Source organism: Salmo trutta, chromosome 12 (assembly GCF_901001165.1).
Source record: "Salmo trutta chromosome 12, fSalTru1.1, whole genome shotgun sequence".
NCBI classification, from domain to species: domain Eukaryota; kingdom Metazoa; phylum Chordata; class Actinopteri; order Salmoniformes; family Salmonidae; genus Salmo; species Salmo trutta.
The window spans coordinates 46778198-46845566 of NC_042968.1; the positions used below are offsets into that span (position 1 = coordinate 46778198).

General features: G+C 44.0%; 6 protein-coding genes across 10 annotated transcripts in view; 3 read left to right on the forward strand and 3 right to left on the reverse strand.

Moving 5' to 3' along the window:
- LOC115203658 (E3 ubiquitin-protein ligase RNF182-like) overlaps nt 1–1649 on the reverse strand; it is a 26714-nt gene extending 25065 nt beyond the window's left edge. The window contains exon 1 of the mRNA XM_029768563.1: nt 926–1649. The gene's annotated coding sequence lies outside the window, so the exon portion shown is untranslated. The remainder of the gene's footprint in view (nt 1–925) is intronic.
- Nucleotides 1–9318, forward strand: part of cep89 (centrosomal protein 89) — a 121279-nt gene extending 111961 nt beyond the window's left edge. For 4 of the 5 annotated variants that reach the window (XM_029768560.1, XM_029768559.1, XM_029768557.1 and 1 more), the window contains 2 exons: nt 2206–2375; nt 8784–9318. In XM_029768560.1, coding sequence (XP_029624420.1) covers nt 2206–2375; nt 8784–9141 — 528 coding nt within the window. In that variant the 3' untranslated portion in view covers nt 9142–9318. The remainder of the gene's footprint in view (nt 1–2205; nt 2376–8783) is intronic. The other variant, XM_029768561.1, reaches the window with a different exon arrangement.
- Nucleotides 9319–16446: 7128 nt separating this feature from the next.
- Nucleotides 16447–17497, reverse strand: LOC115202720 (nucleoside diphosphate-linked moiety X motif 19-like). Its single transcript, XM_029766780.1, has one exon. It carries the CDS (start codon nt 17416–17418, stop codon nt 16612–16614), a length of 807 nt encoding a protein of 268 aa, XP_029622640.1. The 5' UTR covers nt 17419–17497; the 3' UTR covers nt 16447–16611.
- Nucleotides 17498–19000: 1503 nt separating this feature from the next.
- Nucleotides 19001–45989, reverse strand: LOC115202555 (b(0,+)-type amino acid transporter 1-like). Its single transcript, XM_029766677.1, has 9 exons — nt 45969–45989; nt 40078–40235; nt 36284–36328; nt 29618–29741; nt 29346–29449; nt 29000–29096; nt 20450–20599; nt 19757–19931; nt 19001–19126 (listed from the first exon to the last, which is right to left on the reverse strand). The coding sequence occupies exons 1-9, from the start codon at nt 45987–45989 to the stop codon at nt 19068–19070; spliced, it is 933 nt and encodes a 310-aa protein (XP_029622537.1). The 3' UTR covers nt 19001–19067.
- Nucleotides 45990–49250: 3261 nt separating this feature from the next.
- Nucleotides 49251–50825, forward strand: LOC115203687 (b(0,+)-type amino acid transporter 1-like). Its single transcript, XM_029768613.1, has 3 exons — nt 49251–49317; nt 49876–50050; nt 50746–50825. The coding sequence occupies exons 1-3, from the start codon at nt 49279–49281 to the stop codon at nt 50802–50804; spliced, it is 273 nt and encodes a 90-aa protein (XP_029624473.1). The 5' UTR covers nt 49251–49278; the 3' UTR covers nt 50805–50825.
- Nucleotides 50826–54223: 3398 nt separating this feature from the next.
- On the forward strand, nt 54224–59725 carry LOC115203672 (nucleoside diphosphate-linked moiety X motif 19). Its single transcript, XM_029768596.1, has 3 exons — nt 54224–55141; nt 55690–55897; nt 59045–59725. Exons 1-3 carry the CDS (start codon nt 54347–54349, stop codon nt 59257–59259), a joined length of 1218 nt encoding a protein of 405 aa, XP_029624456.1. The 5' UTR covers nt 54224–54346; the 3' UTR covers nt 59260–59725.
- The last annotated feature ends 7644 nt before the right edge of the window (nt 59726–67369 follow it).

The following is a 67369-nucleotide window of genomic DNA, read 5'->3' on the forward strand; positions in this document are numbered from 1 at the left end:
TGTCTCTCCACCAGCTCTCCTTCTCTTCTCTCCTTCTCTTCTCTCCTTTTCTCTCTCCACCAGCTCTCCTTCTCCTCTCTCCTTCTCTCTCTCCTTCTCATTCTCCTCTCTACCAGCTCTCCTTTCTCTGTCTACCAGCAACATATTGCACAAGCAAAGATAGGCACACATCGAGGCTTATATTAACCCCCGCTGTACCAAACCAAACGCTATGCATGAAGGATGAGGAAATAATGTCTAGACACTTTTTTCTGGGATAGATTACATTTATGAATACCTGGCTGGGCTATGAATACCTGGCTGGGCTGTGAGACAGTAGATTACATTTATGAATACCTGGCTGGGCTGTGGGACAGTAGATTACATTTATGAATACCTGGCTGGGCTGTGAATACCTGGCTGGGCTGTGAGACAGTAGATTACATTTATGAATACCTGGCTCGGCTGTGGGACAGTAGATTACATTTATGAATACCTGGCTGGGCTGTGAATACCTGGCTGGGCTGTGAGACAGTAGATTACATTTATGAATACCTGGCTCGGCTGTGAGACAGTAGATTACATGTATGAATACCTGGCTGGGCTGTGGGACAGTAGATTACATTTATGAATACCTGGCTGGGCTGGGGGACAGTAGATTACATTTATGAATACCTGGCTGGGCTGTGAGACAGTAGATTACATTTATGAATACCTGGCTGGGCTGTGAATACCTGGCTGGGCTGTGAATACCTGGCTGGGCTGGGGGACAGTAGATTACATTTATGAATACCTGGCTGGGCTGTGGGACAGTGGATAACTGTACCTCTGAGTGGACAGACACACACACACAAACACACATACTGAGACAAACACACTAACACACACATTAGAAGTTAAAACAAGTACCCCTCCTCTCTCTCCCTTCCCCAAATCTATACCTTACTCTGCAGTAGGTCCGTTGTCTGGGTACTACAGTGGCCCAGTGGCTAAGTACTCCAGTGGTCCAGTGGCTGAGTACTCCAGTGGTCCAGTGGCTGAGTACTCCAGTGGTCCAGCATCTGAGTACTCCAGTGGTCCAGTGGCTGAGTACTCCAGTGGTCCAGTGTCCGGGTACTCCAGTGGTCCAGGGTCTGAGTACTCCAGTGGTCCAGTGGCTGAGTACTCCAGTGGCCCAGTGTCTAGGTACTACAGTGGTCCAGTGTCTGGGTACTCCAGTAGTCCAGTGGCTGAGTACTCCAATAGTCCAGTGTCTGAGTACTACAGTTGTCCAGTGTCTGAGTACTACAGTGGTCCAGTGGCTGAGTACTCCAGTGGTCCAGTGTCTGGGTACTCCAGTGGTCCAGTGTCTGGGTACTCCAGTGGTCCAGTGGCTGAGTACTACAGTAGTCCAGTGTGAGTGCTACAGTGGTTCCAGTGGCTGAGTACTCCAGTAGTCCAGTGTGAGTACTACAGTGGTTCCAGTGGCTGAGTACTCCAGTGGTTCCAGTGTCTGAGTACTCTAGTGGTCCAGTGTCTGAGTACTTAATAGCCTTAGTTATCCTATGTTCCTCAAGGTGCTGGTAGTAGTGGTGGTGCTAAATGTCCATTCTCTGGTGGAGCCTCTCCTCCTCTCCTCCTCTCTCTCTCTCTCCCTCCAGGAGCAGGCAGCGGTCTGACTGTCTCCTCCTCTCTCTCTCTCTCTCTCCCTCCCTCCAGGAGCAGGCAGCGGTCTGATTGTCTCCTCCTCTCTCTCTCTCCCTCCAGGAGCAGGCAGCGGTCTGACTGTCTCCTCCTCTCTCTCTCTCCCTCCAGGAGCAGGCAGTGGTCTGACTGTCTCCTCCTCCTCTCTCTCTCTCCCTCCAGGAGCAGGCAGCGGTCTGACTGTCTCCTCTCTCTCTCTCTCTCCCTCCAGGAGCAGGCAGCGGTCTGACTGTCTCCTCCTCTCTCTCTCTCTCTCCCTCCAGGAGCAGGCAGCGGTCTGACTCTCCTCTCTCTCTCTCCCCCTCCAGGAGCAGGCAGCGGTCTGACTGTTTCCTCCTCTCTCTCTCTCCCTCCAGGAGCAGGCAGCGGTCTGACTGTCTCCTCTCCTCCTCTCTCCCTCCAGGAGCAGGCAGCGGTCTGACTCTCTCCTCCTCCTCTCTCTCTCTCTCCCTCCAGGAGCAGGCAGCGGTCTGACTGTCTCCTCTCTCTCTCTCCCTCCAGGAGCAGGCAGCGGTCTCACTCTCTCTCTCTCTCTCCCTCCAGATGTACAAGAAGCAGGCAGCCTGCAGCCTGGGGGTTCTGGGCCAGAGGCTGGTGGAGCAGGAGGAGGACTTTGCAGGGAGGGCTGCCTCCTACCAGACAGAAATACAGCACCTCCAGAGGCTTCTACGAGACAAACAGCAGGACCTGGACGGAGTGCTGCAGCAGAAAAGGTACCAAAGCAGCCAGCCAGGCAGCTACTCAGCCAGGGAAACAGGCAGACAGTCAGAGAACCAGACGGGCAGCCAGTCAGAGAGAAAGTGGCCGAGTCGCACACAGGCAGGAGTAGTGAGCAGGCAGGCAGCCGAGTCACTAGCAACGCAAACCAATGACAGGCCCCCGGAGGGAGCGCAAGGAGGGGGAGTCAGCAAGCGCTTCTGCCTGGGCAAGACTGAACAGCTGCAGACAGTATCTCTGTCTCTCTCTCACAGTCACTCTTCCTCTCTGTCGCTCTCTCTCTCTCGCTGTTGCTCCCTCTCTTTCTCAGTCACTCTCCCTCTCTGTGTCGCTCTCTCTCTCTCTCTCTCTGTTGTTCTCTCTCTCGGTGTTGCTCTCTCTCTTCTCTTAATGCTGTTGTTCTCTCTCTCACTGTTGCTCCCTCTCTTTCTGATGTCCTCAATTGTCTTTCTTTAGTGCTCTCTCTCTCACTCTTTAATGCTCTCTCTCTTCTTTCCCTGCCCTTTCTCTCACTCTCTCTGCCCTTTCTCTCCCTCTCTATCTCTCTGCCCTTTCTCTCCCTCTATCTCTCTGCCCTTTCTCTCCCTCTCTCTGTATCTCTCTCTTCTTAGTTCATGCTATTTTAATATTGGACCATCTAAATTCAGTTATTTTAACAGTAGCATGACAGAATTGATCCAATATTCCCCAAGCCTCCGACAGTACTGAACAGAACAGGAGGACGATGACTTGGCAACAAACAAAGTTTGAGTGATTTGATTTGAGCGATTCTGAGAGCATCAAATCATAATATGAATGTCGATTTGGCTTGATCAATTTCTCCCTGAGATGTAGTTGCCCTGTCTGTCTGTCCATTGGTCTATCTGACTGTCTGGCTGTGACTGTCTGTCCATCTGTCCGTCTGTCCGTCTGTCCGTCTGTCCGTCTGTCCGTCTGTCCGTCTGTCCGTCTGTCCGTCTGTCCGTCTGTCTGTCTGTCTGTCTGTCTGTCTGTCTGTCTGTCTGTCTGTCTGTCTGTCTGTCTGTGGGGAGAGACCTTTACTCTAGAATGTTCTCTGCTGACATCATAACGCAGCTATAGTAGTTTATATTTGAATAATTGTGTTTATTTCTGATGTTCTTTATTACATTTGTGATCGATAACTTTTCTAGTAGTGGATGTAGTCTGTGTCATGACGTGACTACAGTCTGTGTCGTGACGTGACAACCATTAATGTGGATGTAGTCTGTGTTGTGACGTGACTACCATTAATGTGGATGTAGTCTGTGTCGTGTCGTGACGTGACTACCGTTAATGTGGATGTAGTCTGTGTCGTGACGTGACTACCATTAATGTGGATGTGGTCTCTGTCGTGACGTGTCTACCATTAATGTGGATGTAGTCTGTGTCGTGACGTGACTACCATTAATGTGGATGTAGTCTGTGTCGTGACGTGACAACCATTAATGTGGATGTAGTCTGTGTTGTGACGTGACTACCATTAATGTGGATGTAGTCTGTGTCGTGTCGTGACGTGACTACCGTTAATGTGGATGTAGTCTGTGTCGTGACGTGACTACCATTAATGTGGATGTGGTCTCTGTCGTGACGTGTCTACCATTAATGTGGATGTAGTCTGTGTCGTGACGTGACTACCATTAATGTGGATGTAGTCTGTGTCGTGACGTGACTACCATTAATGTGGGTGTAGTCTGTGTCGTGACGTGACTACCATTAATGTGGATGTAGTCTGTGTCGTGACGTGACTACCATTAATGTGGGTGTAGTCTGTGTCGTGACCTGACTACCATTAATGTGGATGTAGTCTGTGTCGTGACGTGTCCTAACTACCGTTAATGTGGATGTAGTCGTGTCGTGACGTGACTACCATTAATGTGGATGTAGTCTGTGTCGTGACGTGTCGTGACTACCGTTAATGTGGATGTAGTAGTGACGTGACTACCATTAATGTGGATGTAGTCTGTGTCGTGACGTGTCGTGACTACCGTTAATATGGATGTAGTCGTGGCGTGACTACCGTTAATGTGGATGTAGTCGTGTCGTGACGTGACTACCATTAATGTGGATGTGGTCTGTGTCGTGACGTGTCTACCATTAATGTGGATGTAGTCTGTGTCGTGACGTGACTACCATTAATGTGGATGTAGTCTGTGTCGTGAAGTGACTACCATTAATGTGGATGTAGTCGTGTCGTGACGTGACTACCATTAATGTGGATGTAGTCTCTGTCGTGATGTGTCGTGACTACCGTTAATGTGGATGTAGTCGTGTCGTGACGTGACTACCATTAATGTGGATGTAGTCTGTGTCGTTACGTGTCGTGACTACCGTTAATGTGGATGTAGTCGTGGCGTGACTACCATTAATATGGATGTAGTCGTGTCGTGACGTGACTACCATTAATGTGGATGTAGTCTGTGTCGTGACGTGACTACCATTAATGTGGATGTAGTCTGTGTCGTAACGTGACTACCATTAATGTGGATGTAGTCTGTGTCGTGACGTGACTACCGTTAATGTGGATGTAGTCTGTGTCGTGACGTGACTACCATTAATGTGGGTGTAGTCTGTGTCGTGACGTGACTACCATTAATGTGGGTGTAGTCTGTGTCGTGACGTGACTACCATTAATGTGGGTGTAGTCTGTGTCGTGACGTGACTACCATTAATGTGGATGTAGTCTGTGTTGTGACGTGACTACCATTAATGTGGATGTAGTCTGTGTCGTGACGTGACTACCATTGATATGGATGTAGTCTGTGTCGTGACGCGACTACCGTTAATGTGGGTGTAGTCTGTGTCGTGACGCGACTACCGTTAATGTGGGTGTAGTCTGTGTCGTGACGTGACTACCATTAATGTGGGTGTAGTCTGTGTCGTGACGTGACTACCATTAATGTGGATGTAGTCTGTGTCGTGACATGACTACCATTAATGTGGATGTAGTCTGTGTCGTGACGTGTCGTGACGTGACTACCATTAATGCGATGATGGCTATTCATCCAATAATTACGCCATTAAATGAATCATATAACAATTAATTAAGTTGTAATTTGGGGCACCACGGAAAAAGTTCATTTGAACAAGTTACAGTTTCCCAAATTAACCCCCCAAAAATCTGAATATGTTGATATACCATAATTTGCTCCTATTTCAGTCTCATTCTGAACATCGTAATATTCTATAAATCTGCACGAACCCTAGTCTCCATGATGAATCAGCGATACACAAATTGGCAGAATTATTTATTTACTAAATAACTAAATAATCACACAGAATAACAAACACACACACACACACACACACACAGGATAGATTATACACTGATTACTAACATGGTGAAATGAAAAGTCCCTAGTGGACTAACCTGATACGACATCTTGGTACACAATGAAAAGTCCCTAGTGGACTAACCCGATATGACACAATGAAAGGTCCCTAGTTGACTCACCTGATATGACACAATGAAAGGTCCCAAGTGGACTAACCCGATATGATGGCTTGTTACACAATGAAAAGTCCCTAGTGGACTAACCCGATATGACGGCTTGTTACACAATGAAAGGTCCCTAGTGGACTAACCCGATATGACACAATGAAAGGTCCCTAGTGGACTAACCCGATATGACACAATGAAAGGTCCCTAGTGGACTAACCCGATATGACGGCTTGTTACACAATGAAAGGTCCCTAGTGGACTAACCCGATATCACGGCTTGTTACACAATGAAAGGTCCCTAGTGGACTAACCCGATATGATGGCTTGTTACACAATGAAAGGTCCCTAGTGGACTAACCCGATACAACATCTTGGTACTCAATGAAAAGGGGTGGGGAAAGAAAGAGCGACAAAGGAATTCAACTATTGTATATACAGTTGAATAATACCCCCAACAACCGCTCATTCGGATTTAGAAATGCAAAGTACATATTTACACTTGCATGTCTTTGCCATCTCTTTGTTGAAATCGCCCGATCCGTCTGTGACGAATAGTTCGACAGAAAGTCTCTGGTTGTGTAAGTCTCTGGTTGTCCACCAGAGGTCACCATGTCCTTATTAGTTGTAGTGGGTTTCCCTTTGTTCTGGAAGTGTCTGTTAGAATGGATACATCACACCACACGGTGGTGGAAGGTGAATGTTCTTCCCCTCTCATCTCCGTTAGACTGCATCCTTCAAAGGTACACACGTGGTGGTCCTCGGTCGAGTTTACTAGACTAGAGTACTTAAACAGCTGCAGACTGAATGTTCCTGTGTAGCCTTTATCTTCTTCACTCGAGAGTTTGAGAGTGAATGGACCAATCACTGGGTACTAGTGGGGCTGAATGGACCAATCACTGGGTACTACTGGGGATGAATGGACCAATCACTGTATTTAATATTGATAATCTGCATGTTAGATGGAACCCTTTCCAGTTGCCATGGGAATCAGTTAGCTGTTGTGGGCTTCCTGGTGAACGGTACAGAACTAGGCAGAGTTCTCTCTCTGTGTGTGTGTGTGTGTGTGTGTAGAGAGAGAGAGAGAGAGAGAGAGAGAGAGAGAGAGGAGAGAGAGAGAGAGAGAGAGAGAGAGAGAGAGAGAGAGAGAGAGAGAGAGAGAGGAGAGAGAGAGAGAGAGAGAGAGAGAGAGAGAGAGAGAGAGAGAGAGAGAGAGAGAGAGAGGAGAGAGAGAGAAGAGAGAGAGAGAGAGAGAGAGAGAGAGAGAGAGAGAGAGAGAGAGAGAGAGAGAGAGAGAGATAGAGAGAGAGAGAGAGAGAGAGGAGAGAGAGAGAGAGAAGAGAGAGAGAAGAGAGAGAGAGAGAGAGAGAGAGAGAGAGAGAGAGAGAGAAGAGAGAGGAGAGAGAGAGAGAGAGAAGAGAGAGAGATAGAGACCAAGTCATGTCACCAGAACACGGGTAATTAGCTAATGTGATGGACGTCATGCTGCTGGATCTTAACAATAGGTCTACCTATTCCTCCCTCACAGCCAGACTGGATCAATAGGTCTACCTAGTTCTCCCTCACAGCCAGACTGGATCAATAGGTCTACCTATTCCTCCCTCACAGCCAGACTGGATCAATAGGTCTACCTGTTCCTCCCTCACAGCCAGACTGGATCAATAGGTCTACTTGTTCCTCCCTCACAGCTAGACTGGATCAATAGGCCTACCTATTCCTCCCTGACCAGCTCACAGCCAGACTGGATCAATAGGTCTACCTATTCCTCCCTGACCAGCTCACATCCAGACTGGATCAATAGGTCTACCTATTCCTCCCTCACAGCCAGACTGGATCAATAGGCCTACCTATTCCTCCCTGACCAGCTCACAGCCAGACTGGATCAATAGGTCTACCTATTCCTCCCTGACCAGCTCACAGCCAGACTGGATCAATAGGTCTACCCATAAGGTCTGGTTACTGGGTTCACTGTGGTGCTGAGACATAAGGTCTGGTTACTGGGTCCACTGTGGTGCTGAGACGTAAGGTCTGGTTACTGGGTCCACTGTGGTGCTGAGACATAAGGTCTGGTTACTGGGTCCAATGTGGTGCTGAGACATAAGGTCTGGTTCCTGGGTCCACTAATATAATATACTCACTCTTTCACTCACTCATACAGTACAGCTACTGAGATTCTGTGATATTTTGCCTTTAGTGTCTAAGACGATTCAGACGACTAAGGCGATTCAGACGACTAACGCGATTCAGGCACAAAGGCGATTCAGACACAAAGGCGATTCAGACACAAAGGCGATTCAGACACAAAGGCGATTCAGACACAAAGGCGATTCAGACACAAAGGCGATTCAGACACAGTCGCCTTAGTCATCTGAATCGCCTTAGTGCCCGAATCGCCTTAGTGCCTGAATCGCCTTTGTGTCTGAATCGCCTTACTGTCTGAATCGCCTTACTGTCTGAATCGCCTTAGTCGTCTGAATCGCCTTAGTGTCTGAATCGCCTTAGTGTCTGAATCGAAGGTTTGAATATGCATGTTTTGTCTGTTTTCTGTGATAATGATTTTTGACCAATGTGAGCATTATTTTGGGTGGTCACATTGGTGTGGACTGTTCGTATCTGTCTCTCAAATTTCAATAACACAATAGAAGATTTAAATGCACTATTGTAAAGTGGTTGTTCCACTGGATATCATAAGGTGAATGCACCAATTTGTAAGTCGCTCTGGATAAGAGCGTCTGCTCAATTACTTAAATGTAAATGTAGATAAAACGTTAATTCTCACACTATTTTCTTCTCTCTCTCTTGCTCTTCTTCTCTCTTCTCTCTCGCTCTCAATTCAATTAATTCTCTCTCTCTTGCTCTTCTTCTCTCTTCTTCTCTCTCGCTCTCAATTCAATTAAATCTCTCTCTCTTGCTCTTCTTCTCTCTTCTTCTCTCTCGCTCTCAATTCAATTCATTCTCTCTCCCCCAGAGAGGTGGAAGGTGAGTTGGAGGTGGTGTGGGAGGCAGCGACCAGAGAGAACCAAAGAATTAGGGAGACTCTCCAGGACTCAAGCCCATCTCTCCCCTCCCTCAGCCCAGCCAGAGTGCACCATGGCAAGGGTCTGAGCGATGGACCCTCCCCCAGCTGGCTCTCCCACCCCCAGGATGAGGTGTTCTACCCCCATCCGCACCCTGACAGCTCTGGCCCTCCTCCCTGCGTCTCGTCTCCCCAGAGCGGCGGCCGGCCCGGCCTCCACCACAGCCCTATGTTCGAGTCCGACTCGGACCAGCACCAGAACCCCTCCTCGGATGAGAGCGAGAAGAACGGCATGGACTTCTATTCTTAGTGTCCCTTTTGTATTGGTCTTACAGAAGACAAGTAGCCTGGTCCCAGATCTGTTTTAGTGGCCTGGTTCCAGAACTGTTTTAGTGGCCTGGTCCAAGAACTGTTTTAGTAGCCTGGTCCCATATCTGTTTTCATAGCCTGGTCCCATATCTGTTTTAGTGGCCTGGTCCCAGATCTGTTTTAGTAGCCTGGTCCCAGATCTGTTTTAGTGGCCTGGTTCCAGATCTGTTTTAGTGGCCTGGTTCCAGATCTGTTTTAGTGGCCTGGTCCCAGATCTGTTTTAGTGGCCTGGTCCCAGATCTGTTTTAGTGGCCTGGTCCCAGATCTGTTTTAGTGGCCTGGTCCCAGATCTGTTTTAGTGGCCTGGTCCCAGATCTGTTTTAGTGGCCTGGTCCCAGATCTGTTTTAGTGGCCTGGTCCCAGATCTGTTTTAGTGGCCTGGTCCCAGATCTGTTTTAGTGGCCTGGTCCCAGATCTGTTTTAGTAGCCCGGTCCCAGATCTGTTTTAGTAGCATGGTCCCAGATCTGTTTTAGTAGCCCGGTCCCAGATCTGTTTCTGCTCTTGCTAACTCCATTGTTCATTGTCAAGCCAAACATGACATGACAATTCCATAAGGAGTTGGCAGGAGAGTAGAACCACCCTGTCGTCAGACTAGAAGACCAGGTCTGTATTGGTCAGGCTAGAAGACCAGGTCTGTATTGGTCAGACTGTTCAAACCGTTCCCAAGGCATTAACTTGATTTACAATGTTAAAAACCAAAGTAGTTTATTTACAAAAGCTCTATTTTGAATGTGTATGATCTCTGTGTTATTGAGTAGATTTGATACGTATGACTGACTCAGTCTCAATCAAACTGTATTACTGTGCGTCTATTAGCCAATCTAGCTTTACAACCATTCTATTGAAAATAACAATCAACTTCATTTGAGTTACAGTAACGATTGTATGTCACAATCTAGCTCTTTACAAATAAATTGATTTTCTTCTGTTCACCACTGTCCTCTTGTTCATCCATTTAACCGCAATTACCAGGGTTGTGTCCCAAATGACCCCCTAGTCCCTAGGTAGTTAACTATGACCTGGACCCATAGTGAATAGGGTACCCTAGGTAGTTAACTACGACCAGGACCCATAGTGAATAGGGTGCCCTAGGTAGTTAGCTATGACCAGGACCCATATTGAGTAGAGTGCCCTGAATAGGGTGCCCTAGGTAGTTAGCTACGACCAGGACCCATAGCTAATAGGGTGCCCTAGGAAGTTAACTACGACCAGGACCCATAGTGAATAGGGTGCCCTAGGAAGTTAACTACGACCAGGACCCATAGTGAATAGGGTGCCCTAGGTAGTTAACTACGACCAGGACCCATATTGAGTAGAGTGCCCTAGGTAGTTAACTACGACCAGGACCCATAGTGAATAGGGTGCCCTAGGTAGTTAGCTATGACCAGGACCCATAGCTAATAGGGTGCCCTAGGAAGTTAACTACGACCAGTACCCATATTGAATAGAGTGCCCTAGGTAGTTAACTACGACCAGGACCCATATTGAATGGGGTGCCCTAGGTAGTTAGCTACGACCAAGACCCATAGTGAATAGGGTGCCATTTGGGACCGTCCAGATTAGAGGTCGGCCGATTAATTGGGGCCAATTTCAAGTTTTCATAACAATCGGTAATCGGCATTTTTGGACGTCGATTATGGCCGATTACATTGCAAACCACGAGGAGACTGCGTGGCAGGCTGACTACCTGTTACGCGAGTGCAGCAAGGAGCCAAGGTAAGTTGCTAGCTAGCATTAAACTTATCTTATAAAAAACAAATCAATCTTAACATAATCACTAGTTAACTACACATGGTTGATGATATTACTAGGTTAACTAGCTTGTCCTGCGGTGCATATAATCAATGCGGTGCCTGTTAATTTATCATCGAATCACAGCCTACTTCGCCAAACAGGTGATGATTTAACAAAGCGCATTCGTGAAAAAAGCACAATCGTTGCACCAATGAACCTAACCATAAACATCAACGCCTTTCTTAAAATCAATACACAAGTATATATTTTTAAAACTGCATATTTAGTTAAAAGAAATTCATGTTAGCAGGCAATATTAACTAGGAAAATAGTGTTGCTTCTCTTGCGTTCAGTGCAAGCAGAGTCAGGGTATATGCAGCAGTTTGGGCCGCCTGGCTCGTTGAGAACTGTGTGAAGATAATTTCTTCCTAACAAAGACCGTAATTAATTTGCCAGATTTTATCACATAATTATGACATAACATTGAAGGTTGTGCAACGTAACAGCAATATTTAGACTTAGGGATGCCACCCGTTAGATAAAATACGGAACGGTTCCGTATTTCACTGAAAGAATAAACATTTTGTTTTCGAATTGGTGGTTTCCGGATTTGACCATATTAATGACCTAAGGCTCGAATTTCTGTGTGTTTATTATATTATAATTAAGTCTATGATTTGATATTTGATAGAGCAGTCTGACTGAGCGGTGGTAGGCAGCAGCAGGCTCGTAAGCATTCATTCAAACAGCACTTTCCTGCGTTTGCCAGCAGCTCTTCGCAATGCTTGGAGCACAGCGCTGTTTATGACTTCAACCCTATCAACTCCCGAGATTAGGCTGGCAATACTATAGTGCCTATAAGAACATCCAATAATCAAAGGTATAGGAAATACAAACGGTATAGAGAGAAATAGTCCTATAATTCCTATAATATCTACAACCTAAAACATCTTACCTGGGAATATTGAAGACTCATGTTAAAAGGAACCAGCAGCTTTCATATGTTCTCATGTTCTGAGCAAGGAACTTAAACCTTAGCTTTTTTACATGGCACATATTGCACTTTTACTTTCTTCTCCAACACTGTGTTTTTGCATTATTTAAACCAAATTGAACATGTTTCATTATTTATTTGAGACTAAATACATAAATAAAATCTATTATATTAAGTGCAAATAAAGGTGTTTGTTCAGTATTGTTGTAATTGTCATTATTACAAATATATATAAAAATCAGACGATTCGTTATCGGCTTTTTTTGGTCCTCCAATAATCGGTATCGGCGTTGAAAAATCATAATCGGTTGAACTCTAGTCCAGATTCATGTTTTGAAGATACAGGCCGTTGACTTTCCTGAAAGACACAGTCTATTGATACCTGAAAGACAAAGTCTATTGATACCTGAAAGACAAAGTCTATTGATACCTGAAAGACAAAGTCTATTGATACCTGAAAGACAAAGTCTATTGATACCTGGAAGACAAAGTCTATTGATACCTGGAAGACAAAGTCTATTGATACCTGAAAGACAAAGTTCTGTTTGTTGCTACTTGGTTGTCTGCAAAATGTTTCATGTTTTACTTTTAATGACTGTTTAAAACTCTGCATTTATCACATTTACCAACTTTTTCACTCCGGATGCTTTATTCTGATATGGTTCTCCAGGACCTTCACCAGCCGAAGCTAAGTAGTAACATTAACACTATGCCATTTCATTATAGTCGCTGTTCTCATAATATACAGGAGAACGATCGCCTTATGGTGAGGATAGACGTGTTGCAAGCCCAGCTTCAGATGCAATCGTTATGCAAGGGTGATTTAATAGTAGGAAAGGATGAAACAGCGTCTGTGCCACCAGTACAGATAGTAGTATAAACCCCCTCGCACAGTCTCCGCACCGGACAATTTTGTCAAGGTTTCTGGAAAGAAATGCTGTAGGGACGCTCAACCGTTGTCGCTCATTCAGCCGAAAGAAACTTTCAACCGATTCTCCCCATTAAGCAGCGAGTCAGAGTCCGAGCTTTCTCAGGTCTCTCCTTCACCTGTTATGGGATCTGAGCCGCCAAAGCCTCCCACCATTAGCTCTGACAAATTGAAAACTCTAGTCATTGGCGACTCCATTACCCGCAATATTAGACTTAAAAACGAATCATCCAGCGTTTATACACTGTTACCCAGGGGGTAGGGCTACTGACATAAAGGCTAATCTGAAGATGGTGCTGGCTTACCGTCAGATTCTGAGCTGTTGCCATACCAGGTGGTGATGCAACCGGTCAGGATGCTCTCGATGGTGCAGCTGTAGAACCTTTTGAGGATCTGGGGACCCATGCCAAGTCTTTTCAGTCTCCTGAGGGGTTAAAGGTTTTGTCGTGCCCTCTTCACGACTGTCTTGGTATGTTTGGACCTTGTTTGAATTTCAAACTCTTGACCCACTCCACTACAGCCGGGCGATGTAAATGGGGGCTTGTTCAGCCCGCCTTTTCCTGTAGTCCACAATCAGCTCCTTAATCTTGTTCACGTTGAAGGAGAGGTTGTTGTCCTGGAACCACACTGACAGTTCTCTGACCTCCTCCCTATAGGCCGTCTCATCGTTGTCGGTGATCAGGCCTACCACTGTTGTGTCGTCAGCAAACTTAATGATGGTGTTGGAGTTGTGTTTGGCCACTCAGTCGTGGGTGAACAGGAAATACAGGAGGGGACTAAGTACACACCCCTGAGGGGCCCCAGTGTTAAGGATCAGCGTGGCAGACCTGTTTAAAGGTGTTGTTCACATTGGCTACCGAAAGCGTTATCACAGTCATCCAGAACAGCTGGTGCTCTCTTGCATGCTTCAGTGTTGCCTGCCACGAAGCAAGCATGAAAGGCATTAACCTCTCTGGGCCAGTGGGACGCTTGCGTCCTACTCAACAGCCAGTGTAATCCCGTGGCGCGATATTCAAATACCTTAGAAATGCTATTACTTCAATTTCTCAAACATATGACTATTTTACACCATTTTAAAGACAAGACTCTCGTTAATCTAACCACACTGTCCGATTTCAAAAAGGCTTTACAACGAAAGCAAAACATTAGATTATGTCAGCAGAGTACCCAGCCAGAAATAATCAGACACCCATTTTTCAAGCTAGCATATAATGTCACATAAACCCAAACCACAGCTAAATGCAGCACTAACCTTTGATGATCTTCATCAGATGACAATCCTAGGACATTATGTTACACAATACATGCATGTTTTGTTCAATCAAGTTCATATTTATATCAAAAAAACAGCTTTTTACATTAGCATGTGACTAGCATTCCCACCGAACACTTCCGGTGAATTTACTAAATTACTCACGATAAACGTTCACAAAAAACATAACAATTATTTTAAGAATTATAGATACAGAACTCCTTTATGCACTCGCTATGTCCGATTTTAAAATAGCTTTTCGGTGAAAGCACATTTTGCAATATTCTGAGTAGATAGCCCGGCCATCACAGGCTAGCTATTTTGACACCCACCAAGTGTGGTACTCACCAAACTCCGATTTACTATTAGAAAAGTTTGATTACCTTTGCTGTTCTTCGTCAGAATGCACTCCCAGGACTTCTACTTCAATAACAAATGTTGGTTTGGTTCCAAATAAGCCATAGTTATATCCAAATAGCGGCGTTTTGTTCGTGCGTTCAAGACACTATCCGAAGGGTAAAGAAGGGTGACGTGCCCGACGCGTTTCGTGACAAAGAATTTCAAAATATTCCATTACCGTACTTCGAAGCATGTCAACCGCTGTTTAAAATCAATTTTTATGCTATTTTTCTCGTAAAAAAAACGATAATATTCCGACCGGGAGTCGTTGTTTTCGTTCAAAGAGAGAGAAAGTAAACATGGTGTCGGCTCGTGCACGCGCCTCCAGTCTCATTGTCCTCAGATCGACCACTTACCAAATGCGCTAATGTTTTTCAGCCATGGCCTGCAAAGCCACCATTCATCGTTCTGGCGCCTTCTGAGAGCCTATGGGAGCGTTAGAAAATGTCACGTTATGACACTAACCTGTTTTGGTTAGAGATGATCAAGAAGGCCAAGAAATAGTCAGAGAGAGCGCTTCCTGTTTGGAATCTTCTCAGGTTTTGGCCTGCCAAATGAGTTCTGTTATACTCACAGACACCATTCAAACAGTTTTAGAAACGTTAGGGTGTTTTCTATCCAAATCAAACAATTATATGCATATTCTAGTTACTGGGCAGGAGTAGTAACCAGATTAAATTGGGTACGTTTTTTATCCGGCCGTGCAAATACTGCCCCCTATCCCCAACAGGTTAAGCTCATCTGGTAGGCTCGCATCACTGGGCAGCTCGCGTCTGGGTTTCCCTTTGTAGTCCGTAATAGTTTTCAAACCCTGCCACATCCGACAAGCGTCAGAGCCGGTGTAGTAGGGTTCAATCTTAATCCTGTATTGACGCTTTGCTTGTTTGATGGTTCGTCTAAAGGGCATAGCGGGATTTCTTATAAGCGTCCGGATTAGTCTCCCGCTCCTTGAAAGCGGCAGCTCTAGCCTTTAGCTCGATGCTGATGTTGCCTTTAATCCATGGCTTCTGGTTGGGATATGTACGTACAGTCACTGTGTGGACGACATCATTGATGCACAGTCTGATTCCAGTCTGTGCAGCAAAACAGTCCTGTAGCTTAGCATCCGCGTCATCTGACCACTTCCGTATTGAGCAAGTCACTGGTACTTCCTGCTTTAGTTTTAGCTTGTAAGCAGGAATCAGGAGGATAGAATTATGGTCAGATTTTCTAAATGGAGGGAGAGCTTTGTATAAATCTCTGTGTGTGGAGTAAAGGTGGCGTAGGAATTCTTTTCCCCCTGATTGCACATGACATGCTGGTAAAAATTAGGTAAAACTGATTTAAGTTTGCCTGCATTAAAGTCCCTGGCCACTAGGAGCACCACCTCTGGGTGAATATTTTCTTCTTTGCTTATGGCCTTATAGAGTTGGTTGAGAGCGGTCTTAGTGCCAGCATTGGTCTGTGGTGGTAAATAGATGGCTACGAATAATACAGATGAGAACTCTCTTGGTAGATAATGTGGTCTACAGCTTATCATGAGGTACTCTACCTCAGGCGAGCAATACCTCGAGACTTCTTTAATATTAGACATCGCTCACTAGCTGTTATTGACAAAAAGACACATATACCCCTCGTCTTACCAGAGGTAGCGTCTCTGTTCTGCCAGTACATGGAAAATCCTGCGAGCTCTATGTTGTCTGCATCTTCGTTCAGACACGTCTTGGTGAAACATAAAATGTTACAGTTTTTAATGTCAAGCATGATATCCTTCTCATTGGACTCGTTAAAGGAAAAAGTTTATTCCAGTCCGTGGTGAGTAATCGCTTTTCTGATGTCCAGAAGTTATTTTCGGTCATAAGAGACGGTAGCAGCAACATGTACACAATAACTTCAAAAATAAGTTACGCAAAAAAATAGCACAATTGGTTGGGAGAATGTAAAACGTCAGCCATGTTCTTCGGTGCCATCTTTTAATCAGACCCTTCATGTAAATTTAGGTTCGACTAAGATTAAATGAACAGTTTACAACAATATTATGAACTGATGAATACATCATGAATGAATACAGAGTCGCTTAACACTTTGAAACACCACAATAAAATACACTTTCACCTTGCTAAGCTATGGTATCACCTTAAAGTGCACAATTTCCTTCTCGTCTTGCATGGTGTGAGGTGGTGTTTCCTGCAAGCAGCAGATGTAGAAGGCCATGTCGTACCTCCTCTGTTTCCCGTACACACCAGTAGGGGTCAGCCATTTACCCCATTCATGCAGAGCCCAGATGTTAGGTAGACACTCCAGCTCCCTGCACATCCTGATGAAGTTAGAGGGGTTCTCGTTTACCAACACTCTCCATTTAGCCAATTCACTCTTGTCACAGAGATCGGTTATTCTGGTTAATTCAGACGGACTGTATCTGTTGTTCTCGATGCTGTTATTAAGTAAAATACTCTCTTCCTCTTTTGGCACGACTAGAAGTACACCTGACTCCTCAAACGTTTCCCTCACTGCACAGATTCTCAATGCGACGTCTCCTGGAACGGGAGAACCCAGTTTCTTTCTGTCCGTGGAGAAGATAGGAGGTCTCGTCTCTGGAGGCTGTTTCACAAATCCCAGTCCAAAATTCAGTAAGCTCTGAAAAGATTTAAAAAGATCAAGCCATTGACTTGAGAAATCTGACGGATCCACCATACCACCGGGAAAGACATAAGCATTCGGCATGAAACCAGTCGTACCGCTTCGTTTCAACAACAACACTTCATAGTCGAAGGCGAACCTGTCAGGCAAGTTGGGATGTCCACTGATCACAGGTGTAGAGGTGCCTTTATCGACACACCTTGTCAAACTATCTACAGTGAGTTTATGTCTCGTACCAGCAGCTAGTATGACCGTCGCGGCTTCCTTCCAGTGTCTCAGAGCCGTATTCATCCTTTTATTCTCTCATTTCCAATAATGTTATTCTGAAGCAAAAAGTCCACATCAGCAAAATGTCAAACGTTATTGTGTTGATGTGTCGTCATACGAGCAGGAAGGTCAAGGGCGTAGAAGAAGAGCCGTGTTTCCGGTGTGTTGTGTTACTACGCCACCTACTGTTGTGGATGACTGATCTCACCATAGCCTCTATCAACGCAGTTCATGATGGTCATTAAACTGGGGGTGAAGGTTAAAGTTCAGGAAAGTGATTGATGTTTCTGGTTAGTAAACAGATACTGTCAACTTTTTATAACATGACAAAAATGAATTGATTTGTGGGATTGAATTACAATTGAAGGGAAAGCCATTTTATTCACAAACACAACAACTCACTATCTACTTTTCAAGTCCAAGAAGAGAAGAGGTTTTGAAACGTTGAATTCAGTACTATAAAATCTACATTCAGTTTAGAGTGACATCACACAGTAGGCAGTATAAGATTAACCGTGTCCCCAGGTTCAACTGGCCGCTGGTGGACGAGATAGAAGACAACAAGGGACAAATATGTCTTTTAACTTGTCAAATAACTATTAAAACCATAGATAATATAGAAGTGCTTGAACAGCGCAAACGAGGGATTTTAAACAATGTCGAGGACAAGTAAAAAATAATGACATCATTTTGGTCTATTATGTTCTCTCTAGTCATGTACAAGAACAGCATATTGTCAGCGTCTCAAATGGCGCCCCGTTTCCTAGGGCATAGGGTGCGATTTGAGACGCAGCCGTTGACCTCCTGTATCCAGTCAATTTGTTTGGGATCCAGACCGTGTAGACGGCTGCTGCCAACCTGCCAAGCTGAGCCTCTCTGTCTTCAATATATATATTGGCAGTGTCCTAAAAGCAAATATGTCCTCCTAAGCAGAGTTTAAACACAGAGGGGCATTATATAGACCATCTATATTGGCAATAGTCTCATAGGAGAGAAACAGACAGGATTCCAGCATTTCCAGCATTATGACACAGTACATTACCTTCATTATGTGACAGTACATTACCTTCATTATGAGACAGTACATTACCTTCATTATGAGACAGTACATTACCTTCATTATGAGACAGTACAGAACATTATGTGACATTACCTTCATTATGAGACAGAACCTTCATTATGAGACAGTACCTTCATTATGAGACAGTACCTTCATTATGAGACAGTACCTTCATTATGAGACAGTACCTTCATTATGAGACAGTACCTTCATTATGAGACAGAACCTTCATTATGAGACAGACCCTTCATTATGAGACAGACCCTTCATTATGAGACAGAACCTTCATTATGAGACAGAACCTTCATTATGAGACAGTACCTTCATTATGAGACAGTACCTTCATTATGAGACAGAACCTTCATTATGAGACAGAACCTTCATTATGAGACAGTACCTTCATTATGAGACAGTACCTTCATTATGAGACAGTCTGTGTTTTCTAAGCTTGCGTCTCAAATGGCACCCTATTCAAATGGCACCCTATGTGGTGCACTACTTTTGAATAGGGCCTATGGGTGGTGCACCACATATGGAATAGGGTACCATTTGGGATGCACTAAAATACATTTGTCCACATCAGTCAGTTTAGGCTGTTTATTATCTTCCTCTATTAGTTTTTCTCAGGAGGAACGACCTCCATCAGCAGCTGGAGGTGCATGGTGATTGGCCCTGCAGGGGAGGTGAGAGGTTAAAGGTCAGATTGGACCAATCAGGCTAATTAAAGGTTAATAATAAATAACCTTAATAAAAACGGTTAATAAAGGTGACATCAGCCCAATCACAGCATGATCTATAGGCTCTGTGACCTTTTGAGTTGAACTCCACAATGACTGGAATTATCTAAAGGGGAAGAACTCCAGTACCCCTCACTGAGGAATAAAACATTTTGAAACATAAAAAAGACCCAAGTTGCAGAAGATAGTGTTTGCTTCCCAAATGGCACCCTATCCCCTATATTATAGTGCACTACCTTTCACCAGGGCCCATAGGGTAGTGCACGACACAGGGAACTATTTGGGACACAGACAGTGTTGTCTTCTAGTGCACTACAGAGGGAACAGGGGGCTATTTGGGACACAAAGAGTATTGTCTTCTAGTGCACTACAGAGGGAACAGGGGGCTATTTGGGACACAGGCAGTGTTGTCTTCTAGTGCCCTACAAAGGGAATAGGGGGTCATTTGGGACACAGTCAGTGTTGTCTTCTAGTGCACTACACAGGGAACAGGGGGCTATTTTGGGATAAAGGATCTCTCCAACCCTCAAGTGTCAACAACTCTGAGCAGTAGGTCGTTACTCACTCATGACCCTGCGTGTCCAGCTGAACTTGCGGTGTACGAAGGGGAAGTAGAGCAGCAGACCGCTGAGGATGAAGATGGTACAGTACAGATACTCCAGCTCTGGCTTGTCTATGATAGGTGCTAGGACCAGGTAGCAGGACACTATCACCACCAGCGCTGCTATGGCCATGGGACACTGTTGGGGGACAACCAGGACATAACCACCTGTCAGTCTCACAGGAGGGATCTCGGACAGTATTGCTCTAAAAACAGGTTAAGGGAATCTAGGATTCAGAAAAACATCAAAGCGGTTACCACCCCATTTGTTGTGGTAACCAGCTGAGGGATGTGGCTGGGGAAATGTAACCACTCTAAAATGTATAGACAGAGCTATGGATGTTAGGACTGACCATCCATGAGTTCAACCTGATAGTTATAACTATGTTCTTCCAATAGCCAAGAGATGAGGGGCTGCAGGTAGCCTACTGGTTAGAGCTTTGGGCCAGTAACTGAAAGGTTGCTAGATAGAATCCCCGAGCTGACAAGGTAAAAAATCTGTCATTCTGCCCCTGAACAAGGCAGTTAACCCACTGTTCCTAGGCCGTCATTGAAAATAAGAATTTGTTCTTAACTGACTTGCCCAGTTAAATAAAGGTTAAATACAAAAATTAATATACAGGACTTGGACGTATGACAATGTGAGTCTAGTCTTACCTTGACGTGCCTCTTGAGTTCCTTCCTGGTGAAGCGCATGACGATGAGAGCGAGAGCTGTGAGACCGTAGAAAGCCCACTGGGCGAAACTAAAGTAGTTGATCAGGGTGTTGATGTCTGCTGGGATAATGTAGAATACGGCCAGAATACCCTACAACCACCACAACAACAGGGTAAACTGAAGCAGCACATTTAAGGAACTTGACAAGTAAAAAACGTTATTTCTTGGCATTTCATTACTTTAAACAGAACTTTCCCTAAAAGTACAAACATAGTTACATTTCATTTCTGGTAATGTTCTAGCAATGTTCTCCGACTGGTCTGACATTGGAAATGTTCTCAAATAGTTCAGAGAACATTAAAAAACAACGTTTTTCTATGGGAATTTCAGTTTCCTACAGGTTTCAGTGAACAGTTGGGGCCAATTTCATCTTAAAATGTTTCCTGTGAATGAACTTAAAAAATGTATAACTTGATAGTTTGGATTACAGGATGTCAAGGTCATATTTTTCCATATTCTGTTCCCGCTAAAAGGCTGTTCAGATTCATTTAGATCTGTGGACCATACTTTTTTAATGCTCACAATATGAGCTTTCCAAGAGTTGTTCATATATAAAGATCAGTCCTTTCAGGAGCCCAGGAAATGTATTTATAAATCCCATCATAGGATGGTTCGGTAGTTGTATTTCCCAAGGGACTCCAGAGGCCAGCATGGCTGACCTAAGATGTAAATACAGAAAAAAGGATTTGCCTGGTAATGTATGTCTTTGAGCCTGGTAATGGGTCTTTCAGAGCTTGGAATGTTCTCAAAACATTACGGTCCATGATATCTCTAAGGGTCCAGATTGGCATCTCTAAAGGGTCCAGATTGGCATCTCTAAGGGTCCAGATTGGCATCTCTAAGGGTACAGATTGGTATCTCTAAGGGTACAGATTGGTATCTCTAAGGGTACATACTCTACATTTGGACCGCCCTCCAGATCGCAAGGCATTATTGTGAAATATAGGAGTATGGGTATGCCATTTTGATTCCCAGTTACATTTTCCACCAAATAGATACTGCTTGAGCAATAATAGGACCAAAGCGTAGTGTACATTTACTGAGAGATGGTCTATCAGTGGAGACCACCTCTTCCAGGGCAATAGGAGACACCATATTACAATATTTAAGGAATATACAGTTGAAGTCGGAAGTTTACATACACTTAGGTTGGAGTCATTAAAACTAGTTTTTCAACCACTCCACAAATTTCTTGTTAAAACCTGTTTGGGAAAGGGGGCAGTATTTTCACATCCGGATGAATGAGGAGCCCAAAGTAAACGAGCCAATGTAAACTGAGATTTTTGGATATAAATATGAACTTTATTGAACAAAACATACATGTATTGTGTAACATGAAGTCCTATGAGTGCCATCTGATGAAGATCATCAAAGGTTAGTGATTAACTTTCTCTATTTCTGGTTTTTGTGACTCCTCTCTTTGGCTGGAAAATTGCTGTTTTTTTGTGACAAGGCGCTGTCCTAACATAATCGTATGGTGTGCTTTCGCTGTAAAGCCTTTTTGAAATCGGACACGGTGGTTGGATTAACAAGAGGTTTATCTTTAAAATGGTGTATAATACTTGTATGCTTGAGGAATTTTAATTATGATATTTCTGTTATTTGAATTTGGCGCCCTGCACTTTCACTGGCTGCTGTCAATCCGTTAACGGGATTTGAGCCCTAAGATTAAACAGCTTGGAAAGCTCCAGAAAATGATGTCATGGCTTTAGAGACTTCTGATAGGCTAATTGACATCATTTGAGTCAATTGGAGGTGTACCTGTGGATGTATTTCAAGGTCTACCTTCAAACTCAGTGCCTCTTTGCTTGACATCATGGGAAAATCAAAAGAAAATCAGCCAAGACCTAAAAAAAAAAATTGTAGACTTCCACCAGTCTGGTTCATCCTTGGGAGCAATTTCCAAATGCCTGAAGGTACAACGTTCATCTGGACAAACAATACTATGCAAGTATAAACACCATGGGACCACGCAGCCGTCATACCGCTCAGGAAGGAGACGAGTTCTGTTGAGATGAACGTACTTTGGTGCGAAAAGTGCAAATCAATCCCGGAACAACTGCAAAGGACCTTGTGAAGATGCTGGAGGAAACAGGTACAAAAGTATCTATATCCACAGTAAAAGGAGTCCTATATCAACATAACCTGAAAGGACGCTCAGCAAGGAAGAAGCCACTGCTCCAAAACTGCCATAAAAAAGCCAGACTACGGTTTGCAGCTGCACATGGGGACAAAGATTGTACTTTTTGGAGAAATGTCCGCTGGTCTGATGAAACAAAAATAGAACTGTTTGGCCATTATGACCATCGTTATGTTTGGAGGAATAAAGGGGAGGCTTGCAAGCTGAAGAACATCATCCCAACCGTGAAGCACGGGGGTGGCAGCATCATGTTGTGGGGGTGCTTTGCTGCAGGAGGGACTGGTGCACTTCACAAAATAGATGGCATCATGAGGGTGGAAAATTATGTGGACATATTGAAGCAACATCTCAAGACATCAGTCAGGAAGTTAAAGCTTGGGTCGCAAATGGGTCTTCCAAATGGACAATGACCCCAAGCATACTTCCAAAGTTGTGGCAAAATGGCTTAATGACAACAAAGTCAAGGTATTGGAGTGGCCATCACAAAGCCCTGACCTCAATCCTATAGAACATTTGTGGGTAGAACTGAAAAAGTGTGTGCGAGCAAGGAGGCCTAAAAACCTGACTCAGTTACACCAACTCTGTCAGGAAGAATGGGCCAAAATTCACTCAACTTATTGTGGGAAGCTTGTGGAAGGTTACCCGAAACGTTTGACCCAAGTTAAACAATTTAAAGGCAATGCTACCAAATACTAATTGAGTGCATGTAAACGTCTGACCCACTGGGAATGTGATGAAAGAAATAAAAGCTGAAATAAATCACTCTACTATTGAGTTCTGTTATACTCACAGACACCATTCAAACAGTTTTAGAAACTTGAGTGTTTTCTATCCAAAGCTAATAATTATATGCATATTCTAGTTTCTGGGCAGGAGTAATAATCAGATTAAAATCGGGTACGTTTTTTATCCGGCCGTGAAAATACTGCCCCCTATCCATAACAAGTTAAGGGACCACCTCTTCCAGGACAATAGGAGACACCATATTACATTGTTTAAGGGACCACTTCTTCCAGGACAATTGGAGACACCATATTTCTCTCTATTATCATCCAGGGGTGGAAGAATAATGTCTAAAGTTTGGTACGGATAGTCCCTCTTTGCAAGTTTGTTCATGTGTATTTTTTTGTAATTTACCCATTTTTTCCCCCCAATTTCGTGATATTATGATTTTGTCTCATCACTGCAACTCCCCAACGGGCTCGGGAGAGGCGAAGGTCGAATCATGACCCGCCAAACTGCGCTTGCATCTGGACCAAAGCGGGTTTGGTAAAAAACATTCCTCAGAATCTCCATCTATTATATATATCTTACATGGTTCCTCTGAAACTAAAAGCAGCCTTTTTCTACACGAGAAGATCCGGACAACAAAATCGTAATGAAATCGCCTGTAGAACCCGCACCGTGTGAGCTACAAAATAATATGTCACCAGTATCGTCTGTCTGGCTGCCAGATGGCGATGCGTGGTTGGCGATGCGTGATTCATCACTCTAGAGAACTCATTTCCACTGCTCCAGAGTCCAATGGCGGTGAGCTTTACACCCCTCCACCCTATGCTTGGCATTGCGTATGGTGATCTAAGGCTTGTGTGCGGCTGCTCGGCCATGGAAACCCATTTCATTAAGCTTTCAGAAATACACTTATGGTGCTGACGTTGCTTCCAGGGGCAGTTTGGAACTCAGAAGTGGAGTGTTGCAACTGAGGACAGATGATTTTTACTCACAATGCGCTTCAGCACTCGGTGGTCCCGTTCTGTTAGCTTGTGTGGTCTACTACTTCGCAGCTGAGACATTGTTGCTCCTAGACGTTTCCACTTCACAATAACAGCACTTACAGTTGACCGGGGCAGCTCTAGCAGGGCAGAAATTAGACGAACTGACCTGTTGGAAAAGTGACATCCTATGACGGTGTCAGGTTGAAAGTCCCTGAGCTCTTCAGTAAGGCCATTCTACTGCCAATGTTTGTCTATGGAGATTTCATGGCTGTGTGCTGGATTGTATACACCTGTCAGCAACGGGTGTGGCAAAAACCCAAAATGTGCACCCCTTGGGATACCGAGGACCGAGTTTGGGAATCTCTGCCTTAATATGACATTTAGTATTGACAAGTTTTAGGAAATAAGTCTGTTGATTCATAGTCATTTGCAAAAGAAAGCCACGAAAAGGCCTGTATGCATGCAATGGACAGTAATGTATAAAGTGAGGGGTCAGGTCATAGGTTAGGCCACTGGGGGCAGTAATGTATAAAGTGATGGGTCAGGTTATAGGTTAGACCACTGGGGGACAGTAATGTATAAAGTGATGGGTCAGGTTATAGGTTAGGCCACTGTGGGGCAGTATTGTATAAAGTGATGGGTCAGGTCATAGGTTAGGCCACTGGGGGCAGTAATGTATAAAGTGATGGGTCAGGTTATAGGTTAGGCCACTGGGGGACAGTAATGTATAAAGTGATGGGTCAGGTTACAGGCACATTATAATTTTTTTAATTCTGCAAGCTCTGTCAAGTTGGTTGTTGATCATTGCTATAATATATAATATGCCATTTAGCAGATGCTTTTCTTCAAAGCGACTTAGTCATTCATGCAGACATTTTAATGTGTGTTGTCCTGGGAATTAAACCTATTATCTTGGCATTACAAGCACCATGCTCTACCAACCGAGGTACAGAGATTTTCAACACGATTTAAGTCAAAACTCTAACTTTGCCACTCAGGAACATTCAAAGTCTTCTTGTTAACAAACTCTTAAGGGTCCGCCCCTTTTAATTTTTTTTTGTACTTTTTTTGTCTATAATTACATACCCAAATCTAACTGCCTGTAACTCAGGCCTAGAAGCAAGGATATGCATATTCTTGGTACCATTTGAAAGGAAACACTTGGAAGTTTATGGAAATGTGAAAGGAATGTAGGAGAATATAACACAATAGATCTGGTAAAAGATAATACAAAGAAAAAAATACCCGTTCTTTTGTATTTTTTTGTACCATCATCTTTGGAATGCAAGAGAAAGGCCATCATGTATTATTCCAACCCAGCTGCAATTTAGATTTTGGCCACTAGATGGCAGCAGTGTATGTGCAAAGTCTTAGACTGATCAAATGAACCATTGCATTTCTGTTCAAAAGTTGTTCTGGGAAATTCTCTTGTTACTTACAACCTCATGCGAATTGTATTAGCCTACGTTAGCTCAACCGTCCCGTGGAAGGGTAACCGATCCCGAAGAAGTTAACATGATGCAGCCACCACCATGCTTGAAAATATAAAGAGTGGTGCTCAGTCATGTTATGTTTTCGATTTGCCCCAAACATAACGCTTTGTATTCAGGACATAAAGTTCAGTTCTTAGCCACATTTTTTGCAGTTTTACTTTAGTGCCTTATTGCAAACAGGATGCATGTTTAGGAATATTTTTTTCTGTACAGGCTTCCTTGTTTTCAATGTAATTTAGGTTAGTATTGTGGAGTAACTGCAATGTTGTTGCTAAACTCTAACTGTTTTAAAGTCACCATTGGCCTCCTTGTGAAATCCTTGAGCGGTTTCCTTCCTATCCGGCAACTGAGTTAGGAAGGACGCCTGTATCTTTGTAGTGACTGTGTGTATTGATACACCATCCAAAGTGTAATTAATAACTTCACCATGCTCAAAGGGATGTCAATGTCTGCTTTTTTTACCCATCTACCAATAGGGGTCCTTCTTTGCGAGGCATTGCAAAACCTCCCAGGGCTTTGTGGTTGAATCTGTGTTTGAAATGCTCGACTGAGGGACCTTACATACAATACACCCAGTATGTGGATGATGAGGTAGTCATTAAAAAAATCATGTTAACTGAAACACAACCCTGCCAACCCGCACTGCTTCTTGCCACACTGCTCGCTTAACCCGGAAGCCAAGATGTCGGAGGAAACACTGTCCAGCTGGCGACTGAAGTCAGCTTGAAGGTGCCCGGCCCCCCACAAGGAGTCGCTAGAGCGCGATGGGAGAAGGATCATCCCGGCCTGCCAAACCCTCCCATAACCCGGTCGATGCTGGGCCAATTGTGTGCCGCCTCATGGGACTTCCGGCCACGGCCAGCTGTAACACAGCCTGGGATCGAACCCAGGTCTGTAGTAACGCCTCAAGCACTGCTATGCAGTGCCTGAAACAGATGAGAGCTCGGGAGGCCGCTCTCAGTGTTAATAAATCTTCATAGGAAAACTTTCAGGGCACCATAATAAAACATTCTCAAAACCTCCCTGGAACCATAATAAAACATTCTCAGAACCTCCCTGGAACCAGAGTAAAACACTCTCAGAACCTCCCTTCAACCTAAAAATGTACGTTCCCAGAACAATTATAATTTTCACCTCCGTCTCAGAACCTTGAAAAACATTCAGTTTTACTTGTCAAGAAATGTACGGCTTCGTTCCCAGAACAAATGGGGAAACCAAAAACATATGTTCTGACAACTTCCAAGGAACCAAAATGCTAGCTGGGGTGGATCTGAAAACGAACAAACTAAACTGAATTTCACATACAAATCTTTAAACTAATAGAAATAAAAACTAATCTAAAAACATAAAACTATAATATCCTTATTAACACACACAGGACTCAACATTCAGTCATGTCATGGTCATATTGGGCTATTAGAGTAAACTGAGTTGAGTTAGAGTACAATGAGCTGAGTAAAGTTGAGGTGAGGAGATCATCATAGAGACATCATGTAATAAAGTGGCTTGCGAGTATTCACCTCCGTTGGCATTTTTAAATTTATTTTTGCCTTACAACCTGGAATTAAAATCGATATTTGTGGGGTTTGTATCATTTGATTTACACAACATGCCCACCACTTTGAAGATGCAAAATATTTATTTTTGTGAAACAAACAAGAAATAAGACAAAAAAACTGAAAACTTGTGTGCATAACTTTTCACCCCCCCAAAGTCAATACTTTATAGAGCCACCTTTTGCAGGAATTACAGCTGCAAGTCTCTTGGGGTATGTCTCTATAAGCTTGGCACATCTAGCTACTGGGATTTTTGACCATTCTTCAAAGGCAAAACTTCTCCAGCTCCTTCAAGTTGGATGGGTTCTGGCGGTGTACAGCAATCTTTAAGCCATACCAAAGATTCTCAATTGGATTGAGGTCTGGCCTTTGACTAGGACATTCCAAGACATTTAAATGTTTCCCCTTAAAACACTCAAGTATTGCTTTCGCAGTATGCTTCGGGTCATTGTCCTGCTGGAAGGTGAACCTTCATCCCAGTCTCAAATCTCTGAAAGACTGAAAAAGGATTCCCTCAAGAATTTCCCTGTATTTAGCGCCATCCATCATTCCTTCAATTCTGACAAGTATCCCAGTCCCTGCCAATGAAAAAACATCCCCACGGCATGATGCTGCCACCACGCTTCACTGTGGGGATGATATTCTCAGGGTGATGAGAGGTGTTGGGTTTGCGGCAGGCATAGCGTTTTCCTTGATGGCTAAAAAGCTAAATTTTTGTCTCATGTGACCAGAGTACCTTCTTCCACATGTTTAGGGAGTCTCCCACATGCCTTTTGGCAAACACCAAATATGTTTGCTTATTTTTTTCCTTTAAGCAATGGCTTTTTTTCTGGACAGACTTCCGTAAAGCCCAGGTCTGTGGAGTGTACGGCTTAAAGTGGTCCTATGGACAGATACTCCAGTCTCCGCTGTGGAGCTTTGCAGCTCCTTCAGGGTTATCTTTGGTCTCTTTGTTGCCTCTCTGATTAATGCCCTTGCCTGGTCTGTGAGTTTTGGTGAGCGGCCTTCTCTTGGCTGGTTTGTTGTGGTGCCATATTCTTTCCATTTTTTAATAATGGATTTAATGGTGCTCCGTGGGATGTTCAAAGTTTAGGATATTTTTTTATAACCCAACCCTGATCTGTACTTCTCCACAACTTTATCCCTGACCTGTTTGGAGAGCTCCTTGGTCTTCATGGTGCCCCTTGCTTGGTGGTGCCCCTTGCTTAGTAGTGTTGCAGACTCCATGGCCTTTCAGAACAGGTGTATATATACTGAGATCATGTGACACTAAGATTGCACACAGGTGGACTTTATTTAACTAATTATGTGACTTCTGAAGGTAACTGGTTGCACCAGATCTTATTTAAGGGCTTCATGGTAAAGAGGGTGAATACATATGCACTTATCTGTTTTAAAATTTTTACAATTTCTTGAAACAAGTTATATTTAATTTCACTTCACCAAACTGGACTATTTTGTGTTTATGTCCGTTACATGAAATACAAATAAAAATACATTTAAATTACAGGTCGTAATGCAACAAAATAGGAAAAAAACACCAAGTGGGATGAATACTTTTGCAAGGCACTGTATCTCTGACTTACATTGAAGATTATGGCAGGGGAAGGAGTGTAACGCTTCAGACTGATATAGGACAAGATCTTTACCATGTGACCCTCTCTTCCTGCCACATAGGTCAACCTGAGGTGGGATAGAGCACAAACATGTTAGTTTAACATAATATTGGCAATATGTTGAACCTGAATTTTGTTTGCTTTCTTTTCACCATTTTTAACCTCTGCTTGTGCTCTGTTATTTTAGAAAAGCAGATTAGATCTGTTAAACAATTTGTGACAACTGCTGATATAAAAAGGTCTTTATAAAATACTTTTGCTTGATTCAATTTTATTAGCAAAAAAATAAAATGTCTTCCTGAAGTTGTCCATTTACCTGCCGGCAGTGAAGCAGCTCCCATTGGCCGCTCCGAAGGTGGAGAAGACGACAAACACAGGGACTACCCACGACTGGGGGTACAGCACTCTGTCACCAAAAGTCTAAGGGTCACAAACAAGTCCCTCCCAGGAGACAAGGAGAAAATAAATAAAATGTAATTGTTTGTTGAAAAGAATGCATCTTGTTCTTGCTAAGGGAGATATGATATGAGCCAAACCAATGGCTTCCTCTGTCTCCGTCCCTCTCTGTCTCCATGACGACTCTCTTACCACAGCGACAGCAGTAGACTGCAGTAGTTCCGTAGGGGTCATGGCGCTGAAGTAGGCAATGTTGACCAGCACATAGCACACAGACACCAAGGGAATACCAATGATAATGGCCAGGGGAAGGTTTCTGTTAGAGAGAGAGAGTGTTAGTGTGAGAGAGAGACTACAACCAACACATAGTACACAGTGTCATGATGTTGCCCTCTGGGTTTTCTATGCACCATCCCCCGGCCTCTATACTTCTGACACAAGGCTGTGTGAAGGCGGTCGTAAATTCCAAATGGAATGTCCTGCCTCATGGCCCCAGTATAAAGAGACAGAGTGGTTTCATGGAGAGAACAAAGGATTCTTCCACCTCACAGAATTGGAGAACCAAACAACATTTATGTTCTGGAGAAGGTATGAAAGATCGGTGAAGAATCCAGCTACGAACTGGTCCGCTTGGTACAATTTTGTGAGGCTCATTAGAGACAATATGGCCATATTACCATACTAAGGTTTATATACTAGCCTCAGCGATGAGACTTACATCTAATGGTTGTATAAAATGATTTAATAAGATTAAAGCTATTTGGAATATGTTGAGATGCTATGTACTGATGTTAATGTGAGAGAATTGTATTTCTGTACAAAGCTTAACTCAGTCATCGGCACGCCCCAGGGACACAGACAGGACAAGGCGTCATGTGACAGCCTTTTCTATGTTCAGTATAAACCCCCACCCAGAATTACTTTCTTTCGACCAGCTTATCTCAGAAGAGAGAGCCAAGGTTTGACCATGCATTCCTCGACTGAACTTTAACCATACCACGTGGTTAAACTTTTAGACTATCGATACCGACAGAATAATAACAAGTCTTTGATATTAATTGCTAGTCTGCAGCTAGAAATTCGGTATCATTGAACGCGAAGACCGACGAAACATACATTCTATAACGACATGAACGAATGTCGTTTTGAAAGATCCATTCTAACCGAGAGAAAGAGAACGCGGACAAAAACTCTCCAACAGGACAAAAACTCTCCAACAAGGACCCCGACGACACACTGAGCGTGTGGCTCAGTTGGTAGAGCATGGTGTTATAATGCCAGGGTTGTGGGTTCAATTCCCACGGGGGACCAGTACTGTATGAAATGTATGCACTCACTACTGTAAGTCGCTCTGGATAAGAGCATCTGCTAAATGACTAAAATGTAAATGTAAAAAAATGTAAATATATATTGATTGCAATTGTTCCCGAATGAGTGAGCGTTCATGTGCAAAGGATTAGCATGTTAATATTTATCAACTCTGTTGTGCCTTCTCCGCTGCCCCCAACCCCCTTGTTTGTTTAACAAGCCGCCATGCCGGTTTAGCCCACTAGGGAACATTCCTCCACCATTTCTTTGTAACGAGAACCACTGTTTGTATGCTTTATGTGAATTACTTAGTTTAGTAAATAAATGATTTTAAGACAATTGATGTATGGATGACTTAGTGAAGACTGGGTTCGTGCAGATAACAATTTACGACGTTTGGAATGAGACTGGACGCGAGGTAAAATACACCATTTAAACCAGAAGATAATCGGCCTATACTATAATATAATATTATAATATAGGAAAGTTATATTAGGAAAATTATAACTTTGTAATCTGAATATTTTCCTTGGTGCCGTGATCTTGTAGTTAATTACAGTTAAACGATTAATCAGTTTAATCGCGTAATAATAATTACAGGGAGTTATTTGATAAACATGTCTTCAGTTTAATGGTGCCCAAAGACACAACAGACACCAAGGGAATACCAATGATAATGGCCAGGGGAAGGTTTCTGTTAGAGAGAGATAGAGAGAGAGAGTTAGTGTGAGATAGAGAGACTACAACCAGCACATAGCACACAGACACCAGTGTTAGAGGATCATGTAGCACACAGATGGAGACAGAGTTGAGAAATCTCTTGTTGTCGTCCTACCAGTAAAGGCAGTGGTGCGTATTCATGGCGCGTGAATGCCAAGAGAAGCCAGGCTTCCCCAAAAATCAGACCAATAAAACAAATACAATTATTAAACAATGTATCTTTTGTCTCTGTTTTCATAGATCTAACCACTTGAGAATGAAAGGAAAATGATCTCATCTGAGAAATCAAATTAGCGATGGAAACAGCGCCCCTCTGTCTCAGTATGTGTAGCAGATGTATCTGATGCTGTCTGGCCAAAATGAGTATGACATGTTGCCGCCGCAGCATATAATTTTACTTCACCTTTATTTAACCAGGTCGGCTAGTTGAGAACAAGTTCTCATTTGCAACTGCGACCCGGCCAAGATAAAGCATAGCGATTCGACACATACAACAACACAGAGTTACACATGGAATAAACAAAACAGAGTCAATAATACAGTAGAAAAAAATAAAACAAAAAGTCTATACACAGTGAGTGCAAATGAGGTAAAATAAGGGATTAAAGGCAATAAATAGGCCATGGTGGCGAAGTAATTACAATATAGCAATTAAACACTGGAATGGTAGATGTGCAGAAGATGAATGTGCAAGTAGAGATACTGGGTTGTAAAGGAGCAAGATAAATAAATAAATACAGTTTGGGGATGAGGTAGATAAATGGGCTGTTTACAGATGGGCTATGTATAGGTGCAGTGATCTGTGAGCTGCTCTGACAGCTGGTGCTTAAAGCTAGTGAGGGAGATATGAGTCTCCAGACTCATGACTGATTGACAGACGCCAGCGAGCATTTGACCTCCCTTGATATTTAAAAAATTTTTAAATAATTAGCCAATCAGGATTGAGATGAGCTCAACTGTGGACAGTTCTGGTGCAGCAAAACCACCCCACAAGGGAAGTCACTTTGGATTTGGCTTCACACCAATCAAATCACATCCTAGGCAAAAACGTCATCATTGTCAGAAAGAACTTGTCTGTTTCTGGTCTGCTTGTGTTGATGCAGTAGCTAGCTAGCTAAATTGGCCCTTTCCTATAAGCCATGGACAGATGGACATGGAGATTTGGACTTGTGGTTTTTACTTAATTCTCTGTACAGGCCAATGATTATAACAGTGATTCTGATCTAGCCATAAATTCCCACGTTGTGCCACTGGCCTGAGACGATTGATGTTCAATATGTAGCCTAGATATAGTAGGCTCACGTTAACCTCTTATGGCTAGGGGGCAGTATTTTCACGGCTGGATAAAAAACGTACCCGATTTAATCTGATTATTAGTCCTGCCCAGAAACTAGAATATGCATATAATTATTAGCTTTGGAGAGAAAACACTCCACAGTTTCTGAAACTGTTTGAATGGTGTCTGTGAGTATAACAGAACTCCTATGGCAGGCAAAAACCTGAGATGCTTCTGTTCAGGAAGTACCCTGTCAGACCTTTTATTTTCTTTGTTTGACATCTCTCCCAAAAACTAAGGATCTCTGCTGTTACGTGACACTTCCCACGTCTCCAATGGAGTCTCAGAGCCCGGGAAAAACAGGAATGACGTAATTCAAAGCCCTGGCTGAAACAAAGGAGAGCAAAAGCTAAGTGGTCACTCAGTGGACTAAGCCTTACGCTCGCGACCCGCCCCGCCCCCGGCTTTCGGTTTTTCCCTCAGTATACAGACAGGCAGATTCCCGGTCGGAATATTATCGCTTTTCTACGAGATAAATTGCATAAAAATTGGTTTTAAACAGCGGTTGACATGCTTCGAAGTACGGTAATGGAATATTTAGACATTTTTTGTCACATTCTGCGTCATGCTCGTGGCCGAGATTTAGCGTTGGGATAGTGTCTAGAACGCACGAACAAAACGTCTTGATGGAACATAACGATGGATTATTTGGGACCAAACCTACATTTGTTATTGAAGTAGAAGTCCTGGGACTGCATTCTGACGAAGAACAAGCAAGGTAAGAAAATTTTTCTTATAGGAAATGTGATTTTGGTGAAGGCTAAACTGGTTGGGTGTCTAAATAGCTAGCCCGTGATGGCTGGGCTATGTACTTAGATTATTGCAAAATGTGCTTCATCCGAAAAGCTATTTTAAAATCGGACATATCGAGTGCATAGAGGAGTTCTGTATCTATAATTCTTAAAATAATTGTTATGCTTTTTGTGAACGTTTATCGTGAGTAATTTAGTAAAATCACCGGAAGTGTTCGGTGGGAATGCTAGTTCTGAACGTCACATGCTAATGTAAAAAGCTGGTTTTTGATATAAATATGAACTTGATTGAACAGACATGCATGTATTGTATAACATAATGTCCTAGGTGTGTCATCTGATGAAGATCATAAAAGGTTAGTGCTGCATTTAGCTATGGTTTGGGTTTATGTGACATGATATGCTAGCTTGAAAAATGGGTGTCTGATTATTTCTGGCTGGGTACTCTGCTGACATAATCTAATGTTTTGCTTTCGCTGTAAAGCCTTTTTGAAATCGGACAGTGTGGTTAGATAAAGGAGAGTCTTGTCTTTAAATAGCTGTAAAATAGTCATATGTTTGAAAAATGGAAGTTTTCGGATTTTAGAGGAGTTTGTATTTCGCGCCCCGCCCATCATTGGATATTGGAGCAGACGTTCCGCTAGCGGAACGTGTAGATGTAAGAGGTTTTAACTAGCTAAATAACTTAGCTGGTTCATTGTTGCCCAGCGAGGAAGCTAGTCTAGTATGTATTTTAGCCAGGTAGCCTAGTCTAAAAACTAAAAGCGTGTACTTCTCTCTGACAGAGTCGTAGACCGTGTTGTGAACATGAAAGAGAGGAGGATGGTACTGGTGTTCAACTACCGTAAATTCCGGACTATAAGCCGCAACTTTTTTCCCAGGCTTTGAACCCCGCGGCTTAAACAATGACGCAGCTAATATATGGATTTTTCACGCTTTCAATTTTTTTTCTAAAAAAAAAAAACATTCTGTGATGTGCTCAGTTTTTTGGCGGCATGAAGCTTTCATTAGACCAATGAAATTGCCGAACGGGTTAAGGTCAAACAACTTTTTTGTTTACTGTTTAGATTAAATCGAGCGCTCTCAAACTTCCCATCATTCAGATTACGGTAGTCATTTTGTCACCCTCATCATGGCAAAGACACAGAGAAATGCATATGATGCAGCTTTCAAGTTGAAGGCGATTGATCTGGCTGTTGGAAAAGGAAATAGAGCTGCTGCACGGGAGCTTGGTCTTAATGAGTTGATGATAAGACGTTGGAAACAGCAGCGTGAGGAATTGACTCAGTGCAAAAACACAACTAAAGCTTACTGCAAATTATTATTTTTTTGTTACATGCCGTGTTTCGTTAAAGCCTATTTATTTTTGTTACAAGCCGTGTTTCGTTAAAGCCTGTGTAAAGTTCATTTGTTTCAATGTACCGGTAGGCACCTGCGGCTTATAGACATGTGCGGCTAATTTATGTTCAAAATAATATTTTTTTTAAATTCAGTGGGTGCGGCTTATATTCAGGTGCGCTTAATAGTCCGGAAATTACGGTAGTCTACAAATAGGGTGAGTCAACACACACACACACACCCATCAGTACCATGGACAGCCACATGATATTTATCTCTGTTGATTGGACTAAGTTGTTTATGTTCTGGTTAGGTTTGTTAGACTAAGCTGATTATGGCCCAGGTGATTTGATGATGTTTAAATGGTACAGGAATAGTGCAGGCAGTGCTCCTGTTGTCTTTGTGTTGACTTGCTGTAACTCTGTGGTTCCTAAAATCACTAGTTTAGTAAACTGTTCGGAAACATTAACTTGCTTGAACATGCTGAAGGTCATGTAACTGTTTGTTACGTGAAATATTTGCTTTAATTGTGGACTTGTGGTTCATACGAAATGTATTCCTCCACTGTGTGACTGTTGTCTTTTTGTTGTCACGGGCCATACTGTATATCACGGCGGTGTATAAACTAATGGGTTATAGAGCAAACAACGCAATTATCACACAGGTTGTAATATGGATTTTTAACTGGATTGGCTTCCCCAGCGATATTACCCACGCTTGGCTGGCTTCCTCAGTGATACTACCCACGCACGGCTTCCTCAGTGATACTACCCACGCACGGCTTCCTCAGTGATACTACCCACGCACGGCTTCCTCAGTGATACTACCCACGCACGGCTTCCTCAGTGATACTACCCACGCACGGCTTCCTCAGTGATACTACCCACGCACGGCTTCCTCAGTGATACTACCCACGCACGGCTTCCTCAGTGATACTACCCACGCACGGCTTCCTCAGTGATACTACCCACGCACGGCTTCCTCAGTGATACTACCCACGCACGGCTTCCTCAGTGATACTACCCACGCACGGCTTCCTCAGTGATACTACCCACGCACGGCTTCCTCAGTGATACTACCCACGCACGGCTTCCTCAGTGATACTACCCACGCACGGCTTCCTCAGTGATACTACCCACGCACGGCTTCCTCAGTGATATTACCCACGCACGGCTTCCTCAGTGATATTACCCACGCACTGCTACTAGTGAGCAGTATATGAGGCACTCACTGCACTGGTAGCCACTTTGGACAGGATGAATGACAGTGGAAATCCAGGCTCAGTAAGGCTGCGTCCCAAATGGCACCCTGTTCCTTACATAGTGCACTACGGTTGACCAGGGCCCATCAGGGAACAGGGCGCCATTTTGGACGCACCCTAAATGTCGTTGTATGGACACTCACCTGTATGGGTTTTCCAGCTCCTCTGTTATAAAGTTCAGCTGATTCCTGAGAGACAACACGTGTTTACAGAACCACGTTTAAACAGTTTGTGTTGACATTCAAAACAGAAATCTCATAAAACTGTTTTATTGAGGAAGTGATAAGAACAGAGAGATAGGATGCATCCCCAATGGTACCTGATCCACTACTTAGTGGACTACTTTAGACTAGAGCGCCACGGGCCCCCCCTGACTAGAGCGCCGCGGGCCCCCCCTGACTAGAGCGCCACGGCCCCCCCTGACTAGAGCGCCACGGGCCCCCCCTGACTAGAGCGCCACGGGACCCCTTGACTAGAGCGCCACGGGGCCCCCCTGACTAGAGCGCCACGGGGCCCCCCTGACTAGAGCGCCACGGGGCCCCCCTGACTAGAGCGCCACGGGGCCCCCCTGACTAGAGCGCCACGGGGCCCCCCTGACTAGAGCACTACGGGGCCCCCCTGACTAGAGCACAAAAGTAGTGACCTATATAGGAAGTAGGGTGCCATTTGTTTCCTGGACACAAACGTGACAGTATATACACATTTTAATATTCATACTTCTGACCAGGGCCCATAGGGTGTAGCCAAAAGTACTACGGTATAGAGTGATATTTGAAACTTCCGCATGATAATACAGGGTGGGTACTGGAATAAATGGCAAAGATTTAATCTCAAATGGTACCCTATTCTATACAGAACTGCCCTACTTTTGACCAGGATCCATAGGGCTCTGGGGGATCCGTTGGGCTCTGGGGGATCTACAGGGCTCTGTAGTGCTCTGATGGCTCTGGAGGATCCATTCTGCTCTGGGAGATCCGTAGGGCTCTGGGGGACCTATATAGGGCTCTGGGGAATGTATAGGGCTATGAGGGCCTCTGAGGGATCCTTAGGGGCTCTGAGGGATCCTTAGGGGCTCTGAGGGATCTATTGTACAATCCAGGTGTGCATAGCTTTTACAGACTTACCCATTAAGACTCACAGCTTTAATTGATGCCAAAGTTGATTCTAACATGAATTGACTCAGGGGAGAGAATACTGATGGAAATTAGACAATGTGTGTCTTTTTTTTGATTTTCAATAAATTTACAAAAATGTCTAAAAACATGTTTTCACGTTGTCATTATGGGTTATTGTGTGTAGATGTGAAACATTTTTTAAAATCAGTTTTGAATTTAGGCTGTAACAAGAAAACGTGGAATAAGTCAAGGGGTTTGAATACTTTCTGAAGGCACTGTATGAACAGAGGATTATACACATGTAATGTTTAAGTTTTTATAATGTAGCACTTCTATATTTACCCCGGTGGGACTGGTCTCCCGTCTACAGACCAGTAGCCCGGTGGGACCGGTCTCCCGTCTACAGACCAGTAGCCCGGTGGGACCGGTCTCCCGTCTACAGACCAGTAGCCTGTTCTATAGTGTTCTACCCTATTCCCTATTTAGTGGTCTACACTATTCGCTATATAGCGTTCTACTTTTGATGCAGGCCATAGGGCTCTGGTCTAAAGTAGTGAACTATGTATGGAATGAGGTGCCATAGGGCTCTGGTCTAAAGTAGTGCACTATACAGGGAATTGGGTGCCAGAGGGCTCTGGTCTAAAGTAGTGCACTATATAGGGAATAGGGAGCCATAGGGCTCTGGTCTAAAGAAGTGTAAAGTCGTGGCCAAAGGTTTTGAGAATGACACAAATATTAATTTTCACAAATTTGGCAATTTGCATATACTCCAGAATGTTATGAAGAGTGATCAGATGAATTGCAATTAATTGCAAAGTCCCTCTTTTACCATGCAAATTAACTGAATCCCAAAAAAACATTTCCATTGCATTTCAGCCCTGCCACAAAAGGACCAGCTGACATCATGTCAGTTATTCTCTTCTTAACACAGGTGTGAGTGTTGATGAGGAAAAGGCTGGAGATCACTCTGTCATGCTGATTGAGTTTGAATAACAGACTGGAAGCTTCAAAAGGAGAGTGGTGCTTGGAATCATTGTTCATCCTCTGTCATCCATGGTTGCCTGCAAGGAAACATGTGCCGTCATCAATGCTTTGCACAAAAAGGGCTTCACAGGCAAGGATATTGTTGCCAGTAAGATTGCACCTAAATCAACCATTTATCGGATCATCAAGAACTTCATGGAGAGCGGTTCAATTGTTGTGAAGAAGGCTTCAGGGCACCCAAAAAAGTCCAGCAAGCGCCAGGACCATCTCCTAAAGTTGATTCAGCTGCAGCACCACCAGTACAGAGCTTGCTCAGGAATGGCAGCAGGCAGGTGTGAGTGCATCTACACGCACAGTGAGGCGAAGACTTTTGGAGGATGGCCTGGTGTCAAGAAGGGTGGCAAAGAAGCCACTTCTCTCCAGGAAAAACATCAGGGACAGACTGATATTCTGCAAAAGGTACAGGGATCGGACTGCTGAGGACTGGGGTAAAGTCATTTTCTCTGATGAATCTGTTTTCCGATTGTTTGGGGCATCCGGAAAAAAACTTGTCCAGAGAAGACTAGGTGAGCGCTACCATCAGTCCTGTGTCATGCCAACAGTAAAGCATCCTGAGACCATTCATGTGTGGGGTTGCTTCTCAGCCAAGGGAGTGGGCTCACTCATAATTTTGCCTAAGAACACAGCCATGAATAATGAATGGCAGCAACACATCCTCCGAGAGCAACTTCTCCCAACCATCCAGGAATAGTTTGCTGACGAACAATGCCTTTTCCAGCATGATAGAGCACCTAACGCAAAAGTGATAACTAAGTGGCCCGGGGAACAAAACATCAATATTTTTGGTCCATTGCCAGGAAACTCCCCAGACCTTAATCCCATTGAGAACTTGTGGTCAATCCTCAAGAGGCGGGTGGACAAACAAAAACCCACAAATTCTGACAAACTCCAAGCATTGATTATGCAAGAATGGGCTGCCATCAGTCAGGATGTGCCCCAGAAGTTAATTGACAGCATGCCAGGGCAGATTGCAGAGGTCTTGAAAAAAGAAGGGTCAACACTGCAAATATTGACTCTTTGCATCAACTTCATGTAATTGTCAATAAAAGCCTTTGACACTTATGAAATGCGGTCTGGGAATTGGGTATAACAGCCCTGCACTAGTCACAGATGTTAACCAGTAGCTGGTCAGAGCCCTGCACTAGTGACAGACAATTTGTTTCTGGATGCTGAGATTAGCTGACCCAGACTGGGAGAGGAATTCCCTCCTAGACTCTTAATAAATCAGCAGGGTTCATGTTGGGAGAGGAATTCCCTCCTAGCCTCTTAATAAATCAGCAGGATTCATGTTGGGAGAGGAATTCCCTCCTAGACTCGTAATAAATCAGCAGGGTTCATGTTGGGAGAGGAATTCCCTCCTAGACTCGTAATAAATCAGCAGGGTTCATGTTGGGAGAGGAATTCCCTCCTAGACTCTTAATAAATCAGCAGGGTTCATGTTAGGTGCACCTATGTCCATGTTCCTGTTTACTGGTGTTGGGGGATTGAACACACTGACACAATCCTTCTCACAGTCAGTATGCCTCCCAAATGGAACCCTATTCCCTTTATAGTGCACTACATTAGACCAGAGCCCTATGGGGTAGTAGGACCAGGCCCATAGGATTAGGGTGCCATCTGGGATGCATCTCCAGTCCTTCTCACACGGGGCCCTTCTCACACGGGGCCTCAGCACTTTGGTCATTCCTGATTTAGGAGATTCCTATCATTCTTTCCCACCACTAGTGTCTGGTTAGAGATTACCCAGGACAGGTCAAGTAATGTCTGTCTGTCTGTCTGTCTCCTCACCCAGTGTAGCCAGCACCCCGCAGGTGGCCCAGACACACAGACATGGTCCTACGGCTCCCGTTTCCAGCAGCACTGCCTTAGGGGAGATGAAGATGCCGGAGCCGATCATTGTTCCTACGATCAGACAAATCCCACTCAAAAGGCCCACCTGCAGAGAGAGACAGGAAGTGGTTATGACAACTTCCTGAGAGGGTGATACAGGCGGTAGAACCAGCGATTAAACCCCTGTCTCCTGTTGGGAAGCTTTGAATGTTTTACCACTCATCCACGTCTCTTAATGTGAATGTTTTACCACTCATCCACGTCTCTTAATGTGAATGTTTTACCACTCATCCACGTCTCTCAATGTGAATGTTTTACCCCTCAGCCACGTCTCTTAATGTGAATGTTTTACCACTCATCCACGTCTCTTAATGTGAATGTTTTACCACTCATCCACGTCTCTTAATGTGAATGTTTTACCCCTCAGCCACGTCTCTTAATGTGAATGTTTTACCACTCATCCACGTCTCTTAATGTGAATGTTTTACCACTCATCCACGTCTCTTAATGTGAATGTTTTACCACTCATCCACGTCTCTTAATGTGAATGTTTTACCCCTCATCCACGTCTCTTAATGTGAACGTTTTGTTTTGACATGTAATACCCCTGTCTACGTTAAGGTTATATAGTCTGTTTATTTCCATTATTGCATTTTGTGTTATTGTTTTATATATATTATTTTTAATCGAGTGTGTGTCACCACTCAATCAATGAGTGACTGGCCTGTTAATAAACACAGCGTAGTGTGAGTTAGTGAGTAGTTAACTCAATGAGTCGGCGTAATTTAGGACTTTTAACCCCTTTTAAACATGGTGTGTTTCTTCTGCGTCCGTAGATACCAACCATTTGTCTGTGTGGTTAACGGGGAAGGAGCTAAAGCGGGGTTTGTAAGACAAGCACAGATCCCCAAAGGGCTCAGGGGTCTTATTTTTTTACAGAATCGTCTGTAGAGTCAAAATGACGCACACAAGCGACAAAAAAGGGGAAAATGTGACAATTAATCTACATAATCACTGGAAAATTCAATAGCTCTATTGAGAGGTACTGACCCTAGTTTCCTGACAGCCTCCCGGTGTAAACTACAGAATGAAGCAGTAGCTCTATTGAGAGGTACCGACCCTGGTTTCCTGAGAGCCTCCCGGTGTAAACTACAGAATGAAGCAGTAGCTCTATTGAGAGGTACCGACCCTGGTTTCCTGAGAGCCTCCCGGTGTAAACTACAGAATGAAGCAGTAGCTCTATTGAGAGGTACCGACCCTGGTTTCCTGAGAGCCTCACGGTGTAAACTACAGAATGAAGCAGTAGCTCTATTGAGAGGTACCGACCCTGGTTTCCTGAGAGCCTCCCGGTGTAAACTACAGAATGAAGCAGTAGCTCTATTGAGAGGTACCGACCCTGGTTTCCTGAGAGCCTCCCGGTGTAAACTACAGAATGAAGCAGTAGCTCTATTGAGAGGTACCGACCCTGGTTTCCTGAGAGCCTCACGGTGTAAACTACAGAATGAAGCAGTAGTTCTATTGAGAGGTACCGACCCTGGTTTCCTGAGAGCCTCACGGTGTAAACTACAGAATGAAGCAGTAGTTCTATTGAGCTGTACCGACCCGTAAACAGCTTCCTAACATTCCTCAGTCAGTCAGCTACTGGTGCCAGAGTCACTCAGTAACCCTGTGCTCTGTTTTTTTGGTAAAGGTCCCAGATTGCTGTTCTGAGAGGAATCATTTTGACGGAGAGAGCCAGTGAGACTTAGTCCGCGTATGAAATGGCACCCTATTTTCTATACAGGGATAAGGGTATCATTTGGGACATACTGGGATCAGTGAGTTCAGTGAGTGTGGAACAGACTACAGCAGGGTTAATACAGGGGGGGATAGAGTTTGGTACCGGCTGACACTGTAGTAAAAGCTTTCTGCTCTGGGCGGGCTGGCTGGCTGGCTGGCGTATTACATTAATGATCGTGAGAGCCACTGGAGATCCTATGCTGTGTAAATCTACTCAGGCTCTCTCTCTCTCAGACACACACATTAAGGGGTAACCACATAGAAAATAAATTACAATGTTGAAGCTCATTTACTGCATTTCTATACAATTTAAAAATCTCTAAAAATGCTATTTGGAGAACAGCAAAACAAGCCAAAATGCCCCCCAGCCATCATCACCTTGACTGCTGTAGGTTCATCATCTCAGTCCATCTACAAAACACACAGCCTGTTAGCTATACAATAACCCCCAGCCATTATTACCTCAGTCCATCTACAAACACACAGCCTGTTAGTTATACAATAACCCCCAGCCATTATTACCTCAGTCCATCTATAAACACACAGCCTGTTAGTTATACAATAACCCCCAGCCATTATTACCTCAGTCCATCTACAAACACACAGCCTGTTAGTTATATAATAACCCCCAGCCATTATTACCTCAGTCCATCTATAAACACACAGCCTGTTAGTTATACAATAACCCCCAGCCATTATTACCTCAGTCCATACAAACACACAGCCTGTTAGTTATATAATAACCCCCAGCCATTATTACCTCAGTCCATCTACAAACACACAGCCTGTTAGTTATATAATAACCCCCAGCCATTATTACCTCAGTCCATCTATAAACACACAGCCTGTTAGTTATACAATAACCCCCAGCCATTATGGCTGCTGTAGGTTCATTCACTTAGCCTATTAGTTATATACAGTGCATTCGGAAAGTGTTCAGACCCCTTTGATTTTTTACATTTTGTTAGGTTACATCCTTATTCTAAAAATGGATTAAATAAAAAAACAATTTCCTCATCAATCTGTCGTAGTCACTTCCTTACACTGGTCAACACAGCTGGTAATCAGTGGTGTTTATACTTTAGTTTGAAAAACCTAAAAAGATGGACATGTGATATTATAAAAACAGGACATCGTGCTTTCTTGATCTTTGCTAGACGTTGCTTGAGCAGGAAGTGATGTCACTGTGTTGCTCTTCAAATATAAACCCCCCCCCCTGATAAATTCACAGCAACACCTCTACACAGACGCTGTGTATATTTTTAAAGACGTGGGCTTTTTCTCTACCGTGTTAAATGTCACTAAAGCCTGGTTTACAAACCACTGTGGTACTCTGGGGGAAAAAAACTGTCTCTAAACAACTTCACTTTATTTTGTTCTCCGTCATGTCTTGGAAAAAAACATATAGATTTTGTTTGTCGTTCAGGGATATTAAAACAAGTGTGTGACTGTGGTCCAGATTGATCTAGTCTGGTTTATTATTATTATTATTATTATTATTATTATGTGGTAAAGGTCCCAGATTGATCTAGTCTGGTTTATTATTATCTGATGTGGTAAAGGGCCCAGATTGATCTAGTTTGGTTTATTATTATTATTATTATCTGATGTGGTAAAGGTCCCAGACTGATCTAGTCTGGTTTATTATTATTTTATGTGGTAAAGGTCCCAGATTGATCTAGTCTGGTTTATTATTATTTTCTGATGTGGTAAAGGTCCCAGACTGATCCAGTCTGGTTTATTATTATCTGGTGTGATAAAGGTCCCAGATACAGTGGTTGCATTTTATTGTAGGTCTATAGGGAAGATGGGTCCTGGTGAGATGTTCATATTGAAACATAAGTATCATTTTTTCCCCCCTAACTTGTTTGATGAGATTAGTACAGATTCTCTCAGGGGACACCACATGGGGCCCGACCCCAAGTTTGGGAACCACTGTATTAACCTCTCGCTCTGTCTCCCTCAGCCTCCCCACTGTACTAACCTCTTTACTTCCTCTCTCTCTCCCTGTCTCCTCTGCTTCCTCCTACATTACAGTCTCCCTCAGCCTCCCCACTGTACTAACCTCTCTACTTCCTCTCTCGGTCTCCTCTTTTCCTCCTACATTAATGTCTACCTCAGCCTCCACACTGTACTAACCTCTCTCTGTCTCCTCTGCTTCCTTCTATATTAGTCTCCCTCAGCCTCCCCACTGAGCAACACATCACTGTCTGTCTCAGTAGACTACTTTATGTATAGTCATTGATTTAAAGTACTTAAGTAGTACTTTAAAGTATTTTTAATTCAGTGTTTTTGTTGGGGTATCTGTAATTTTTGACTACTTTTACTTCACTACATTCCTAAAGGAAATAATGTACTTTTTACTCCGCACATTTTCCCTGACACCCAAAAGTACTCGTTACATTTTGAATGCTTAGCAGGACAGGAAAATGGTCAAATTCACACACTTATCAAGAGAACATCCCTGGTCATCCCTACTGCCTCTGATCTGGAGGACTCACTAAACAGAGAACATCCCTGGTCATCCCTACTGCCTCTGATCTGGCGGACTCACTAAACACAAATATTTAGTTTGTAAATAATGTCTGAGTGTTGGCATGTGCCCCTGGCTATCCGTATAAAAAAAAAATAATGCAATCTCATTTGTAAAAGTTTAATATGTAAAAAATGGAATTATTTATACTTTGACTTTTGATCCTTAAGTATATTTTAGCAGTTACATTTACTTTTGATACTTAAGTATATTTAAAACTAAATACTTTTAGACTTTTATTCAAGTAGTATTTTACTGTGGTGACTTTTACTTTTACTTGAGTCATTATGTATGTAAGGTCCCTCAGTTGAGCAGTGAATTTCAAACACAGATTCAACCACAAAGACCTGGGAGGTTTTGCAATGTCTCGCAAAGGGAACTTATCGGTAGATGGGTAAAAATGTAAAAAAAGGCAGACATTGATATCCCTTTGACCATGTTGAAGTTATTAATTACACTTTGGATGGTGTATCAATACACCCAGTCACTACAAATTTACAGGCGTCCTCCTAACTCAGTTGCCGGAGAGGAAGGAAACCGCTCAAGGATTTCACAAGGAGCCCAATGGTGACTTTAAAACAGTTAGAGTTTAGCAACAACATTGCAGTTACTCCACAATACTAACCTAAATTACATTGAAAACAAGGGAGCCTGTACATAAAAAATATTCCTAATCATGCATCCTGCTTGAAATAAGGCACTAAAGTAAAACTGCAAAATATGAGGCAAAGAAATTAACTTTATGTCCTGAATACAAAGCGTTATGTTTGGGGCAAATCGAACACATCACATGACTGAGCACCACTCTTCAAATTTTCAAGCATGGTGGTGGCTGCATCATATTAACTTCTTCGGGATCGGTTACCCTTCCACGGGATGGTTGAGCTAACGTAGGCTAATGCGATTAGCATGAGGCTGTAAGAAACAAGAACATTTCCCAGGACAAATTTTGAACAGAAACGCAATGGTTCATTTGATCAGTCTAAGACTTTGCACATACACTGCTGCCATCTAGTGGCCAAAATCAATATTACAGCCGGGCTGGAATAATACATTGTGGCTTTTCTCTTGCATTTCAAAGATGGTACAAAAAAATACAAAAGAAAGGGTGTTTTTTTCTTTGTATTATCTTTTACCAGATCTATTGTGTTATATTCTCCTACATTCCTTTCACATTTCCATAAACTTCAATGTGTTTCCTTTGAAATGGTACCAAGAATATGCATATCCTTGCTTCTAGGCCAGAGTTACAGGCAGTTAGATTTGGGTATGTGATTTTAGGCAAAAATTGAAAAATTGGGCGGATCCTTAAGAGTTTGTTAACAAGAAGACTTTGAATGTTCCTGAGTGGCAAAGTTAGAGTTTTGACTTAAATCGTCTTGAAAATCTCTGTACCTCGGATGGTAGAGCATGGTGCTTGCAAAGCCAAGATAGTGGGTTTAATTCCCAGGACAACAAACACATAAAATGTCTGCAACCAACTTGACAGAGCTTGAAGAATTTTAAAAGGAATAATGTGCCTGTAACCTGACCCATCACTTTATACATTACTGCCCCCCAGTGGCCTAATCTATAACCCGACCCATCACTTTATACATTACTGTCCCCCAGTGGCCTAACCTATAACCTGACCCATCACTTTATACATTACTGCCCCCCAGTGGCCTAACCTATAACCTGACCCATCACTTTATACAATACTGCCCCACAGTGGCCTAACCTATAACCTGACCCATCACTTTATACATTACTGCCCCACAGTGACCTAACCTATAACCTGACCCATCACTTTACACATTACTGCCCCCCAGTGGCCTAATCTATAACCTGACCCATCAATTTATACATTAATGCCCCCACAGTGGCCTAACCTATGACCTGACCCATCACTTTATACATTACTGCCTCCCAGTGGCCTAACCTATAACCTGACCCATCACTTTATACATTACTGCCCCCCAGTGGCCTAACCTATAACCTGACCCATCACTTTATACATTACTGCCCCCCAGTGGCCTAACCTATGACCTGACCCATCACTTTATACATTACTGCCCCCCAGTGGCCTAACCTATGACCTGACCCAAGAAGTGCCAGTAAACAAAGTCTACTGTGTAGAGATTCAGAGATTCCCAAACTCGGTCGTCGGGATCCCAAGGGGTGCACATTTTGGGTTTTTGCCCCCCCACCCCCCACACGACACAGATGATTCAAATGATCAATGCTTGATGATTAGTTCATTCTTTGAATCTGCTGTGTACCAAGACTTTACATGTTGCATTTATATTTTTGTTCAGTGTGTATAAGTATGTGGACACCCCTTCTATTAGTATAAGTGTATAAGTACATAAGTAAAATCGTCTGTCCTCGGTTGCAACACTCCACTACCGAGTTCCAAACTGCCTCTGGAAGCAACATCAGCACCATAAGGGTATTTCTGAAAGCTTAATGAAATGGGTTTCCATGGCCGAGCAGCCGCACACAAGCCTTAGATCACCATACGCAATACCAAGCATCGGGTGGAGGGGTGTAAAGCCCTCCGCCATTGGTCTCTGGAGCAGTGGAAATGAGTTCTCTAGAGTGATGAATCACGCATCACCATCTGGCAGCCAGACAGACGATACTGGTGACATATTAGTTTGTAGCTCACACGGTGCGGGTTCTACAGGCGATTTCATTACGATTTTGTTGTCAGGATCTTCTCGTGTAGAAAAAGGCTGCTTTTAGTTTCAGAGGAAGCTTGTAAGATATATAATAGACGGAGGTTCTGAGGAAAGTCGTTTTTTACCAAACCTGCTTTGGTCCAGATGCAAGCGCATTTTGGCAGGTCATGACTCGACCTTCGCCTCTCCCGAGCCCGTTGGGGAGTTGCAGCGATGAGACAAAATCGTAATATCACGAAATTGGGGGGAAAAAATGGGTAAATTACGAAAAAATAAACATGAACAAACTTGCAAAGAGGAGGACTATCCATACCAAACTTTAGACATTATTCTTCTGCCCCTGGCTGAGAATAGAGAGAAATATGGTCTCTCCTCTTGCCCTGGAAGAGGTGGTCTCCACTGATATCTCTTAAACAATGTAATATGGTCTCTCCTATTGCCCTGGAAGAGGTGGTCCCCACTGATAGACCATCTCTCAATCAATGTACACTACGCTTTGGTCCTATTATTCCTCAAACAATATCTATTTGGTGGAAAATGTAACTGGGAATCAAAATGGCATACCCATACTCCTATATTTCACAATGATGCTTTGCGATCTGGAGGGTGGCCTTTTGCTTCCCCTCAATGGTCCAAATATGGAATCTGTACCCTTACAGATATTTACAACTTAGGTCAGATATGCTGGCGTATGCAGTCCCTTAGGAAATGCAACTACCGAACCATCCTATGATAGGATATATAAATACATTTCCTGGGCTCCTGAAAGGACTGATCTTTATATATAAACAACTCTTGGAAAGCTCATTCTAAGCATTAAAAAAGTATGGTCCACAGATCTAAATGAATCTGAACAACCTTTAAACTGGAACAGAATATGGAAAAATATGACCTTGACATCCTGTAATCCGAACTATCAATTTACACATTTTAACTTTGTTCCCAGACTATTTTTAACACCAAGGAAAAGTTTTAAGATGAAATTGGCGCCAACTGTTCACTGAAACCTGTAGGAAACATACTGAAAGTCCCATAGAATAATGCTGTTTCTTAATGTTCTCTGAACTATTTGAGAACATTTCCAATGTCAAACCAGTTGGAGAACGTTCCTAGAACATTACCAAAATTGAAATGAAATGTAACCATATTTTAACTTTTAGGAAACATTCTGTTTAAGTAATAAAGTACCACTTTGTCAAGTTCCTTAAATGTGACCGACCACCTCGATTTGGTCAAATTTGAAATTGCGTTTTTTACTTTGGATAGAAGTAGAGACTCAGAGCTACAACATTGTGTATCATACACTGCAGTTGAGGAATAATGGGAAAGTCATTCTGCTTTGAAACTTGATTAACTTGTAACCTCACTTTCGAGAAAATGACCCTTGAATATTTTGGCACACCTACTGCAGAGTTCCTCTTTGTCTACACCCATTCAGCATCGTTCACACCCTCTCAAGTCATAGCCCCACCTATCTCTTTAACGATTCACATCGTTAAAGAGTGAGTAAACAAGGAAACAGATCATACACGTAATGTTAGGTAGCGAGCCAGCAAACTAACGTTCGCTAGCTAACAGTACTCTTTAACTTACAATGAAAAAACTACTTTCTGACAAAATGTGAAACTTATGATATCTGAAAATGTAGCTACTCTTACCCGTATACATGGCTGAACACTTCACGGCAGACTGGAACCCCTATAACTCCGTTGTTTTTGTACAGCTTGTTTGGCCCGCGCGTTGTCAAGTCACTCCGGTTCATACTGACCGTGTGCAGAAAGTAGTCCATCACAACTTTTTCCCACTGATCTTTCTCAATAGTGCCTGCTAAATTCAGGGCAGCAATGTTTTTGAGAGCAGTAGAAACACTTTGGCAAGTTGATCAACTTAATAAAAAGCAGAATTACTTTCCCATTGTTCCTCAAATGTAGTGTATGATCTACCATTTTGTAGCTCTGAGTCTCTACTTTTATTCATTGTAAAACAAATACCATTTCCCATTTTGCTACATAAGACCAAATCCAGGTGGTGAGTCACCTCTGTTGTTGTTGTTGTGGTTGTAGGGTATTCTGGCCGTACTCTACATTATCCCAACAGACATCAGCACGCTGATCAACTACTTCAGTTTCGCCGTGTGGGGTTTCTACGGTCTCACAGCTCTCGCTCTCATCGTCATGCGCTTCACCAGGAAGGAACTCAAGAGGCCAGTCAAGGTAAGACTAGATTCACATTGTCATACATCCAAGTCCTGTATATTAATTTTTGTATTTAACCTTTATTTAACTGGGCAAGTCAGTTTAGAACAAATTCTTATTTTCAATGACGGCCTAGGAACAGTGGGTTAACTGCCTTGTTCAGGGGCAGAATGACAGATTTTTTACCTTGTCAGCTCGGGGATTCTATCTAGCAACCTTTCAGTTACTGGCCCAAAGCTCTAACCAGTAGGCTACCTGCTGGTTACTGGCCCAAAGCTCTAACCAGTAGGCTACCTGCAGCCCCTCATCTCTTGGCTATTGGAAGAACAAAGTTATAACTATCAGGTTGAGCTCATGGATGGTCAGTCCTAACATTCATAGCTCTGTCTATACATTTTAGAGTGGTTACATTTCTCCAGCCACATCCCTCAGCTGGTTACCACAACAAATGGGGTGGTAACCGCTTTGATGTTTTTCTGAATCCTAGATTCCCTTAACCTGTTTTTAGAGCAATACTGTACCAGATCTCTTCCTGTGAGACTGACAGGTGGCTATGTCCTGGTTGTCCCCCAACAGTGTCCCATGGCCATAGCAGCGCTGGTGGTGATAGTGTCCTGCTACCTGGTCCTAGCACCTATCATAGACAAGCCAGAGCTGGAGTATCTGTACTGTACCATCTTCATCCTCAGCGGTCTGCTGCTCTACTTCCCCTTCGTACACCGCAAGTTCAGCTGGACACGCAGGGTCATGAGTGAGTAACGACCTACTGCTCAGAGTTGTTGACACTTGAGGGTTGGAGAGATCCTTTATCCCAAAATAGCCCCCTGTTCCCTGTGTAGTGCACTAGAAGACAACACTGACTGTGTCCCAAATGACCCCCTATTCCCTTTGTAGGGCACTAGAAGACAACACTGTCTGTGTCCCAATAGTCCCCTATTCCCTGTGTAGTGCACTAGAAGACAACACTGCCTGTGTCCCAAATAGCCCCCTGTTCCCTGTGTAGTGCACAAGAAAACAACACTGCCTTTATCCCAAAATGGACCCCTATTCCCTGTGTAGTGCACTAGAAGACAACACTGTCTGTGTCCCAAATAGCCCCCTGTTCCCTGTGTAGTGCACTACCCTATGGGCCCTGGTGAAAGGTAGTGCACTATAATATAGGGGATAGGGTGCCATTTGGGAAGCAGACACTATTATCTTCTGCAACTTGGGTCTTTTTTAATGTATCAAAATGTTTTATTCCTCGGTGAGGGTACTGGGGTTCTTCCCCTTTAGATAATTCCAGTCATTGTGGAGTTCAACTCAAAAGGTCACAGAGCCGATAGATCATGCTGTGATTGGGCTGATGTCACCTTTATTAACCTTTTTTATTAAAGTTATGTATTATTAACCTTTAATTAGCCTGATTGGTCCAATCTGACCTTTAACCTCTCACCTCCCCTGCAGGGCCAATCACCATGTACCTCCAGCTGCTGATGGAGGTCGTTCCTCCTGAGAAAAACTAATAGAGGAAGATAATAAACAGCTTAAACTGACTGATGTGGACAAATGTATTTTAGTGCATCCCAAATGGTATGTCACGAGCGTCTAGGACCAGTAGATATGTGAAATCAGGAGCAGGAGACAGAGGGCCGGAGCAACTGAGTTTTAATAAGAAATACCAGTCGCTATAGCCGTTGGGCACAGGGCGTGTAGCGAAGTCCGCCAGGAGAAAACACTTTTCTCAAAAAAAACAAAGAAGCGCACTGAAAAAACAAACAGCGCGCGGGGCGCAGCCCGGCAATATAATGACTTCTCAATCGGATACAATACAACTGTCCTTCGTGAACAAATGAACAATCCCGCACGAGAACCCCAACTGAAAATACACATTAAATAACCCCCCACTAATGACAAACACAAAACAGGTGCGGGATAGACAGACAAAACCAACAGACACAGAAACAACGATCGGTGGCAGCTAATAGGCCGGCGACGACGACCGGCGAGCGCCGCCCGACCGAGGAGGGGCGCCACCTTCGTTAGATACTGTGACATGGTACCCTATTCCCTGTGGTGCACTACCCCATAGGCCCTAGTCAAAAGCAGTGCACTTTTGACTAGTACATAGGGAATAGGGTGCCATTTCAGACGCAGGCTTAGAAAACACAGACTGTCACATAATGTTCTGTACTGTCTCATAATGAAGGTACTGTACTGTCTCATAATGAAGGTAAGGTACTGTCTCATAATGAAGGTACTGTACTGTCTCATAATGAAGGTAAGGTACTGTCTCATAATGAAGGTACTGTACTGTCTCATAATGACGTTACTATACTGTACTGTCTCATAATTTCAACAAAAAAAAAACATTTTATTTCACCTTTATTTAACCAGGTAGGCAAGTTGAAGAATAATAATAATAAGTTGAGAACAAGTTCTCATTTACAACTGCGACCTAATAATAATAATAATAATAATGAAGGTAATGTCTCATAATGAAGGTAATGTACTGTCTCATAATGAAGGTATTGTACCGTCTCATAATGAAGGTACTGTACTGTCTCATAATGAAGGTAATGTCTCATAATGAAGGTAATGTACTGTCTCATAATGAAGGGACTGTCTCATAATGAAGGTAATGTACTGTCTCATAATGAAGGTACTGTACTGTCTCATAATGAAGGTAATGTCTCATAATGAAGATAATGTACTGTCTCATAATGAAGATACTGTACTGTCTCATAATGAAGGTAATGTACTGTCTCATAATGAAGGTAATGTCTCATAATGAAGGTAATGTACTGTCTCATAATGAAGTTAAGGTACTGTCTCATAATGAAGGTACTGTACTGTCTCATAATGACGTTACTATACTGTACTGTCTCATAATGAAGGTAAGGTACTGTCTCATAATGAAGGTACTGTACTGTCTCATAATGACGTTACTATACTGTACTGTCTCATAATTTCAACAACAAAAAATTACTGTCTCATAATGAAGATAATGTACTGTCATATAATGAAGGTACTGTCTCATAATGAAGATACTGTCTCATAATGAAGGTAATGAACTGTCTCATAATGAAGTTAATGTCTCATAATGAAGGTAATGCCTCATAATGAAGGTAATGTACTGTCTCATAATGAAGGTACTGTACTGTCTCATAATGAAGGTACTGTACTGTCTCATAATGAAGTTACTGTACTGTCTCATAATGAAGGTACTGTACTGTCTCATAATGAAGGTACTGTACTGTCTCATAATGACGTTACTATACTGTACTGTCTCATAATGAAGATACTGTACTGTCTCATAATGAAGGTACTGTCTCATAATGAAGGTACTGTGCTGTCTCATAATGAAGATAATGTGCTGTCACATAATGAAGGTACTGTCTCATAATGAAGATACTGTCTCATAATGAAGGTAATGAACTGTCTCATAATGAAGTTAATGTCTCATAATGAAGGTAATGCCTCATAATGAAGGTAATGTACTGTCTCATAATGAAGTTAATGTCTCATAATGAAGGTAATGCCTCATAATGAAGGTAATGTACTGTCTCATAATGAAGGTACTGTACTGTCTCATAATGAAGGTACTGTACTGTCTCATAATGAAGGTACTGTACTGTCTCATAATGAAGGTACTGTACTGTCTCATAATGAAGCTAATGTCTCATAATGAAGGTTATGCCTCATAATGAAGGTAATGTACTGTCTCATAATGAAGGTACTGTCTCATAATGAAGGTAATGTACTGTCTCATAATGAAGGTTATGCCTCATAATGAAGGTAATGTACTGTCTCATAATGAAGGTACTGTGTCATAATGAAGGTAATGTACTGTCTCATAATGAAGGTAATGTACTGTCTCATAATGAAGGTTCTGTACTGTCTCATAATGAAGGTAATGTACTGTCTCATAATGAAGGTACTGTACTGTGTCATAATGCTGGAAATGCTGGAATCCTGTCTGTTTCTCTCCTATGAGACTATCGCCAATATAGATGGTCTATATAATGCCCCTCTGTGTTTAAACTCTGCTTAGGAGGACATATTTGCTTTTAGGACACTGCCAATATATGTTGAAGACACAGAGGCTCTGCTTGGCAGGTTGGCAGCAGCTGATAATGAAGGTAGTGTATCATAATCAGACAGAGGATCTGCTTGGCAGGTTGGCAGCAGCTGATAATGAAGGTAGTGTATCATAATGAGACAGAGGCTCTGCTTGGCAGGTTGGCAGCAGCCGTCTACACGGTCTGGATCCCAAACTAATTGACTGGATACAGGAGGTCAACGTCTGCATCTCAAATCGCACCCTATGCCCTAGGAAACGGGGCGCCATTTGAGACGCTGACAATATGCTGTTCTTGTACATGACTAGAGAGAACATAATAGACCAAAATGATGTCATTATTTTTTACTTGTCCTCGACATTGTTTAAAATCCCTCATGTTTGCGCTGTTCAAGCACTTCTATATTATCTATGGTTTTAATAGTTATTTGACAAGTTAAAATACATATTTGTCCCTTGTTGTCTTCTATCTCGTCCACCAGCGGCCAGTTGAACCTGGGGACATGGTTAATCTTATACTGCCTACTGTGTGATGTCACTCTAAACTGAATGTAGATTTTATACTACTGAATTCAACGTTTCAAAACCTCTTCTCTTCTTGGACTTGAAAAGTAGATAGTGAGTTGTTGTGTTTGTGAAAAAATGGCTTTCCCTTCAATTGTAATTCAATCCCACAAATCAATTCATTTTTGTCATCTTATAAAAAGTTGACAGTATCTGTTTACTAACCACAAACATCAATCACTTTCCTCAACTTTAACCTTCACCCCCAGTTTAATCACCATCATGAACTGCGTTGATAGAGGCTATGGTGAGATCAGTCATCCACAACAGTAGGTGGCGTAGTAACACAACACACCGGAAACACTGTTCTTCTTCTACGCCCTTGACCTTCCTGCTCGTATGACGACACATCAAAACAATAACATTTGCTGATGTGGACTTTTTGTTTCAGAATAACATGATTGTAAATGAGAGAATAAAAGGATGAATACGGCTCTGAGACACTGGAAGGAAGCCGCGACGGTCATACTAGCTGCTGGTACGAGACATAAACTCACTGTAGATAGTTTGACAAGGTGTGTCGATAAAGGCACCTCTACACCTGTGATCAGTGGACATCCCAACTTGCCTGACAGGTTCGCCTTCGACTATGAAGTGTTGTTGTTGAAACGAAGCGGTACGAGTGGTTTCATGCCGAATGCTTATGTCTTTCCCGGCGGTATGGTGGATCCGTCAGATTTCTCAAGTCAATGGCTTGATCTTTATAAATCTTTTCGGAGCTCACTGAATTTTGGACTGGGATTTGTGAAACAGCCTCCGGAGACGAGACCTCCTATCTTCTCCACGGACAGAAAGAAACTGGGTTCTCCCGTTCCAGGAGACGTCGCATTGAGAATCTGTGCAGTGAGGGAAACGTTTGAGGAGTCAGGTGTACTTTTAGTCGTGTCAAAAGAGGAAGAGAGTATTTTACTGAATAACAACATCGAGAACAACAGATACAGTCCGTCTGAATTAACCAGAATAACCGATCTCTGTGACAAGAGTGAATTGGCTAAATGGAGAGTGTTGGTAAACGAGAACCCCTGTAACTTCATCAGGATGTGCAGGGAGCTGGAGTGTCTACCTAACATCTGGGCTCTGCATGAATGGGGTAACTGGCTGACCCCTACTGGTGTGTACGGGAAACAGAGGAGGTACGACACGGCCTTCTACATCTGCTGCTTGCAGGAAACACCACCTCACACCCTACAAGACCAGAAGGAAATTGTGCACTTTAAGGTGATACCATAGCTTAGTAAGGTGAAAGTGTATTTTATTGTGGTGTTTCAAAGTGTTAAGCGACTCTGTATTCATTCGTGATGTATTCATCAGTTCATAATATTGTTGTAAACTGTTCATTTAATCTTAGTTGAAACTAAACCCCCTCTCCATCCCTCTCTCCTCCCTCTCTCACCCCCCTCTCTTCCCCTCTCCCCCCTCTCTCTTCCCCTCTCCCCCCCTCTCTCTTCCCCTCTCCCCCCCTCTCTTCCCCTCTCCCCCCTCTCTTCCCCTCTCCCCCTCTCTCTTCCCCTCTCCCCCTCTCTTCCCCTCTCCCTCCCTCTCTCTTCCCCTCCCTTCCCCTCTCTTACCCTCCCTTCCCCTCTAACTTCCTGTCTCTTCCCCTCTAACTTCCTGTCTCTTCCCCTCTCCCTTCCTGTCTCTTCCCCACTCCCTCTCTCTTCCTCCCTCTCCCTCCTCCCCCTCTCCCTCTCTCTCCTCCCCCTCCTCCCCCTCTCCCTCTCTCTCCTCCCCCTCTCTCTCTCCTCCCCCTCTCTCTCCTCTCTCAGTGGTCCACCCCCTCAGAGATCCTCCACAGCTACCAGGCCAGAAAGATGTGGATAGCCCCTCCACAGTTCTATGATCTCAGCCGTATGTGCCGGTTCCCCTCCCTGCAGGACCTCCACAGCTTCTCCAGACAGAGAGCTTCAGAGGGCTGTGAACAGTGGCTCCCTGTCCGCATGGTGTCAGACAGCTGCTACATATCCCTCCTCCCAGGTTAGGGTCTACATGAAGGGTCTGATTACTACATATCCCTCCTCCCAGGTTAGGGTCTACATGAAGGGTCTGATTACTACATATCCCTCCTCCCAGGTTAGGGTCTACATGAAGGGTCTGATTACTACATATCCCTCTTCCCAGGTTAGGGTCTACATGAAGGGTCTGATTACTACATATCACTCCTCCCAGGTTAGGGTCTACATGAAGGGTCTGATTACTACATATCACTCCTCCCAGGTTAGGGTTTACATTTACTTAATTCAGAGCGTTGTCAGATTGTCCGTTCGTGAATTCAGGGCCTTCTGCTCCCGAAGCGTTCAGAGAGCACACTGGACACTGGCCGAGGAGTAGGGTTGATTCGAGCGTTCTGACCTAACAACAGCAGTCAAGCACCCAAGCTAACTGGCTATGCTAACTGGCTATGCTAACTGGCTATGCTAACTGGCTATGCTAACTGGCTATGCTAACTGGCTATGCTAACTGGCTATGCTAACTGGCTATGCTAACTGGCTATGCTAACTGGCTATGCTAACTGGCTATGCTAACTGGCTATCTTCGGCTAGCTTGCTAGCATCTTCCAGACACAAATGAGAGAACACCCCACTCTGACCATTTTACTGGCCCAAGCACAGCTGGTTAGGCTGTTTTCATGTTATCCAGATCATTGGTGACTGCAACTGTGCTGCTAGCAACAAATTAATTACGATTTTCTTGGCAACGTTTACTGACACCGGCCATATTCAACGGGTGTTGAGCGTTCGTAAATTCGTCAGTTATTCTGGCTCTGTCACACTCAGACGAGAACGCTCTGAAAACAGAGTAGATAGCCAGAGTGAATTTTACAAACCCGTACTAAAACGGATGTACCAATAAACGTTCATTCTAGAAAATTAATGCTCAGTTTGTCGCACTCGCATTATGGTACCACGTATCGCTAGCAGCATTTTAGCCAAATAAAGATTGTTATACTAGCTGTTTAGTCTATGTTTTATAAAATGACAACTCGTTCTCATTCTGAGAAATTAGGTAGGCCATTTTAAATTCAACATGTGAACAAAGTGGACAGGCTAAAATGCTGTTAAAACAGTTGGAGACAGACAGGGTGCTGTGTTCATAACATTTCAACTGTTTTGCCTTGTTAGCTGAGTTCAGAACTTGTGAAATTATACCTTACATTTTAGCAGACACTCTTATCCAGAGCGACTTATAGTAGTGAATGCCTACATTTCATGAGTTTTTTAATTTTATTTATGTCATTTTTTTGTCCCCCGTGGGAATCGAACCCACAACCCTGGCGTTGCAAACATCATGCTCTACCAACTGAGCCACAGGGAATACCTTGATCCAAGTTGGCTAAACTTGGACTATAAAAGATTAGCTGGCTACTCACTAGCACGTGGGCCTGAGAGATTGTTGATGAGAACCAGTGTTATGTTCTATAACACCTGCTACATTATTAGTGAATGTGCATTATTCATGGTTCTGGTTAAATGTCTTAGTAAAAGGGTGTTTTTTAACATTTTTATAGTCAAACCTGAAAGAGATCAGTGATAATTGCGGGGGAAAAAAGCAGGTACAACTATTTTAATAAACAAATGAAATTATTAGTGGTTCTGATGGTTGTGGAAGGAATATATTCAGCCTCCATATAATATCACAAACTCTGAATTCATTATGTTATTGATGACTGTTTGCGGTGTATTTGATCTTTTTAATTGTACAACAAAGCTTATTTCGAGAAAACGTTTTAAAATATGGAGATGTATAATTAATTGCCCATATGTCCATTTGTTAGAAAAAAATCAAGATATGAGTTTCAGGCCATTGTTTTTTGTTTCTTTGTAAGGTACCCAGGAAAGGGCTAAAAATAAGCCATATTAATTAATTAATTAATCTCTTCTGAAATAAGGTTCATGAACTCCATAACTTGCTAACATCAGATAACGTACAGTAAATATATTAGCCATTTCTGAGACGGACTTAGATAATTAATGTGATGATACAGCAGTAGCAGTACAAGGATATAACATTTTTATCCAGTGCCCTTTATTCACGTGCCCTTTATTCACGTGCCCTTTATTCACGTGCCCTTTATTCACGTCGCCCCGCGCCCTTTATTCACGTCGCCCCGCGCCCTTTATTCACGTCGCCCCGCGCCCTTTATTCACGTCGCCCCGCGCCCTTTATTCACGTCGCCCCGCGCCCTTTATTCACGTCGCCCCGCGCCCTTTATTCACGTCGCCCCGCGCCCTTTATTCACGTCGCCCCGCGCCCTTTATTCACGTCGCCCCGCGCCCTTTAGTCACGTCGCCCCGCGCCCGTTATTCACGTCGCCCCCGCCCTTTATTCACGTCGCCCCGCGCCCTTTATTCACGTCGCCCCGCGCCCTTATTCACGTCGCCCCGCGCCCTTTATTCACGGTCGCCCCGCGCCCTTTATTCACGTCGCCTCGTGCTCTTTATTCACGTCGCCCCGCGCCCTTTATTCCGTCGCCCCGCGCCCTTTATTCCACGTCGCCCCGCGCCCTTTATTCACGTCGCCCCCGCGCCCTTATTCACGTCGCCCCGCGCCCTTTATTCACGTCGCCCCGCGCCCTTTATTCACGTCGCCCCGCGCCCTTTATTCACGTCGCCCCGCGCCCTTTATTCACGTCGCCCCGCGCCCTTTATTCACGTCGCCTCGTGCTCTTTATTCACGTCGCCCCGCGCCCTTTATTCACGTCGCCCCGCGCCCTTTATTCACGTCGCCTCGTGCTCTTTATTCACGTCGCCCCGCGCCCTTTATTCACGTCGCCTCGTGCTCTTTATTCACGTCGCCCCGCGCCCTTTATTCACGTCGCCTCGTGCTCTTTTGACTTCATGGAGGGTGATTTGGGCTACCAGCAAGCCGGCTTCCTCAGTTGAGAGAAAAGGAGATCTTTAGATTTTTTAATTGTTTTTTGTTTGTTATATTATTCTCCCGATGAATTTAGGTGGTTTTCTTCTCGTGTGAAGTCAAAACTGTCAATCTGATTTGATACGGTTACTGCCGGATGATCGTTTAACGTGTGTGTGTGTGTGTGTGTGTGTGTGTGTGTGTGTGTGTGTGTGTGTGTGTGTGTGTGTGTGTGTGTGTGTGTGTGTGTGTGTCTCCTCCTCTTACCAGGTGACGAGCTGTACCCAGAGGAAGGGTCGTGTCAGATGGATGTGACCCTGAACACAGACCAGAGCCTTGATGAGATACATCAGGGCTGCTCAGCACTGCACCGTATCATAGCCTTGGACCCCTACACCGCTGCTGCCGTCGTCACCATCACACCCAAATACAACCACCTGCTGCCCTTCACACGGTCCATCCTGAGAACCAGCAGTCAGCTCTGAGAGATGGATTGACACTCAAATGGAAACCCTATTTACAATTACTTTTCAGCAGAGATACACAAATATCTGGTCAACAGTAGTGCACTACATAGGGAATAGAGTGCCATAGGGCTCTCGTCTAAAGTAGTGCACTATATATAGGGAATAGGGTCCTATAGGGCTCTGGTCTAAAGTAGTGCACTATATAGGGAATAGGGTGCCATTTGTGACTTGACCCATGTATTGTACTGTACAGGCCTGCTGCTATGGTCTTGCTGCTGGTTTCCCTACTACTGTGTTCTACTACCTGCTAAAGGGTTCCCGAGTGGCGCAGCGGTCTAAGGCAGTGCATCTCAGTGTTAGAGGCATCACTACAGACCCTGGTTCGATTCCAGGCTGTATTAACTGACTTGCCTAGATTAAACAAAGGTTAAATAAATAAATGTATTACAATTCTGGGACAATGGAAATTTATCTGGTTTTCAAATACTTCAATGTATTATTTTTTGTCCATAATTGTACAGATTTATTTCATCAGTGTGTTTTGTATGAAACATTCTTTAGAACTATCACACCATTATACACTGAGTCTACAAAACATGAAGGACATCTGCTCTTTCCATGACACATGTAAGTCCAGGTGAAAGCTCTGATCCCTTATTGATGTTACCTGTTAAATCCACTTCAATCAGTGTCGATGAAGGGGAGGAGACAGGTGAAAGAAGGATTTTTAAGCCTTGAGACAATTGAGACATGGATTGTGTATGTGTGCCATTCAGAGGGTGAATGAGCAAGACAAAATATTTAAGTGCCTTTGAACGGGGTATGGTAGTAGGTGCCAGGGGCGGCGGTTTGAGTGTGTCAAGAACTGCAAAGCTGCTGGATTTTTCACACTCAACAGTTTCCTGTGTGTATCAAGAATTGCCCACCACCCAAAGGACATCCAGCCAACTTGACACAACTGTGGGAAGCATTGGAGATTACATGGCCCAGCATCCCTGTGGAATGCTTTTGACACAATGCCAGTCCATGCCTGACACATTGAGGCCCTTCCCGACACGCCGAGGCCCTTCCCGATGCGCCGAGGCCCTTCCCGACGCGCCGAGGCTGTTCTGAGGGCAAAAGGGGGTGGTGTAACTATATTTAGAAGGTGTTCTTAATGTTTTGTCGCTCAGTATGTCTAGCTAAAAAAATGCAGTATTTGAGTTGTACAATTAAAATATACTGCTCAAAAAAATAAAGGGAACACTTAAACAACACATCCTAGATCTGAATGAAAGAAATAATCTTATTAAATACTTTTTTCTTTACATAGTTGAATGTGCTGACAACAAAATCACACAAAAATAATCAATGGAAATACAATTTATTAACCCATGGATGTCTGGATTTGGAGTCACACTCAAAATTAAAGTGGAAAACCACACTACAGGCTGATCCAACTTTGGTGTAATGTCCTTAAAACAAGTCAAAATGAGGCTCAGTAGAGTGTGTGACCTCCACGTGCCTATATGACATCCCTACAACGCCTGGGCATGCTCCTGATGAGGTGGCGGATGGTCTCCTGAGGGATCTCCCAGACCTGGACTAAAGCATCCGCCAACTCCTGGACAGTCTGTGGTGCAACGTGGCGTTGGTGGATGGAGCGAGACATGATGTCCCAGATGTGCTCAATTGGATTCAGGTCTGGGGAACGGGCGGGCCGGTCCATAGCATCAATGCCTTCCTCTTGCAGGAACTGCTGACACACTCCAGCCACATGAGGTCTAGCATTGTCTTGCATTAGGAGGAACCCAGGGCCAACCGCACCAGCATATGGTCTCACAAGGGGTCTGAGGATCTCATCTCGGTACCTAATAGCAGTCAGGCTACCTCTGGCGAGCACATGGAGGGCTGTGCGGCCCCCCAAAGAAATGCCACCCCACACCATGACTAACCCACCGCCAAACCGGTCATGCTGGAGGATGTTGCAGGCAGCAGAACGTTCTCCATGGCGTCTCCAGACTCTGTCACGTCTGTCACGTGTGCAGTGTGAACCTGCTTTCATCTGTGAAGAGCACAGGGCGCCAGTGGCAAATTTTCCAATCTTGGTGTTCTCTGGCAAATGCCAAACGTCCTGCACGGTGTTGGGCTGTAAGCACAACCCCCACCTGTGGACGTCGGGCCCTCATACCACCCTCATGGAGTCTGTTTCCGACCGTTTGAGCAGACACATGCACATTTGTGGCCTGCTGGGGGTCATTTTGCAGGGCTCTGGCAGTGCTTCCCCTGCTCCTCCTTGCACAAAGGCGGAGGTAGCGGTCCTGCTGCTGGGTTGTTGCCCTCCTACAGCCTCCTCCACGTCTCCTGATGTACTGCCCTGTCTCCTGGTAACGCCTCCATGCTCTGGACACTATGCTGACAGACACAGCAAACCTTCTTGCCACAGCTCGCATTGATGTGCCATCCTGGATGAGATGCACTACCTGAGCCACTTGTGTGGGTTGTAGACTCCGTCTCATGCTACCACTAGAGTGAAAGCACCGCCAGCATTCAAAAGTGACCAAAACATCAGCCAGGAAGTATAGGAACTGAGAAGTGGTCTGGGCCCCACCTGCAGAACCACTCCTTTATTGGGGGTGTCTTGCTAATTGCCTATAATTTCCACCTGTTGTCTATTCCATTTGCACAACAGCATGCGAAATTTATTGTCAATCAGTGTTGCTTCCTAAGTGGACAGTTTGATTTCACAGAAGTGTGATTGACTTGGAGTTACATTGTGTTGTTTAAGTGTTCCCTTTATTTTTTGGAGCAGTGTATATCAGCCAATTGATTCAGAAATACTGTGGATCATAAACCCAGGGAGACAGGAGACACAAGCTACACGACCACCAGGTAGTCATGACAACAAGAGACACATCTCAATAGGTGTTCCAGGTAGTCATGACAACAAGAGGCACATCTCAATAGGTGTTCCAGGTAGTCATGACAACAAGAGACACATCTCAATAGGTGTTCCAGGTAGTCATGACAACAAGAGGCACATCTCAATAGGTGTTCCAGGTAGTCATGACAACAAGAGACACATCTCACTAGGTGGACAGGCAGGGAGAGTTCACCCTCCACCTCTCACCTACTTAGTTTAGATTGTCATTTAAGGTAAATAGACCCTGCCAGTCAACAGACCCTGTCAGTCAATAGACCCTGTCTAGGGAGGATCATTGTATTGTTGTAGACTAGTCTAGGGAGGATCATTGTATTGTTGTAGACTAGTCTAGGGAGGATCATTGTATTGTTGTAAACTAGTCTAGGGAGGATCATTGTATTGTTGTAGACTAGTCTAGGGAGGATCATTGTATTGTTGTAGACTAATCTAGGGAGGATCATTGTAGACTAGTCTAGGGAGGATCATTGTATTGTATTGTTGTAGACTAGTCTAGGGAGGATCATTGTATTGTTGTAGACTAGTCTAGGAAGGATCATTGTATTGTATTGTTGTAGACTAGTCTAGGGAGGATCATTGTATTGTATTGTTGTAGACTAGTCTAGGAAGGATCATTGTATTGTTGTAGACTAATCTAGGGAGGATCATTGTAGACTAGTCTAGGGAGGATCATTGTATTGTATTGTTGTAGACTAGTCTAGGGAGGATCATTGTATTGTTGTAGACTAGTCTAGGAAGGATTATTGTATTGTTGTGGACTAGTCTAGGGAGGATCATTGTATTGTATTATTGTAGACTAGTCTAGGGAGAATCATTGTATTGTATTGTTGTAGACTAGTCTAGGGAGGATCATTGTATTGTTGTAGACTAGTCTAGGAAGGATCATTGTATTGTATTGTTGTAGACTAGTCTAGGGAGGATCATTGTATTGTTGTAGACTAGTCTAGGAAGGATCATTGTATTGTATTGTTGTGGACTAGTCTAGGGAGGATCATTGTATTGTTGTAGACTAGTCTAGGGAGGATCATTGTATTGTATTGTTGTAGACTAGTCTAGGGAGGATCATTGTATTGTTGTAGACTAGTCTAGGGAGGATCATTGTAGACTAGTCTAGGGATGATCATTGTATTGTTGTAGACTAGTCTAGAGAGGATCATTGTATTGTTGTAGACTAGTCTAGGGAGGATCATTGTATTGTGTCTCCGCTGCCTATCAGCTATTCCTCTGTTATGGGGCTTCATACTGAACATTGGTGCAGCTATTCCTCTGTGATGGGGCTTCATACTGAACATTGGTGCAGCTATTCCTCTTGTCATGGGTGTCGTAGGGTGTAGACCAAAACGCAGCGGGAAAATGTATACTCATCTTCTTTTATTTTAGTGAAGAAGGAATACACAAACAATGTATACAAAAAAAAAAAAACGAACTGGACAGTCTCGTCAGGTACACAGCTAAACAAGAAACAATCTCCCACAAAATCCCATGACAAACAAACTCCTTATTATAGGACCTTCAATCAGAGGCAACGATAACCAGCTGCCTCCAATTTAAGGTCCAACCCCAATAACTAAACATAGAACTACAATAGACTAGATAGAACATAGACTAACAAACCCCGGACCACATAAACCAAACATCCCTCTACCTAAATACATAGCCCGAACCACATAAAACAAACACCCCCTGCCACGTCCTGACCAAACTACAATAACAAATAACCCCTATACTGGTCAGGACAGTACCCCCCCCCCCCCCCCCCCAAAGGTGCAGACCCCGGAGGCACCTCACACAAATAACCAAAAATAGCCCCCAAAACAAAATAAATCCCAAAACTACATGGGAGTTTCTCACTCGGTTCCGGACTGTAGGCCGTCTCACTCGGTTCCGGACTGCACACTGTTGACGGATATTCTGGACGAGGCACTGTCGTCAGAAGCTCGGGACTGGGCTGACGCACTGGAAGCCTGATGCGTGGGGCTGGTAGTGGATGTACAAGACTGGGGACACACACCTCAGGGCTAGTGCGGGGAGCAGGAACAGGACGAGTTGGACTGGGCTGAACCACTGGAAGCCTGGTGCGTGGTGCTGGTTTAGGAGACGCCAGACTATGGATACGCACCTCAGGGCCAGCACGAGAAGCAGGAACAGGATATACCGGGCCATGGGTAAGTACTGGAGGTCTGGAGCGCACCTCTTGCACAACCCGTCCTGACTGGATAGAAATAGCAGCCCTGCACAAGCGGAGTGCTGGTACAGGGCGAACTGGGCTGTGCAGAGGCCTGATTGTTGCCGTGCGTAGAGCAGGTGTAGGGTAGCCTGGGCCTAGGAGGCGCACTGGTGGCCAGATGCGCTGTGCAGGCATCCTCCTTCCATGCTGGAAGTGACACCTCTATGTTATGGGGCTTCATACTGAACATTGGTGCAGCTGTGAATTTAATGGTGGTATGAGTCTACTTTGCTTTATAGCCTGGCGGGTGGGTAGGTAGGGAGCCTGGCAGGTAGGTAGGTAGGTAGGTAGGTAGCCTGGCAGGTAGATAGGTAGCCTGGCGGGTAGGTAGGGAGCCTGGCAGGTAGGTAGGTAGCCTGGCGGGTAGGTAGGTAGGTAGCCTGGTGGGCGGGTAGGTAGGTAGAGAGCCTGGCAGGTAGGTAGGTAGGTAGGTAGCCTGGCAGGTAGGTAGGTAGGTAGCCTGGCAGGTAGGTAGGTAGGTAGCCTGGCAGGTAGGTTTAACAGACACACCACCTCAGCATCGGAGTGGGTTAGATATCAGAGTGTTGCTGTTTATTAACAGACAGACCACTTTAGCATCGGAGTGGGTTAGATATCAGAGTGTTGCTGTTTAACAGACACACCACCTCAGCATCGGAGTGGGTTAGATATCAGAGTGTTGCTGTTTATTAACAGACAGACCACCTCAGCAGCGGAGTGGGTTAGATATCAGAGTGTTGCTGTTTATTAACAGACAGAACACCTCAGCATCGGAGTGGGTTAGATATCAGAGTGTTGCTGCAGAAACGTCTACGTTTTGAAGCGACAGGTGTTTTGACAAGATATAGTACAGTTTATGGCAGATTTGACATTTCGTAGCAGGTTAGGAGAATTCACGCAGCAGGTTAGGAGAATTCACCCAGCAGGTTAGGAGAATTCACGCAGCAGGTTAGGAGAATGCACGCAGCAGGTTAGGAGAATGCACGCAGCAGGTCAGGAGAATGCACGCAGCAGGTTAGGAGAATGCACGCAGCAGGTTAGGAGAATGAACGCAGCAGGTTAGGAGAATGAACGCAGCAGGTTAGGAGAATGAACGCAGCAGGTTAGGAGAATGAACGCAGCAGGTTAAGAGAATGAACGCAGCAGGTTAAGAGAATGAACGCAGCAGGTTAGGAGAATGAACGCAGCAGGTTAGGAGAATGAACGCAGCAGGGTAGGAGAATTCACGCAGCAGGTTAGGAGAATGAACGCAGCAGGTTAGGAGAATGAACGCAGCAGGTTAGGAGAATGAACGCAGCAGGTTAGGAGAATGAACGCAGCAGGCTAGGAGAATTCACGTAGCAGGCTAGGAGAATTCACGCAGCAGGTTAGGAGAATGAACGCAGCAGGTTAGGGAGAATGAACGCAGCAGGTTAGGGAGAATGAACGCAGCAGGTAAGGGAGAATGAACGCAGCAGGTTATGGAGAATGAACGCAGCAGGTTATGGAGAATGCACGCAGCAGGTTAGGGAGAATGAACGCAGCAGGTTAGGGAGAATGAACGCAGCAGGTTAGGGAGAATGAACGCAGCAGGTTATGGAGAATGCACGCAGCAGGTTAGGAGAATTAACGCAGCAGGTTAGGAGAATGAACGCAGCAGGTTAGGAGAATGAACGCAGCAGGTTAGGAGAATGAACGCAGCAGGTTAGGAGAATGAACGCAGCAGGTTAGGAGAATGAACGCAGCAGGTTAGGAGAATGAACGCAGCAGGTTAGGAGAATGAACGCAACAGGTTAGGAGAATGAACGCAGCAGGTTAGGAGAATTCACGCACCAGGCTAGGAGAATTCACGTAGCAGGCTAGGAGAATTCACGCAGCAGGTTAGGAGAATGAACGCAGCAGGTTAGGGAGAATGAACGCAGCAGGTTAGGGAGAATGAACGCAGCAGGTTAGGGAGAATGAACGCAGCAGGTTATGGAGAATGAACGCAGCAGGTTATGGAGAATGAACGCAGCAGGTTAGGGAGAATGAACGCAGCAGGTTAGGGAGAATGAACGCAGCAGGTTATGGAGAATGCACGCAGCAGGTTAGGAGAATGAACGCAGCAGGTTAGGAGAATTAACGCAGCAGGTTAGGAGAATGAATGCAGCAGGTTAGGAGAATGAACGCAGCAGGTTAGGAGAATTCACGCAGCAGGTTAGGAGAATTCACGCAACAGGTTAGGAGAATGAACGCAGCAGGTTAGGAGAATTCACGTAGCAGGCTAGGAGAATTCACGTAGCAGGCTAGGAGAATTCACGCAGCAGGCTAGGAGAATTCACGCAGCAGGTTAGGGAGAATGAACGCAGCAGGTTAGGGAGAATGAACGCAGCAGGTTAGGGAGAATGAACGCAGCAGGTTATGGAGAATGAACGCAGCAGGTTATGGAGAATGAACACAGCAGGTTATGGAGAATGCACGCAGCAGGTTAGGGAGAATGAACGCAGCAGGTTAGGGAGAATGAACGCAGCAGGTTAGGGAGAATGAACGCAGCAGGTTATGGAGAATGCACGCAGCAGGTTAGGAGAATGAACGCAGCAGGTTAGGAAAATTAACGCAGCAGGTTAGGAGAATGAACGCAGCAGGTTAGGAGAATTAACGCAGCAGGGTAGGAGAATTAACGCAGCAGGGTAGGAGAATGAATGCAGCAGGTTAGGAGAATGAACGCAGCAGGTTAGGAGAATTCACGCATCAGGTTAGGAGAATTCACGCAGCAGGTTAGGGGAATTCACGCAGCAGGTTAGGAGAATTCACGCAGCAGGTTAGGAGAATGAACGCAGCAGGTTAGGAGAATGAACGCAGCAGGTTAGGAGAATGAACGCAGCAGGTTAGGAGAATGAACGCAGCAGCTTAGGAGAATTAATGTAGCAGGTTAGTAGAATTAGGTTAATGTTAGGAAAAGGGTTAGCTAAAATGCAAACATTTTCCACTTTTGATGTGACGTTGACATAAACCCACAGGGGGTTTTCCGCACCTGCTTTGAT

Excerpts from the sequence above, each read along its gene's own strand:
- LOC115202720 (XM_029766780.1), bottom strand. The coding sequence starts at position 17,418 with ATGAATACGGCTCTGAGACACTGGAAGGAAGCCGCGACGGTCATACTA.
- LOC115202555 (XM_029766677.1), bottom strand. The coding sequence starts at position 45,989 with ATGTATAAAGTGATGGGTCAG. Across the intron at positions 40,236-45,968 it reads TGTATAAAGTGATGGGTCAG|GTGGGCCTTTTGAGTGGGAT; the intron begins GTTACAGGCACA and ends CTCTCTCTGCAG. Across the intron at positions 36,329-40,077 it reads GCTACACTGGGTGAGGAGAC|GAATCAGCTGAACTTTATAA; the intron begins AGACAGACAGAC and ends GTTGTCTCTCAG.
- LOC115203687 (XM_029768613.1), top strand. The coding sequence starts at position 49,279 with ATGCGCTTCACCAGGAAGGAACTCAAGAGGCCAGTCAAG. Across the intron at positions 49,318-49,875 it reads AACTCAAGAGGCCAGTCAAG|TGTCCCATGGCCATAGCAGC; the intron begins GTAAGACTAGAT and ends GTCCCCCAACAG. Across the intron at positions 50,051-50,745 it reads CTGGACACGCAGGGTCATGA|GGCCAATCACCATGTACCTC; the intron begins GTGAGTAACGAC and ends CCTCCCCTGCAG.
- LOC115203672 (XM_029768596.1), top strand. The coding sequence starts at position 54,347 with ATGAATACGGCTCTGAGACACTGGAAGGAAGCCGCGACGGTCATACTA. Across the intron at positions 55,142-55,689 it reads AGGAAATTGTGCACTTTAAG|TGGTCCACCCCCTCAGAGAT; the intron begins GTGATACCATAG and ends CTCCTCTCTCAG. Across the intron at positions 55,898-59,044 it reads CTACATATCCCTCCTCCCAG|GTGACGAGCTGTACCCAGAG; the intron begins GTTAGGGTCTAC and ends TCCTCTTACCAG.